This window comes from Achroia grisella, unplaced genomic scaffold (genome assembly GCF_030625045.1).
Source record: "Achroia grisella isolate CSIRO2021 unplaced genomic scaffold, CSIRO_AGI_Agris_v1 utg1244, whole genome shotgun sequence".
Taxonomy (NCBI): domain Eukaryota; kingdom Metazoa; phylum Arthropoda; class Insecta; order Lepidoptera; family Pyralidae; genus Achroia; species Achroia grisella.
Window position 1 is genome coordinate 1 of NW_026712605.1, and position 59,352 is coordinate 59,352.

Consider the following 59,352-nt stretch of genomic DNA (forward strand, 5'->3'; position numbering starts at 1 on the left):
AATATTACGTATTAATAACCTGGGTTAATATTAATAAAACAATAAAATTGTTTATATATATAAACTGGATACTAAGGAAGATTAAGTAGTATTTATATTATAGAAATTAAATATAACGAACTTATATAACTATTTACAAATCTGATCTGCATATTTATAAAAACTGAAATATACAACCAAATCGTTACTATTGCTATGTTACATTACATTCTATCAAAAATGCGTTCTTTTACCAACTAGTGGTAAAAGAACGCATTTTAAAATGTTTTAACAAATAAAGGATTAATATATATAATTTAACTATATACATAAGAAATATATTAAATTATGACTACTACACTACTCATGTAATTTGGAAGTATTATTATAATAATTACAATGCAAATGAAAAGCAAATGTAAAGAACTTCACAGACTAAAATTATGCTAGTAATAATATCTCGGGATATGTAATAAACATAGCGCCATCTAGTCCCAAGCTGAGCAGAGCTTGTGTTATGGGTACTAGACTACGGATATAAATACATACATACATTTTTTTGTAAATACATGCAAATTACATACATATTACATAGCTACAAGCAGTATCCAGACTGATAGACTGATACAATCATATTCATGAATACAAATGTTTGTACCGGACCATCGAAAGGCAGTGTGTCTAGTGGTTAAACTAGAGTACCGAGGCCGTCTATGCGTCGATTAATTAGTGTATGAACAAAACAATGTTCAAGTATAATTTTCTAAATAACATTGAATATTTACGTATTTATGACTAGCGATATTATTTATCGTTATATTACGTAAAGATTGTGTTTATATTCTACGCAATATACGTAAAAGTATTGATGGTATTATAGGCAAGAAAGAAAATTGCAAACATTTTTCTTTAGGAGGGGGGATGTTGTAACGTGCGCAGTGAGTTAAATTTCAACTATGTACACTTTGTACAAAGTCATCATTTTTTTCGGACTACTCTAATGCTGTTGGTCGTAGCTGGCCTTTACAGATTCACCGGGCGATAGGGGGCGAGTGCAGATGGCACTCCAAACCGGCGGAAGGACTTATAGAAAGGCTGAAAGCCCAACTACCGCCTGACGGATACGACTTTAATCTGAGGACACCGTTAGGGGTTCGAACCCCGGCTCAGGCCGTCGGAATTTCGATCCCCGTTTCATTGGACGGGGATCGATCGGAGAATAAGTCATTAGAGTGAATGTCTCACAGTACCGGTTTTACCATATAATGAGTTACCTTTAACTGAAATACAGTTCTAATTCTGTACGGACAACGCAGACAAACTTTTGTCTTCTCTCTGTGTACACCGTAATGAATCTAGCGTGGAGATATGAATAGATCTGTTTACTGAGATCTCTTATTATTTAATTATCTTTATCTAATGAGAAGATAAAATAGTTCAATTAAGTTCAATATCTCTTATCAGTAATATACTGTATATACAAGCGGCAAGCAGATAGATCTATAGGAATAATAGGAAGTAACAATTCAAACATTTCTCAATCTTTCGAATATTGGCTAAAATCTAATATATACAATTCTCGTGTCAGGCAGTATTACTTCTCTGAAAAATATTTATATGTATATGCAGTAGGTATGAGAAAAGGTTTATAACTATTTTTTATGTGACTTGGTGTGTAAACAACAACAATCGGTAACAAAACTAGTTTTCTTTAGCATTACATTACAGAGGCTTATTCTTTCTTAAAGGCAGGTAATGAACTTGCATACCCTGCAGGCGCTCATGGGCACTCGCCATTAGGTACACTTGCAATTGCCACAATTGTTGCCTCCTTGGGCACATACCATCAGGTAGGCCACCAAGCTCGTTTATCCCCTATGCTATAAAAATAAATAATTAAAAAACTACGGCCTTATGAATTAGTTTCTATCAGCAAAAAAAATCCAAAAAGGTCAAGTATTTATTATCCGACAAATCGTATGTTTACCTACTTCCTATTTGCATATTTACAATAGTATGTTATTGATTATTCATCTACAAATTCCGGAGACTCTTGTGTCCTCACAATTATACAATCTAATCATTGCCTTGCCTTTATCCTATTATTTATGGTCGGCGCAGTATGTCATTCTCTTCCACTGCTCTCTATCGGTCGTCATATCTGAACATACTCTTCTTTTATTCATATCATCTTTCACACAATCCATCCATATTTTCTTAGGCGTCGCCCTCCACATACACATCCATCCACATTCCTTATTCTGCCTTTCCATAAGACATGGTCCTCGATCCTCCGCATAACATGCCCATACCAGCTCAATCTGTTACCTCGCAACTTTTCTATAACCGGCGCAACTTTCATCTTCAATTTTATTTATATGTATACATATAAATAAAATTGGAGTGTCTGTTTGTAATATTGAAATAACAGTTTCTTACTACACTCATATGAATATAAATACGGTACATACTCCAAAATAACATTTTTTATAATTTTTGTGTCCGTTTGTTAGCCGGAACTGAAATGGCTAGACCGATTTTAACGAGACTTTTTGGCAGGTAGCTGGTGTAATAAGAAGTAACTTTGGCTACTTTTATTTAAAAAAAATAAAGTTAAATTCCACGCGGACGAAGTCGCGGGAACAGCTAGTTATATAATAAAATCAATGTTATGATATTAAACCTTATTACTATTAAGTTACAGACGCTTATTGTTGACTTATTTACATATGCATTTGTAATTTTAAACTTCTCTTACTTTTATTATTCTTTAATTTCAATAATTATACATTACTTAACACATTACGACCGAGTCTACAATTAGTGTAGACATAAACAAAGCTTTGACTGAAATAGGCATTTCCTTTCTTCCATTACAAATTAATATATATATGTACTAGCTGACTCGGCAAACATTGTGTTGCCATATAAATTAAAGTACTAATATCGCTATTCAAAAATAGGGGTTGATATGAAAATTTTAGGGTTGTATGTAATTTCAGTGCCGAATCATAATTTAATAATGTTATTTAATATTTTGTCCAAAATATAAAATAAACAATTTGGGTTGGACTTATCACTTAGAAGTATTAAAAATTTACGCATTATTCTCAGACCTATTGAATATACACATAAAATTATATAAGAATCGGTCAAGCCGCTTCCAAGGAGCTTTGTAACGAACACTGTGACACGAGAATTTCATATATATTTATATATACTTCCCGAAATCCACAGATACCATTATAATTTCTTTATTAAGTAAATACCTTAAATTTTTTACTACGTAGTATATTTTTAAGTATCTAAAAAAAGAAACGCATTAAAAAAATGATAAAAAAACATCAATCATGAAAATGCAGCCATTGTCTGTACAGTTATCAAAGTAACAATGATGTTGATAATAAAGGATTTACATGTACCTACTAACAATTTCGTCATCATAGATGACAAATTACAGAATTGATAATAATTTTGTATATATTAATTGCGTGGTTTGAATTAAAGATTTGAATAAGTATACTTATAATTATTATATACGACTTATCATATAATTGCAATTATTTCTGTAATTCTACTATAATTCGCGGCAATACAGTCCAAAATGAGAATTCAATGAGTATTTCATTTATATATACGTACTTATATAATAAGGAGAGAGCGTGCACCCAACAGATTATAATGTAACTTACTGTCCGTCGAAACGAATTTATTGTACTAGTAACGTTAAATTATATATTTTTTTCAAAGTTGATAGAGAGAATTAAATACCAACAGCCACTATTCTCATATTCTTTGATTTCAAACTGGTTATAAAGATAGTTTTACCATCATTAGGTTTCTTAAAGGTAACGCAAGTGATTTTCCTGGTCTTTCAGGCGTCCGTAGGTTATGATAACCGCTTACCAACACCGTTAACTTGTTTGCCATTATCGTAGTATAAAAAAAATCATCACTGAGTATTAATCCTGTGGTAACCTACAACTCATCTGAATATACCTTAATACAGTCAGTTCTTCAAAACTGTTAGCACGTAGTCGACGACTCTTTGATCTTGCAGGATCTTGAGATGTTCAGCGTTCGGCAGCGCCAGAGTTTTGATGGGTTTCCCAGCGTTGAGGTTGTGGTGTCCGTGGGCGTGCAAGCCTCTCGGCCTCCCGCGCCAGTAGCGGCAGGCGGACAGTGAGCGTATGTTGACGGTACCGTCGCCGTCGCCCATCGCCAACGATGGGTACCCGTCCAGCCACGTACCTGGCTTGTACACCAGCCTGTATATATACAAAAATCAAATATAAAAGGAGAAACTATACAAAGTTGTCTGCACAGGTATCTGCCTCCTCCGATCGATCCCCCGTCCAATTCAAACGGGGATCGAAATTACGACGGCCTGAGCCGAGGTTCGAAATCTTAGCGGTGCCCTCAGTATCCGTCAGGCGAGAGTTGGCCTATAGCCGCTCCATAAACCCTTCTGCGGGTTTGAAGTGCCATCTGCACTCGCCCCCTATCGTCCAGCTGCGGCCAACAGCATTAGAGTAGTCCGAAAAAAAGGGTATGTGTATCCACTAAATCTGCCCTCGACAGCTTGTATTGCAATTGAGGAGTGGTTGATATAAATCCATCAATATCTGAACGTACTTGCAATTTATTACTACCCTATATACTACTCTCATTATTATCAACCATATCTAGGGATAGTAAAGCTATTAAAAAATAGGGGTTGATAGTAGAAGGGTGAAATCTATAAAAATAGTTTAATAGTTGTCCAAAAAATTAATTGGGGTGGACCCTTGCCACCGAGGTGAATGAAAAACAGATTACGTTCTATTCTGAGGTCTTCTGTATACACACACAAAATTTCATATGAATCACAGATAACATAATATTACATTACGAATCGATCAAGCCGTTCTCATGAATTTTGTTACAAACACGAATACCTTGTATGTATACTAGATGTGCCCGCGGCTTCGTCCGCGTTTCATATATAGAAATAAAAGTTCATATAATGACCTTGATTAAATAAAAAAAATTACAAGAAATAAGTTTCATCGTTCTAATTTAAAAAGTGACAATGCTTCCATACACATTTTCATTTCCCTTTTTAATCCATTACAACCTTTTTTCGCATTAAAAAGGAGCATATGTAAAATACATCTCAGGGTTTATTATAGACTATCTGTGTACCAAATTTCATTTAAATCGGTTCAGTAGTTTTGGCGTGAAAGCGAGCAAAGAGTTATTTTCGCATTTATAATATTAGTAAGGAAGTAATAATTAGAAGATTAAATCAAACCTCTCCACAGTGGATATATTGTATCCATAAAGGCAGTGCACCTCCACACCTGGCGCTGTGAAGTCACCCTTATACTTCTGCGTGTCCTTGAACATCTCCCAGGCATCCAGCAGGTCCATATCCCTGAGCATATAAGCCGTATTATCTTCAACCGTACAACAACAAACAAATTATCAATATTAATAACACTTGAGATAATGGAGTTATTTTAATAAGGTCATATTATATTTAAATTCGGACTATCAATATAAAATTCAAGGTTTTATTAATTAGTTCCACAAAAATATCACGCCATAAACTTATCGGAGCAAACAGTACAAAATGGAATAATCGTGCAATCAAATGCAGTATGATTACAACCCGTAAATTAATGTGTCGAAGACTCGAACTCGGTCTTCAAGAAAAGAAGTCAAATAAATGTTGTTATCAAGAGCCATTTTGACGTTAAATGAGGTGGACCAAGTTACTTGTACCTTTTTGAAAGTCCCTTTCACATATACACGCCAATTTCGAAGACTCTTGTGTCCTCAGGCGAGAGTAGACAATCTATACATATAAATAAAATTGGAGTGTCTGTTTGTAATATTGAAATAACCGTTATTTACTACATGCATATGAATATAAATACGGTACATACACGAAAATATCATTTTTTTAAATTGTTGTCTGTCTGTCTGTTTGTTCCGGCTAATCTCTGAAATGGCTGGGCCAATTTTGACGGGTTTTTTTTTTGGTAGATAGCTAATGTAATAAGTATTAACTTAGGCTACTTTTATTTTAGAAACATTGTTATTTTAGAAAAATAAAGTACAATTCCATGCAGACGAAATCGCGGGTACAGCTAGTCTATCCTATAATTGTAGGTTAACTGCTTTCTTCCAATTCTATTTTTCTTCTTAAATTAATAATATATTATTCTTGGACAATTCACACAGCGCCATCTAGTCCCAAGCTAATCTTTTGTGTTGGGTACTAGACAACTGATAGATATACTTACATACCATTTTTTTTGTAAATACATACAAAACACGAAAAACCAATACAAACAATCATATTCTACAATACAAATGATGACGACCTCGGCTTAGCACACCGCCTAGCGGTTTAGCACACCGCTTTACGTCCGATGGTCGCGGGTTCGATTCCTCGCACGGCGCAAACATTTGTATTCATGAGTATGATTGTTTGTATCGGTCTGGGTGTTTTCTATGTATAATAAGTATGTATTTACGAAAAAAAAATATCTATGTACTTGTATCAGTTATCTAGTACCCATAACACAAGCTTTAGCTAGCTTAACTTGGGTCTAGATGGCGCTGTGTGAATTGTCCTGAGATTATTATTATTATTATTAAATTTTTGTACCGAGCGAGGAATCGAACCCGCGACCATTGTAAATAAAGCGGTGTCTTAACCGCCAGACCACATAGGCCATCAAATAAGAAATAAAAACATTTCTAAATGTTTATCAAAGAGACGCCTGTGTTTCAAGAAATTACACTTTATACATTTTATGTCCGACTCCCAGTACCGATCTAAAATGTTAAAATACTATAATAATATATATAATCTTATATATAAAATTCTCGTGTCACAGTTTTCGTTCCCATACTCCTCCGAAACGGCTTGACCGACTCTCATGAAATTTTGTGAGCGTATTGAGTAGGTCTAAGAATCGACCAACATCTATTTTTCATCCCCCTAAATGTAGTAGTCCACCCCTAATTTTTTTTTTTTATTTTAAGGCAAAACAACGTTTGCCGGGATAGCTAGTAATACATAAAGTAGAGCGCAACTTACATGAACCATTTCTGAAATCGTTGACAGTGTAGTTGTACTTGTCGGTCTGGATGAGCACCTCGTTTGGCTTCCAGAGTACGGGCGAGGGCATTAGCCATGCGAGAGAAGGGCAAGTAATCTCTTGAGTCCGCATTGTGCTTTCACGTAGCATCAGCGATCCGAGATCGTCACCTGCACAAGTTTATATATAGGTTTAGTCGGAAAATGTATACTAAGCTAGAACTGTAGCATATTACTAACTAGCTGACCCGCGCTACTTCGTCTGCGTATCGTTTCCCCACATTTTGAAATATTTTTATAGCTCCGCTCCTATTGGTAGTCCGATCATACACATAAAATATATAAATGAACTGAAATTCTATTGTATAATATGTCTCTCTCTCTCTCCAGACTCCAGACTCTCACAAGGAATAGCTTGTAAGATTAAATACATACTTTTGTTACTTTGTCAATATTGTAAGTTTCCTTGTGAGCAGTAAATAAAGATTATTATTATTAATAATATGTGGTCTATTGGGTAGGGATACATTGTTAATTTTAAATATTATTATCACAAACATACTATAATATAATTAATTAACTTATATTTAATACATACAGTCACTTTTTGACCATTTGGAAAAGGTTCGTCTACATTATAACAGTTCTTTTTTTATTTGTTTTAACTCCAAGACAGTTCGTAAATTATTTTTTATTGCCATTGGGTAACAATTTGAGTTTGTTAGTGCTGATTTTATTACGGGATATACTAATTTATTTGGACGCCTCTTTGTGTACTTAGTTTCAAAGACATTGGATCGATATATATTTATAATAATTAGTGGACGAAATTCGACCTTAATTATATAAAATTATAATTTTGAACTATATATATTACTAGACTATATTCAAATATAAGTCAAAGACAATACATGTATTTTATCCTTCTATATTTGAAGGCAATGGCAGTTTTTTGGCATTACAGGAAAAACAATAAGTGCAAGTTTTACATAACAATAAAACTTGTATTATTGAGCAGAGACGATGCACAGCATCTGTGAGAGTGCGCCCATAGTACTTCCCTTCTAATCTACCAATAGTAAGAACTTCCGGTTTTGTTTAGCGACTTCCGGTTCCGTTTAAGAACTTCCGTTTCCGTTTAGCGACTTCCGGTACTAATTATTTGCTGTCTTAGGAGGTGTGTCGACCAACGACCACCAAGCCTCATAGCAGTCTCTCACCAGGAGACCTAAATTGGATGCTGTGCATCGTCTCTGCTCAATAATACAAGTTTTATTGTTATGTAAAACTTGCACTATTATCGGCATGTGACGATGCACAGCATCTGTGAGAGACGTGTTTATAACTCCTGGTGACAGCAAATGACGCTATGTGATAACGTAATAACATATGCTATAGTATAATCAAGATAAATTATAAGTCTGACACATATAATCCGATATATTCCAATATTTATATAAATAACATCATAATAATAGAACAAAATTTAACTATTACATACTTATAAAATGCCAACTTAACACTATATATTCTATAATATTAATAATAATATACACCAGTAATCATCATAACAATCATACTTTAGACTGGTTGAAAATTACTTGAAAGATTTGCGCATGATTGAGGCCTACCAATAATTTCTTTACGGTAGTATTTTGCAAAAGTATTTTCACTACGCCAGTTACCACGGCTAAGTATATTTTCTACGGGGAAATTTTCATACCAATTTAGAGAGGCGACAGCTGAACGCACACTGCCCGGAGAGGCGCATATACCTGCATCTTTGAATATTGTTTTAACCCAGTTACCTATAACCGTTCGCGAAGCTGATCCCATAGAGCCTCTAATTTTGATAAATAGAGAATTATTGCATTCTATTGTACGTCTCTCTGAACCTAGTTCGATAACCTTCCTAAGCCAAAATATAGGACACACATTGGGGTTATTATGTTTTGATAAACGCCAACCAGACTGTTTGTATGAAGCAGTATCTGTTTTGGATCCAAATGATGGGTACAAGGTTATGTTATCGATATCGTCAGTAAAGTGGTCAGGGGATACTTTTAACAAGGTTAAGTCATGGACACGCCGTCCCGAGGCTAGCAGTAATATACAAGCTAATCTACGTGAGGCTTCAAATAGCGTTACATTTGTTGGCGGGTTATCCTGTAACCAGCAAACCAGATCGCTAGGATCCCAAATGGGGGGTTTTTCTGTTCTTGGGTTTTGAAGAGAGATAGCCTTTAGCATATGTTTAACTAAAAAATTAGAATTTAAATTTTCGTTGTTTAATGTTCTTCCAAATGTTAATACTACAGATTTATGCAACAAAATAGTTTGATATGCTAATCTCTCCTCAAGCCACAAATAAGCTAAAAACCTAGTTAGATTTACTGCATCGGGATGTTTAAAGTTTATATTATTATTCTCACAAAACCTAACCCATCTATTCCAAGCTGGTTTGTAAGTTTTTAATGTTGAATCTCTCCAACTAGATCTCAATAGGCTTAGTTCTTCGGCTGACCAGTTACTTGTTATGTCGCCCCACCCCCAATTCTCCAAACATACAATGTCATGTCTTGAACTCTCGGTGGAGGGAGGCCGGTGCTCTGATCTATAAGCACTTGAGATAAGTTGGTGATTTTCATGGGTCTGCTCAATGCTCGTCGACGAAGATCCGGCAACCAAAACGCTTTCGTCCACATTGGGGCTACGACAAGAAATACTCCTTGGGAGGTATTTAAATGATTTAGTACCCGTGGTATCAGGTTCGGTGGTGGGAAGACCCACGCCAACTGATAGTTCCATGGGCGGCTGAAAGCGTTGTGGAATAGTGCAGAGTGGTCCCGACAATCTTTTGTGACATATCTGTCTACAACTCGAGATTGTTTGGTGGCAAACAGGTCGATGTACGGCACTCCGAACTGACGAAAAACTTTTTCCAAAGCTGGCTGTTGAAGATGCCATTCGGCTGGTTGTTTCCCTCGCGACAGCCTGTCCGCAACATCGTTGAACTTGCCTGGAAGATACTCCGCTGTCAAGGTCATTTCCCATTTGTCTACAATACTCAGGAGTTGGTATGTCAAGTTGAGCAATGCTGTCGATCGTGTGCCGCCTTCTTTTCGTATGTATGAGACGACTGTACGGTTGTCGGATTGTAAAATCAGGTGACTTCCGTGTAGTTGGATTCTGAAATGTTTTACTGCTGCTATAATCGCGAACATTTCTTTGCAATTGCAGTGCCAAATCCTTTGATTGGAAGTCCACCTGCCTGACACCATTAGATCGTCCATTTGTGCTCCCCAACCGTAATCCGCAGCATCTGTGGTCAAGAAGTGTTGTACTGCCCTTGGATGTAGATCGCTGGATACCTTGCAGTCTGTTAACGTCTTTATCCACCATGTTAGCTCTTCTTGTACTAATGCTGGGATGATCAATTGGGTCGGAGCAGATATTTTCGACAAACTCCGTGCATATAGCTGAAGCTGTCTGGAGTGCAGTCTGCCCCTGGGTATGACAAAATTTGCAAAGTTTAGGGTACCCATTATCACTTGTGCTTCCTTCAGTGTCATTGCTCCTTTGCGCATTATTTTTGTCGCGATTGCGATTATCCTCGCAGCTTTTTTCTCCGGTAAGCATTTCAGGTTGTTGTTCGTATCCCACCGTAGTCCCAGATACTCTATCACTTGTGTAGGTATCATTACTGATTTTTCGTAGTTTATCGTCCACCCCAGCTGTTCTAGAATTTTTATAGCAGCTCTCACCTGATCTTTGAGTAACAGCCGTGACTGACTTACTATAAGAAAATCGTCTAAGTAGACAATTACACGCATGCCTTGGTTCCGAAGATACTGTGCGATCCAGTTGGTTAGCGCCGCAAAATTTTTCGGGGCGCATGAAAGGCCAAAGGGTAGACAGGTCATTTGGAGTATCTGTTGACCGTAAATTAATCTGAGAAATTTTCGGTGGGTCTTGGCAATGGGTAGATGAAAGTAGGCTGATGAAAGGTCCAGCTTTACCATCCAATCGTTTTTCTGCAGGAACTGTGGTATTAGAAATTGTGAAATCAATTTGAAAGGCTTTGGTAGTATGTACTGGTTCAAGCGCTTTAGGTTGAAAATAGGTCTGTGAGTCCCATCGTTCTTCCTTGTCAAGAACATTGTTGAGAAGAAACTGGGGCCCAGATCCTGTTGGTCTGGAATTTCCAGGACACCTTGTTGCAACAGGATCTTTATCTGATCCGACATATCTGGAGACTGGGTTGTTCTGAAGCGATTTAGGGTTTTCGCCAATGGATGGACAAGTAGTGGTTTGGAGGTAAATGGTAGACGCATTCCCGAGATCATTCCGAGAAGGGCCTCCGGAGCCCGAAGCGCCTGCCACTGCCTCCGATACGCTCGAAGACAGCCTCCGTAAAACCTGGGTTGTGTGAGTTGCGAGTCATTTATCGAATTTCTTTTTGCCGGGTAGGCTGTCCTTTCGATGATAGACTTTCTTCGATCTTTTCTGCTCTGGACGATAGGTAAAGTTTTTGTTCTTCCTTGAATTTGATGCGTGCTCTTGATTACGAAAGGACTGACTAGCCTCACGTGACGGACCAGGTTTACTATGCTTATAACAAGGTTTAGTATTTGGTTTATGGAGCTCTTTTCCCGAGTCAAACCATGGTCGAACCCATTTATCCATCCCACCTGTGTTTGCAATGTAAGCATGCAGGTGAGTTTCATTAAAAAGGTACGCAGAACTTGGAGGTATCTTACGGAGACCCTCACGTAAGTTCTTGTTTGGCAGCTCACCCAGGATACGCTCCCGGCGAGTTTCGATACATTCTGCCCGCTTACCGCAAACTATTTGCATAATTTCTTCGCTTACTTTATGAAATTTAGAATTAGGTTGAAATAATTCTGAAATTTTATCAAAAATATTTCCAGCAGACAGAGTTGTATCAGGGGCTGCCGCCCAGTCAACCAGTTGTTGCAGGCTTTGATTCAATAGATCACGCTGTGTCAACAATCCATTACAAATAGCAGCTACAATTTTTTCGGATTTAGCTGAATAGTCATTGCCTTTTTGGAATTGTCTCAGTTCATCATTTATATCCAACTCAACAAAACCAGGGGTGGCACAATGTATTTTCAAGGCGTCAGTATATCGAACCTCTTTCCAAGATGGATCACCGAATTTTTGCAGCAATTCTAACCGCTTTAAGTGCTCGGGGTCCGCCCGGGGTACTTTAGGGTCTTTAGAGGTTGTATTAACTTGGCCAAGATTTAACAACCGCGTTTCATTTGGTACAGCAGCCGTTGGGCGCCGTAAAGAAAAATCGGAGGACACCATTGTGGTGGGTCTCGATGGTGGGTCACGGATAGTGTCCGTGGACGCCGCGGCCGGTGCGTTAATCGCCACTGTATGTGCCGCTGTACAATTGCTAGGCATATTCTGAATTTCTTCCGTTTGAAAAGACGGTAGACATGAATTTTGCAATAAAATATTTGTCAATGCATTAACTCTGTACATAAGATTCTGTATATCAAAATCTGACTCACCTTGTCTTTTTCTTTTTACCTGGTGGTCTGAGGAATCCGATGAAGCGGAAGCAGAGTCGCTACTGCAGGTATGTCGGCGCCGGGTACCGCCACTGCCGGATGCCGGAGCTGAGGCCGGGCTCGATGCGCGGTGTAGCGGAGCTTCTTCGTTATTCACTTCACTATTACTCATGATCACACTTTAGATTTAAGTATTAAACTAATTATAAATTTTGCAACTATTTCGTTAGCAAACTAAGATAAAATTAGATGTTCACTGTTCGGGAAGTAACGACGCTATGAGGCTTGGTGGTCGTTGGTCGACACACCTCCTAAGACAGCAAATAATTAGTACCGGAAGTCGCTAAACGGAAACGGAAGTTCTTAAACGGAACCGGAAGTCGCTAAACAAAACCGGAAGTTCTTACTATTGGTAGATTAGAAGGGAAGTACTATGGGCGCACTCTCACAGATGCTGTGCATCGTCACATGCCGATAATACTTCTATCTTAAGAATTTAGTGTTAGTTTTCATGCATAAGTTAAATTTTGGTTTGGTATATATTAAGAATACATATAAAAATATAGTCAATTTAATTATAATTTAACTTTAATTACAGTAACTGATTTGAATGTGATATTCGATACATACAATACATCTGCATATTAATATATTTACAATAATACTATATGTAATTTATATGGAGAGGAGAAGTGTTAAGTCCAAAAAGTATAGCGTCAGCTGTTAGACTATATAAAAATTGTTATATGACCTTTGATACATGATGACTGGACTATAAAAGGTTTCTTCTTCTTTCTTGGTTCTTAATTTTAAACAATATAGAGTTAAAAAATATAACTTCTAAGAGAATATTTTTTGTTGTGCTAAAAAATCTGAATGAAAATTTATATGTACTGATTACGTTGTAAATGTTCGTGTTACGAATTTCTTAATTGCTGTTAGTTGACTTAATAGATTTGTATTATTTTGTTTAAATCCGCTACCATTAGTATGTGTGATGTCACAAATATTCAGTGCGGAACTCTGACCTTAGCTATTGGAAGAGTTTGACAGAGTGACATTCTGTGAGCCGAATTAAACTAAAGAATATAAATCCATTAAGTAATGAAGTAGATTTCCTCAAAATAACACGTAATTCGATGAAATACAATTGTATTAGGTACAAAATAGTATCAAATAGCTACTACATCTTAGTAGTAACTTGGGAGTTGCTGAAATATCCATAACCTTTTGTCCAGCCATCCTGACGGCTACTGAGACTTGCTGCATGAATAAAGCTGTTTATATATAAGCTATTACGAAGCTAGCTAATCTTGCTTCATTGACTTTAAGCAGTCTACACACGACACTAAAATAAGGGGAATATCAGAGCAGTATTTATTTATTTAATTCAGGTTACATGGCCCATATACATATGAACTAATAATAAAAAATAAATATAAATTGTCTGTATTGTCACGGCACTGACGACGGCAATTTGCCACGGTAAAGCCGATACACCATCTCCTTCGCGTGTTGGTGGGGACCCGGGCTATAAACGACTTGAAACTCGCGTTGTGACTCGACTCCAGCTGCGTCACCCTCAATGTTAGGTTACTCCTGGTCCGTATATAGTCTATGATGTCCCGCTTCTTGGTGGCACGATGTATTGAGGAGCGTCTTGAATGGCTTCCTAGATCACCTCGTGTGTAGCTAAATTGTGATCGATTTGTCATAGTGTGCAGAGAGAATTGTATCCCCACCACAACTGCTCTGATATTACCAATGATTTTAGTGTTAACGATCTGCTTTATGATTATTCTCTAAAGATATTATAAAAAAAATACTATTGGTTTGGGTTTAAATTATAAAATGTGAAATAAAAATTAGTAAATATTATATTCCAAATTATAAAATTATAATTAGTTGTAATTTTTTATGAATATATTTATAATTATATAACGGGAATTGAATGAAATGATAATTCGGGATCCTTGCTCACGAATAAAATGTAAAAAAACTTTTAGCATTTCATTCGTTCGCCTCAGTCACTGTGAGACGAAGCGCAGACAGAAAGACAGAGAGAAACGAACTTCCTAAACTTTTTAACATTCTATGGTTTTTTGGCCGGATCCAACTTGTGGCAGGGAAAGAAACTCCAAGCAGATGCCGAAATTTGTAACACAGGTTTTAGAGGCCCGTTTCCACATCAACACTCAGCTTCACTGTTCATGTCTCCCTGCCTAGGCTCATCTGGTATGAACCCGTTATTACAGGCTTGGTTACTCGTTCTACTATAGAACTTAGCCAAGCTAGGTCTTTCAAACGGTTATGAAGAGATTTTTCTTGTACACATCTCGCTCCTATTTCTACAGCATATGAATTAACTATATTTTTAAATATAAGTTCATTTATATTTCCCGTATATAGTTATAAGTTTTAGATATAACATATTCTTTATGAAGTTGCAAGTTTACATTTTTTTTTCGGTGATATTTAATATTAAGATGTTGTTTGTAAAATTATTTGTGCCTATGCTGTTATTCTGTCTACCATTGTGTTGAATAAATAAAAATTAATAAAATTTAATTTCTTTTTAATTGATTGTATAGGAAAATGTAATTGATCAGCTTTCTATTAACCCTTCCATCCCGTTCACACGATATGCCTATCTCTTTCATTTATCTGCATTTGTAAACATAATGGCTGAAATAGGCTAGACTGAGGTACCCCAGTCTCGCCTATTTCAGCCGCCAATAGCTTGCTTTGTAAGGAGAGATAAATCAGTGAAATTACAGAACTTTATTTCGTGGTACTGTTCATGTATATAGGCGATAGTTACCACTTACCATCAGGTCGTCAGTTTGTTAACCATTCTAATAACATTAAATAAAAATCACTTTATTATTTTGGTTTGTATATGTATAAAATATTATAATTATCGCTGATTTCTGTTTCTTTTACCCTTTCTGTTACACACTGTATACTTTACAATAATGTAAATGAAACATTGATTAACTCTCTATCTAAATTCTTATGGTAGTGATCGGACAAGTAAATGTTTGAAATTGTAGCTGTTAAGCTTTTGATCTATAACTAATTAAAGAAACAATTAAAACTTCTGTTTTACAATGTAATATAAGATGTAACAAGTGATTTTATATGAAACTACTTGAGACATCACAAAACAAGCGTTCTTTATAATTTTTTTTTATGCAAAAATTGTCTATGTATAATATTGATATTTATTAATACTGATTTTCATTTGGCTACATTTATTAAAAATATTGTACCACGTATGCATACGGTGTTAATGTTATGTTTGACAATAAATGTTTTGGATAATTTGAATTACAATATATGTATAATTTGGATGGCTGTATTATCTTTGTATTTTTCTCCTCTGCTCGCGTACCGCTGTATCTTTGCATTCTTGACATCTGTGAACATAAATATGAATTTATGAAATTTATTACTACTAGCTGTCCCGGCAAACGTTGTTTTGCCTTAAAATAAAAAAAAAAACTTTTGACTATAACATTTAGGGGATGAAAAATAGATGTTGATTCTCAGACCTACTCAATACGCTCACAAAATTTGATGAGAATCGGTCAAGCCGTTTCGGAGGAGTATGGGAACGAAAACTGTGACACGAGAATTTTATATATAAGAATATGTTTCTGTATAATTAGTATGACAAACAAGCTGCCGCATGCCGGCTTATCTATGTCACTTATGTACATGAACAGCACTAAGGACATCACGTTATCATGTCACACCCGTGATACCACTCATACAGTAACATTCAACTGATACAACTCAGAAGATGTCATTGTCATTACTTGTGACTAGTTTTACTGTAATTTTAAATAATACGAAACGATAAGAAGATGGAATTGGACCTTTTATTTTTGCAGTAACTTTACAGTAATATAGCTTATACGTCAGAATAACAAATAGACTATAATTCAAAGAGATATATAGTAAATTGGGCGAAATATAGATAGATAACAATTTTATTCACGTTAAAGGCACACACACACAAGGCACTGTAATAATAAGAACAAAAATAAAAACATATGCAATTACATAAGTCAAGTCAAACAAAATACAATACACAACAATTATATAGATAAAATTAGCTATCCCGGCAAATGTTGTTTTGCCATATAAATTAATAACGCTATAAAAAAATAGGGGTTGATGATAGAAGGGTGAAAATTTAGGATTGTAAGTATTTCTGTATGTTGTATCATAAAAAAATAGAAACTAAAAATTTTGTCTAAAAAATACAAAATAATTTAGGGGTGGACTACCCCTAACATTTAGGGGGATGAAAAATAGATGTTGGCCGATTCTCAGACCTACTCAATACGCTCACAAAATTTCATAAGAATCGGTCAAGCCGTTTCGGAGAAGTATGGGAACGAAAACTGTGACATGATAATTTTATATATAAGATTAAATGCAATACAGTTAACAAAAAAAAATATGAGTAAAGTAGTATGTGTGCATAGACCATACGCAAAACGGCAGCACCTCAGTGTATTGTTTACTGCATACAAACAGCAAATCACTGATATTCAGGCACTGCCCAGAGACATACGCGAGGACACATGTAACAAAACCACAGCTTGTAATCAGCCCCATTATATTATCATAAATCTATACATATAATTAAAATTGGAGTGTCTGTTTATAATATTGAAATAACCGTTTTTTACTGCATGCATATGAACATAAATACTGTACATACGGTCTGTCTGTTTGTTCCAGCTAATCTCTGAAATGGCTGGGCCGATTTTGACGGGACTTTTTTTGGCAGGTAGATAATTAATAAGTAGTAACTTAGGCTACATTTACTTTAGATAGATTATTTTATTTTAGAAAAATAAAGTATAATTCCACGCGGAGGAAGTCGCGGGTACAGCTAGTAGTAAATATAATGATGAAAGTCAAGTAAGTGTGATGCAGACACAGTTGCGCAGGTCAGCAGTTATAAATGAGTCACCTACTGTGGTGTTCTTGTTAACCAAAACTCCTTGTCGGGGTTGCAATACGTTCTTAACTGTCTTCTGTCCCACGTCACAGAATCCATCCGCCACTCGGGCGATACATACGGCGGTGACCATTTCTGTATTGTTATCTAGCGAAAGAATAGATAAAATTTCGTTTTTAGCTTACACTTTAAATACCCTATATAAATAAATAATAAGTATTGAAGCTTAGGAAATTATACACAGTAGGTACTTACACAAAAAAAATATTGTTTTTGTTTGCCGTGCTCGTCAAAAACAATCTAATATCTAAAAGGGCTATACCGATTTTGATGGAACTATCACTCGTAAATAGTTACTGTATAAGGGGTAACTTAGGCTACTTTTATTTTACATATTTGAATTATTTTAATAAAAACAAGTCAAATTTCACGCGGACGAATTCACCTATCTATACTAATATTATAAAAAGGAAAGCTTTGATTATTTTTATATGCTTGTCAAAAACTAGGAACTTGACCCTTTGCCAGCAGAAATTAACTACGATGCTTTTCAGGGGCCACCGCGTGGAGGTCGACCTGATAGGGTATGATAGCAATGAGGCTACCATTCCCCATTACTAACAATTCCCCTCTTTCACTGTTTGAAACATTATAGACTATTTTAACATTTACAAAACTGACAAAGTTATGGATGCCGAGCGAAGTCAGAGAAAGCCACTAGTATGTATTAAAACTAACAGGATTAGCGTTTGCAGGAGAAGTTGGCAATGGAGCTCGTACACAGTTGTACGAGGTATTTGAGACGACCTCGCGCTGGGCTTTCATCGTGCTGGTCAGATACACGTCGTCCAGGAGCCGCTTGCGGGTCCTGAACCAACATACCAAAATTTTTTTATGTATGTGAAACGTAAATCATCAAGGTATATAAGTTTTTTAATTAACTGGAATGGTAATCAAGTCGAATGACGGTGTACTTGGCGGTTAATGGTAACCGTTGCCTATATAAATCAACAGCGCCAGTGATATTACGTCATCATTCATCATATTCTATTTTACTATCAAATTGTTTTATTGGTAGTTTATTGAGAATATATAACATATCTCTACAAATAAAATAAAATGAAGCTTTTATTTGTAATTATAAATTAACAGCTTTTCACAAAACACATGTGAAAGTATATACCTACTTAAAAATAGTATTAAAAATCTTTGTCTGTCTATTTATTCTTGCTAATATCTGAAACGGCTGATCGGATTTTGACGGGACTTTCAATCGTAGATAACTAATGTCATAACGAGTAACTTAGGCTACTTTTATCTTAGAAAGTTTATTTATTTTAAATCCACGCGGACGTATTCGCGAGTTAGTCTATATAAGTATAACTCGCTACTGAAACAAATAGAAAATGCTTGTGAATTTACGTACTGAAAAATTAATAATATTTCAACATTTTCAAAGTGCGTTCGTATACTTTTTTACATTTTCATGGCTGACAGACCTTAATGAAATGTGACGTAAGGATAAATTATATCTCAAGGTCGGACAAAGGCTTTTTTATGTCAAAAGAAGCATATGAAGTTGCTGGTAACAATAGAAGAAATGAAGCAAAGGTACGACTAATAAGAACTAACACATCATCAGCGTCGTCGACACTGGCAGCGGGCGTCATAACAAGACGTGGTCTACTCCTCTTTACATCCTCGAATTCCAAATCTGGTAGTGTTTTCTAAATTGAAAACATATAGTAAGGAAGAGGCAAGTACATATACCTACCGAATTTGACCTATATTTTTATATCTATTCTATTCGAGTTTGGTCAAAATGACTAATATAGTCGAACTACAAACCTCGTTTATTTTAAAGTAGGTTGAATGTCAAAATGTAAATAAATATAACAGATTTTATAACGGAAGAAATATATTATATATACTATAATAGAGTTCACCTGTCTGTGAGTAACGGCGTACGTTGGCTGAACGCCAGTAGTGGATAACAAGATAAACATGAGATCAGGTCAGTTAGCCCATCGTGACAAGTTCACCAAGAATTTATTACGATGGTTTCCAGAGGGAACCGCTACATTTCTAGCAATGGGATCAGTTCACATTATTACCAATCCCCCTTTTACCTCACAGTAGAATTTATATTAACTAGAAATTGTTTAAATACATATAGTTTGTACATAATGTACAAATATCCACACCAATGCTATCAGATACAGATAGTTAAAAGGGTTCGAACCCGCCACCATCCGAAAATGTAGCAATATACTAAACCGCTCTACCACTGAGGACTCAAAGTACATATACATATCTACTTCAATTGGTTTCACTATATAAATTCAGTTTATAAAAATATATTGTACTTACGTACGGTACTTGCTTTTCTCGGGGATTTGTCCGTACTACCTCTTTTCGTCCTGTCATCAATTCAAAGGGAACATTTGGTACTTTCCAATCTACTAAAGTATGTATGTCTTTTAAAGGTTTAGGTCGAATCCTAACGCAAGATGGTTTTTCTTTGTATTTAGTTGTGGTTAAAGGCGTTATTTCACCATACCGGAAATCGGTTCTCATTGTAGTCTCATAGTTGAAGAGCATAGTTTGTAATTGCTTCATGTTGGACATAAGTATTAACTGACCAAGTTTAAGTTCTATTAATTAAAAATCGGATAAAAATAAAATCTCCAAAATAATATTGTATGAATATCACTTCGAAATATAATCAAATTGGTATTTCTGACATTTTATTGTACTGTCAAAAAAATCATAGCTGTAAGTACGTAGCTTTTTCTATACACTTATTAAAAACTAGCTGACTTGTTACTGCTACTGGGAATTCCATTCCCCCTTAAAATTAAATATGTCAAAAGTTTTTTGAAGTTTAGATACGCAATACCTGAACGCACCCTGTTCCTACGAACAGTTTGCATCAGAAATAAAATTGTTATTTTTACTATTTTCCATACAATTTCTTCATATTTTCTCACAATTTAAACCTTCTATGGATTTAAATGTTGAGAAAATATGAAGAACAAACAATTTAAAATCAAAATTACCCGAATCGGTCCAGCCATTCTCGAGTTCATGCGGGACTAACAAACGTCATTTCATTTTATATATTAAAATGGTGTCAATAAAAATTATTATTTTTATATATACATAAGACTAGAGGTTGTGTGTGTACGGGCACTTTCTGTACCTGCAAGATATTTATTTTATTTATTTACACTCTTTATTGCACCAGACAAAGAAAACACACAAAATGATATAATACATAAACTGATACAAAAGGCGGTCTTATCGCTAAGATATATGAGATTGAAGGAATTCATCGTTATAGATTTAACATAATTACATAAAACTCCAAAACAATTACTATTAGAATTATTGTCTGCTTGTAGTTGTTTATACATTTGTACGTACTACGTACCAATAGAAACTGTTTGGGCCGACCGTTTTGGGTGCAGTTTTCACTAAAACGTTAAGTAATAACTGTACTGTACTCTCCTACATATAGCAATTTACCTCAGATATTGTTTTATCAGTTAGGATTTCTGACCAAATTATTCTGATCAATAGGTATCAAATATTTTATAACGCAACTGCCAATAACAACTTTTCATAGTACGTAAGAACGAGGGGACCCTATTTAGTACACACTACGAGTTTATACATAAAATAATTACATGAAAAAGTAATTTTAATTAAATATTTAATATCCTTTTATAACTCTAAACATCGTATTCATAATTCTATCAAAAACTTATGTATGTTTATCTTAATAATTATTAATTTAAATTAAATATTAGAAAATATTATGCAGAGTTAAATAGCGTTTCCTAATATTTCATTTTTCTGTGAGCAGCGGCGGATTCGTCACAAGGTCTGCATCTAAAAAACAAGTATTAAAACATATAGTTATTATTATTACCCCAGAAAAATGATGAAATGTGGATTAATACCTCTATGGCTAGCAATACCACCAGTACCATGTCAGGTTGACTTCCACATGGTTTCCCCTGGAAACGTCGTGATAAGTTCATAGTGATATTTCCATGTTGGGTGAACTGACCTGTCTTCAACCTTATCATCCCCCACTGGTACCCCGCCAGCATAAATCGCTAGCGCAGGCACGATTCCATTATCAAAAAAACTCAAAAAGCAATAGAACAGATTACAGACCAGTGACTTTCCCTCTTCACATTTTCCCCATCTTTTCGACTAAGACTTACTTTGATGGGCCCTTTGCCAGCCAGAATTCCCTGGTGGGGTCACAGTAGCTCCTCAGTTGTTTCTTGTCCCACGTTACTGACTCCATTCTCCATTCCAGAGGGACATACGGGGGACGGTATGCTGGCAACTGTATCTATTATTTAAATATATATTTAAATAATTATTGTAATTTCAATATACATTTATGAAAACTAGTGATCGCCCAATGGTCGAAATTCAACAATACCTAATTAATTTAAATTATAAGTTTGAACATTATTAAAGAAATTGCTACATTCTTTGAACAGAATCCATGTATGTATTGTTATTTTATTATATGAAAATTTATTATATATATATAAATAGAGTTCTATTGTCAAAGACTATACTTGTGTGTATCAAATTCGTAGTGTAATATATTTTTATTGAATTAATGTATTTTTTTTTAAATTTTAGCATTCTATGTAAAATGTACATTTTTTCCTTCTATGTATTTTTTTAACTATAAGTGTGGCGGGGCAGTGGGGGATAATTTTTACTTCTCCATCTGAATTTATCACGAGTAATTCGTAATAGAGTCCACATTACTACAAAGTTTTTACAAAGTTTTTAATTCATGTATATAGATAGTACAAATTGTTGGAAGCCAAAATATCGATCAGAAAATTATACACAGATTATATTTTAACAAGCTTAATATTGTATCGGTTATTGCTGGAAAGTGATTCCACAATGTGGTTGTACGTGGCAAAACGTTTCTGGAAAAATGCACGGTACCGGACCGCCATTCATCCAAATGATCGGGATGTTATTTAAATTAACTTTTTTTTATACTACGATGGTGGCAGGCACACGATCATCTGAGGGTAAGTGGTTACCGTAGCATCCATAGGCTACGGTAAACGCCTGAAACTTCAGGGGTGTATTGTGTGTGTTTTCAACTCTTAAGAAACCTTAAGAAACCCCATGCTGTTGTTTCTCGAGAAAAGCTCACAGGTAATTCATTCCACAATCTAAGTATATACGGGAGGAAGATCCTCTGAAACAGCACTGTTCAAGACCACTTAGGTTCTAGCAAGTGGTAATAGAAAACCTGTTGATGGCGAGTGGTGAACTTTGTGATAAGGTTACTTACAGGATTAGCAGGTGCAGGGATGCGAGTTAAAGGTGCTCTGACACTAACATAGTCCGTCACCGTGTCCCTCCATGCTTTGCTAGTTGCAGTCGTATACATATCCGTGCACAGGATTTCTCTTGCACGAGCGTCGTCAACGTCGTCCATACTGACAGCGGGTGTCATGACGAGACGTGGCCTCGTCTTCTGGGCATGTTCTCGGCCCAAGTCTTTTGGTTTCTCCTTTATTTTTAAGTATATGAAGGAATTAATGCTAGCTAATAGTTTGTATTTATATATTTCAACTTAAACATGTAAACAAAAAACATTTTTTTAAAAGTGCAATATAAAAAGTTTCTTGCTCATTCTTCTTTTGATAAGCTTTCGAATGATCCGCAGATTAAAAAAAATAAATATGACTATTAAGAAGTGCTTTGAATTAAGAATTTTCTGTTCTATTCTATGTATATAGGTACAATTGATTTTTTACTTAACACAAAAAAACTGACTACGCAGTACCTACCCTCATGTTTAGTATATTATTATAATAATAATAACAGTCCTGGGCGATTCACACAGTATTATATAGTCATATGCTAAGCAGTACTTGTGTTATAGGTACCAAACAACTGATAGAATACTTGGATTTTTTTTGTAAATACATACCAAACACCCAGACCGATACAAACTGTCAATCATGAATACAAATATTTGCATCGTGTGAGGAAACGAGCCCGCGACCGTCGAAAGTAAGGCGATCTACTAAACTTATAGACCACGAAAGCCGTCGAGTAAAAACGTAATAGTACTTACAAAAACTTTCTCCACATTTCCCATATCAGTAGTTGACATATCCCGTGGTTTGTGGAGCAAGTGAAACGGTACTGGGGTTGCTTTCCAATCGCTCATCGTTTGAACGTCTTTGAGAGGCGGCCACCTCGGTAGCTCAGGAGTCACCTTCGCATGGTACGTGGTAGGAGCAGACTCCTTGATAACTGGTAGTTTGTAACATGTTCTGTATGTAGATCCATCATCGAATAGCATCGACTCTGCTTTGGATTTGACATCCGACATTTTGGACAATCCTTCGATTTTCCTTCCTACAGTAGGAATGGAATTGTTAGTAATGTGGACTAACCCACTACTAGCAATGTACCATGTCAGCTTGACCTCCACGCCTTTAGCTCTATCTACCATCATCTAGATAAATTCCTGGTGAACTCGAACTCGTGTTTTTTCATCGTACACTGGTGCCTCGCCAGCGTAAACCGTTAAATCAAGCGTGAGTGCCATTCCATTATCATCAATAAAAAAATACCTACAGTAATGGTTTTTGCTTGTTGTATATTTGACATTAAATCAAATCAAAAAGTCTTTATTCAGGTCTATTACAGACTCTTATGATATGTCAAAAACTACTATGAGTACGGAGAGCAGAAGAACTGACATGAAACTCTGCTCTTATTCTTTTGAAATGTGCTTGTATATGTTAATAAAAATACAGATTCATTTTTAAATTCAATATAAGGGAGAGTGAACACCAGCATATGCTATTGTAATATTAGATTAAGTACATAGACCACTGAATGAGATTTTCTTTCTTGTTAGAAATAGCAATGTGGTACTTACCTAAGAGAAAAAATCTATTAGATACTAAATTAGTAATTTGATTCACCATAGAAGTGTTATAGTACAAAATTATAGAAACAGGATCAATATAGTTCCTATGAACTCAGGCGATACCTATTTGTAGTATTGATATAAAGTTTTTTTTTTCTAAATTAAATATTCTGTCAGAAATAAAAACATTAAAGAGGTTATACGTGGAATGGATTTTATTTTTTATTTTTTAATTTATTTCTATCCCTTTCTATGAAATTTGAATGATGAACAAGCTGACGACCTACTTGTTGGTAAAAGGTAAACGTCACGTCTATATATGAATAGCATCGACGAGCATCGACGTTGTTGTAGAAGTAGAACTCAGATCTCGTTACTCCATATACGATAAATTTTACCTTATCTCACCTTTGACCGAAATAAACACATTCTCTATCATTCTTCGAATTAATATGTATATTTGTGCAACAGTTAGAGTTGAGTAACTTTTAAAGGATAGATTATAACGGTATCGAATATGCATAATTCGCTGAATTATCGACTATCTGTTTCATAATAATTTTCTACTGCAACTTTTTAGGTTATTTAGGATATTTTTTTCTAATGGAATAGTGCACCCTCCTGCGTTTTACGGTTTACGAACAGCGCCAGTGGAGAATGATATGATGAGCATGAGGTCAGGTGAATTACCCCATTGTGGCAAATTCACCAGGAATTTAACGTAATAATAAATAATAATGGTTTCCAGGGGGAACTAGCAATATATTATTACTCTACATTACTAACAATCGCCTTCCTATTTAAGGTTGTTAATGATCATCATTATCAATACCCTCAAGTCATTTAGCACATAGCTTTACTTACGATAGTCGCGTGTTCGATGCCTCGCACGTTACAAACAATTGTATTCATGTTAGTATGATTGTTTGTATCCAGCTGGGTGTTTTCTATGTATTTACAGAAAAAACATATTTATGTATTTATATTATTTGTCTAGTACTCATAATACAAGCTCTGCTTACCTTGGGATTAGATGGCGTTGTGTGAATTGTCCATGAGTATCATTATTATTATTAAATCATAAATCATTAGATAAAAATCAGATGACTATAGTCTAAAATTAAAAACGTTTAAATATTCATTTGATTTATTTAAAATTCACCAATAATAATTTACACTAAGAAATATAACAATTGAAAATATATTAATCAATTACAATCAGAACGGGCTGGCATGTCACAAGTTTTGACAGTGGCAATAATTAATATCTTTATTCATATATTATATTTTAGACCCAGTGTTGCCATTATTAATAAAATAAAATTAAAACCGTTGGCGCAGGCGGGTGCACCATTCCATTATCATCCATAAAAAAAATATATAGATTATATAGATCACTATACATTTTGCTGCAAATAACTTGAACAAAACTAGATAATGGAGTTTGCGCAGTGGACGACTAAATATTGGTAGATAATGCTCAAGTTATTTGCTAGTGTCTATATAACAAGATCAGCAAGATGTATATATTTTTTAAATAAAGATTTATCTTTGTTTCAGTACACAGTATCTCACAGCCTTTGCTTAAAAGCAATGCATCATGGGAAAGAGTTTCACTATAATGAAAATGGTTGACAAAATACCTGCCCATTCCGACCATAATATAGTATATAATACCAAAGTAATTACAAAACGAGAGACTAAATACAGTATGTTTAATCTGAAACACACAAAACAATAATTTCATATCACAAAATGAGTAAACCTCGAAGTAAATGTATGTACACGATAAATTACATGGTGCATATGTGTATATTGGAATCACAATAAAAAAACCATAAAAATATTATTTGGAATCACCTATATTAAGTTCCCTAATACCACTAATTTTTGGAAGGACGTAACAATTTCTTTTATATTTTTCTTTCACATTTGTGGCCAGAATTTAATATATATGTTTAACTAGCTGACCCGATGGATGTCCTGTCTTAAATATGAATATTGAATTCTCATTGGTAAAATCATAAAAAAAACACGGACATTATTCTTATTATTTTTTTCATAAGAACCTTCTCCTAACACAACAAAAAATAATTATCGATATTGTTTCAGCCGTTCACGCGTGATGTCGTGACCAACGGAGTAGTAATGTATCATATTATCATCCTTCACTGGTATTCCGCCAGCATATACCATTAACACAAGCTGGAGAACCATAATTAAAAAAAAATACATACGCATATAAAACTGCGTGCAACACTAGTTGTAAAAAATGTACTTTAGGGTCAGAATTAGTTAGAATTGGATTTCAATTTACGCTTTTAATATAAGCTTATTACATATGTTGCACATAAATATACTTCAAAAGTACATTATTTACAGAAAAAAGAAATAGGTACATGTAAACAAGATTTATCGCTAAGTAAAAAAGACAAATAAATATATAGTATAATTATATACCTTGAACAATATAATATTATATATGTATCGCCTTTTTACATTATAATATAAAAAAAAAATAATGCATCAGTTATAATACCAAAATAACACAAAATAATTGTATTACTAACCTAACAGAATGTTCTTTGAAATAATTACTATAAGGTTGTTGCTTACTCACATTCTGTCCTTTATTTTTTCATGTTGAACTTACGTAGTATAAAATGACCTCGCTTCCGCTGTCTATTCACTTGGAACTTTTAAACTACCCAACGGATTTTAATACAGTTTTTAGCAATAGTTATTTTAGAGGAAAGTTTATACGTATAATATAATACATATACCTGTACACCAATGCGGGTAGCTTTTTCTATAATAATAAAAAAAAAACTATTTGACTTAGCAAAATATTGAGCTATATTTGTTAAACCTCATTTTTAATATATGTAAATATTGTTATAGATATGATAACCATACGGATAACTGTAGCCGAACAAATGTGAAAGAAAATACAAGTTATGGTTAAATTATAAAAATTATCTTCTATTACAACTCGAGATCAACAGTGATACAAAAATATTAAGTAATTTCAATTATATTACAACATTTACTAACACATTGCTCTACGCATGACTCGTCGTACCTAAATTATTAAGCTGTGTACATTACATAGTAACATTCAATTTTATGCAACTGGAATGATGGTAAGTGGTAGCCAACGGTGGTCAATAACGGTCGGAGTTTGATCAGCAATAGAAAAGGTCGTAACGCTTCTAGTAGCGGTGGTCAGGTTTCAGCACTGAATATTTGTGGTCTCACATGCTAATGCGAGACCACAAATATTCAGTGGTTATAGATAATGACTATTTTACTAATAAAAATAATGACTATATTACTAGGGTCAGAAAAGGATATTTATGTGTATATTTAAAATATATATTATATTTATATAACATAAATTATATATGTACATAGATTTTCTTTAGTTATTTATATATTATAGTATTATTATCACAAAATTGTCGCCATTACTGCCCTACAACGCTTTCTAGTTCTACCCAAAGGTTAGCTGGTAGAGAATGCCATACGGCATTAAGCTCGCCTCTTGTACACTCTTTATAGTGCAAAAGAATTTTAAAAAAAGGAAACCGAGATAATATAGACTAAAGTGACAATTCGGTATTCGAAATATATACTAACCGGCCTGATTTAGTTTAAGAATAAACGAGAATAACGCAGTAATTGAAAAAAATATACTTAATGTACATCATTAAGTTTTTTTTTGCCATTACTGCGTTCTATTATTCTCTCGGTTTCCTTTTCTGGCCCTTGTAATATATATAAATATATACATATAGATAAAACTGGTAAAATAGTCATTAGCTACAACCTTTAGGCACCGAAACATCCAATTAATCTTGCAGGATTAATTGGATGTTTCAAATTATATGTTATGTCTCAAATATATATATATATATATATCCCATCAAAAACATAAATGTGAAATGATAGCCGAGTTTAATATTATGATATATGCCTTGATTGTTGACTTCTACGACAAAAGAGGTGAGATCTAAATGGGTGCCAAGTTCAATGGTATGTCCTGAAATGTATTTATAACAATATATAATATCATTTCTTCTTATAACTTAGGATAATATACTGTAGCCTAAGGTCTAACTTGGCCAGTTCTCATATACCAATTATTACTTTCGATTGCTAGTTACTACTAATAATAAAATAGGAACCGACAAGTAACTGTTGTAAATGTTTAGAACTTGCGAAGGCTACAGTATATTTCGTAATATAAACCCATTTTGAATTTGATAGCGTAGAATTCGTGATGAGTTATTGTATATTTAACACGCTATTATCATATTATATATATATATATATATATTTATTAAGAAACGATCAAAATAAACAAAATTTAGAAGGTCAGGGGACAATGGTGACTGATAATTATTTTAAATTAAACGACACGTGAAACCGCAAGGTCTCACAAGTTATGCAAATTAACCCCTATACATGTAACATAGAGTATAGTGATATTGATAGAAACACTGATTCCTTTTATCTACAGCATCAATATTTAGGTATTAGCATCTTTGTATGGTTATCACCTTTAAAATTCTCATTTAATCATTAAATATACTATGTAATTTATAAGTCTTGTCCTGACTAATCCACTAGCCTATCAATGCACAGCCTGAAGCCACTGGAATCAGAAACTTTAAGCTATTTTTATGACAGAATGAGAAGGAAAAGCACATAACGTAATTGCGGTCTCTTTCTAAAACATGCATAGTGTAAAAACTAGATTTTGGTGAAATAACTTCAAAACGCCAAACACTAAGCATTTAGCATTTTTTAAATAATCAATTATCATTCGAAAAATGGCATAACACAAACAGATTAAAAACATAAATTCGCCATAAACATTACCAGCAAATCTTTAATGACTATTTTTTATGTTTAGAATCATTTTAAATATCCAGAATGTTCTTCAAGTATATAGATATAATAAATTAAAATTTTCGTTTTGGTTAATGTACAGACAAGTCGTAAAGGTCATACCAGTAATATAACAACTACTATAATCTACCATTACGAAGAAACTTTAAAAAAAATAAACTACTATGCCCATGTAATAAAGTGAATATATATTTTTTTTAAATTCATGCTAATTATACATATATTGTACAGTTCGTATGAAGATTATAAATATAATTTTCTATCTCTCAAATTACTTCTTTCTTTCATGAATAGTATTATTGGCTTTTATCTTAGTATACACCTTTTGCGACTAACCGTAACTAATTATTATAAAAACTAAAACATCCTACAAACATATTTTTCACTACTACAATCTTTTGTCACTTCCTTTCAAATGAAGAATACAATTTGCTTGAAAGAGACAAAACATGTTTATAAAACGTGTGATGTTCTAAAAAAACAAGTAACTACTAGAAATACTACCGAACACCAGACTGGTAACATTAGACGTATAAATAATATTGTTTCTAGAATTAAAAAAAAAACAATTGTAACAAAATATATGTACAAGTAGATTAAAATTACATTACAATTTCCGATTATGGGACGCAAGTAAGGTCACAAGGACATGACGGCATCAAATTAAGTTCTACAAACAATGATCTATCTAGTATACTACATAAAAAAAGTGAAAACACGAAATATTTACCATCATATTTGTAGAGATCTAAACGATTTATCACAAAAATTGATAAACTCATAAAATAGACAATAATTTTACTAAATATAAAATAAAAACATTATAAATCTTTAATTATTTATGAAAACAAAACAAAATGCATGATATATCCTATATACATATATTTTTTTCAACGCTTTTCCCAATTTAAATTTGGAAGGTCAAATATAAAAAAAAAAATTGACATTGGATGTCGTAAACTGTCAATTTTTTTTTAATTTGTCATATGCATAGGCACAGGATTCTAAAACATACAGTCCGCTTTCATGTTTGAAATGTTAAAAAAAACAATACACACTCAGTTTTTTTTTTAAATAATGCATTTATGTACGCACAAATTAATATGTATTCACTGTTCAACAGACTCACTTTCCGTGACCCACCGTTGGGGTCACAATTGACTATTATTGGACTATCCGTGACCCCAAAATAGGTCATGGGCGCCAAGCAATTTGCCCTGTTTAGACTTGCAGCTTTACAGTGAGACCGTTGGTGAAGCTCGCTATTCATGTTTTATGCATATTAATACAGGATTTATATTATATTATGATTAACATATCCGGCGTCGTCTAACGGTCTCTTCCGTGTGCATCGTTGCAGTGGAAATGTTCTCTCTGATGATATATAAATAGATACGAAACAGTATGTTTTAATATAAATAGTGGGGCTGAAGTGAGTGAGGGGCTTGTTATGTAGCTACCTAATTAATGATACCTAGGTACACCGTAGCTAGACTTTAGTACTTATTAAAAATTTGGCTGCTTTAAAGTTATCAACGGGAAGATAAGTTTTTAATAAGTATATAATACGCGGTATTATTAAAAATAATAATCTAAACAGTACTAAGTTTCTCATAAATAATTGTTAATCTGTACATGATAATCCACGTAATCAAATCCATTCAAAATCTATTTAAACATATTTAGGTTTATTATCATTTAGGTAAGCACATATTTAATACTTATAAGTAAGTACTTAGCATATGCATAAATTATTTGTAGAACAATAGTACAATGTTAGGATTATTACGAGCGTGAAATACCTATACAATTGTCAACAATAAATTACAATATGTAATGAAGAATATTTTAGAGTAAATTATGTTAGTATCGACTGTAAACGTCCATACATTTCTATTACTTGATAAGAACGCTAATAAAAAAATATTAACCTACATTTCTCTTAGATCTTTTACTTATAACAATAAATAAATGTGTTACATTAATTAAATATCACAAACACTAAACGAAGGATATAATAATTAAGACACACGATGGAATCATTCATTGTGACGAAGTTTGAAAATGGCGGCAAATTTGAAATACAAAGATGGCCGCCTAACCTCAATTGAAATAGAATAATTGTAATAACACCAATACAAGGCATTGAATCAGCACAACTGATTGTATATAATAAGCTAAATTATTTTTACCGTAGTCCATTATCTTCGTTTGTCAATCCGGGACGTTCAGTTCTGCCCATATGGGATAGAATGGTGACGCCGGCCCACCCCAGGACCAGTCACGTGGTATGGCCAAATGGCAGAGTCCAGACTTGATGACGCCTGAGTACCCGTTGAAACTAGTCTTCTCCACAGGTCCTGGACACATTATCGAACTTCGGCTGATATTCTTGGTATTTATGCTCGTTGTAACATCTTCGTTAAGTAGCGACTCGTATGTAGTTATAGCTGAAAAAATAATATTTATTAAGTCAGCATATTTTTATTATTAATAATTTCTTATCGGAAATAAGTATTTTTAAATGATTGCGATTTCGTCCAGAATGCGGTCATGACAGTCACTCCCAATTTTGTGATAAACTAAAAAGACAATCTAGTAAAATTTAATGTATAAATGATTTTACAATAGAAATGCCAGAAAACAAGAAGTAGAAAAAAATCCAGCTATGTTCCAATTATTAGACAAACTTAATTGTATAAAAGGATTAAAATCTTCGCAATTGCATTCGAGCAATGAAAGAATACTTTTAAAATAGATATAAATATCTTAAATATACAAATAAAATTTAATAATAAATATTTTAAAGATATAAATATTTTAAAATAGATATAAATAGCTCTAAAGTTGATGAAATCCTATTTAGATAATAGAATGCAAATTGTTGAAATAAATGGTGTAAGGTCCGAAGGTTCTAGTGTTAAAATGGGTGTTCCTCGGGTTGGGGTTCCTCCTATTCTTGGTCCTTTTTTATTTTTAGTTTACATAAATGACCTTCATTCACTTCAGAATTGTAGTAACGCTTAGTGGAAGCTTCCTGGGCCCATAACCTTTTACAATGTATATCAGCATCAAAATTACGCTGATAAATATAAACCGAGTGATGTTTTATTAATATATTATGTATTATTATTATTTTTCATAGTACAATTGTCGGCCTACCAAAGAGTCTACATTATAATAATATACATAATAACAAACGGTTTATTATATGTATAATCTTTGTTTATCTATTCTTGCTAGACCCCACATGGGATATATGTGGAGCGTAATAAGATAGGAAATACCCATAAATATGGATTACATAAATGTTAATAAAATAAGTCGTTTTAATGTTAGTTACGTACTTACAACCGACATCGCAACAACTCATGACGAGAAAAGCGATAACATGCTTAATGAGGATTATACAGCTTAATAACTATGTAATAGGCGCTATCTAGGTACAATGTTTGTATGAGTACAATAATGAAACATGACAAGTGCATTTTTGTAATGATTCTGACGTTAAAACATCATAATTGTGGATAAAAAAAATCTGTATGATACTAGCAAACCGTCCCGCCTTTGTAGGGCCCAATAATGCATTTTGATTTAGCTATTTTTTTATAAGAATTTGTTAACTGCTCTGATATGTCAGGCAGTCAGTAAGGTTCTCTTTTTATTAAAATTAATCTATCTCCTAAAGTGTTTGTTGAAATTGAACGATGTAAAAGACAATTTTGTTAAAAATTCTTATAATAAATAACGTATTTATTTATATAAGGATTAATATTATGTTTCTAAAAACAATTAATTGGATAAAAATGGTTATAGTGAGTTAACTTGTCGAAAACACTGCCGAAATATTGGGAAAACAACAAAAAAAACGTGGTAAGATCCCATGATTTATTCATTTTGCGTATATCTACCGTTCAACGTCAAAAACAATCATATCTTACAATATTGCGGCGTACAAATCGAATGACCCACTTAAATGTATCGAAGACATTTCAAAGGATAGCATGCGTTAATTGCTTTGCAATTAATTATTTATACAATTTTCAATGACATACATTTCCACACTTTTCGTTACATTCCACAACAACCAACTTGACCGTCATCTTTATTTTACATAAATTGAAATAATCTTTATTCAAGTAAACTTAATATAAGCATTTTTGATTAGTCATATTTTTTATTCTACCACTTATTCGGAACGCAGATTCATCACAAGAAGAATGATAAAGAATCTTGGGTGTTGCTCTATGAAATAAATGTTGTTCAAAATAAGATTTTTAAGAATTTTGAGCGAATGGAATTTTGTGTTTATGTAAATGGAATGGTAAACGAGACGTAGACAACTAATTGTATAATCAATTAACAGTCTAGCGTTTCTCTAGAGACTAAATCAGCTGCTAAACAACTTGTTTTATAAGCTATGTTTCGGTTGTAGGTTACGATTAGGCTGTGAAGTTACAAGATATGATACATTTCGTCTTAGTCATCTGAAATGCCAATGCACGGGTGGTATCACGGCTTACATAAACTCTAAAAAATATAGAAAGATGTTACTTCAGTTATTCGGCGGAAGGATACCATATTATTTAAACAATTCATAAAATTTACTTCTGTTAATAAAATATTAGATATTTATATTAAACTATGTATAATACAGAACGTTAGCTTGTTCATGTTTCAAGATAAATAAAAACAATTACTTACATTGAACATTGTCCCATGAACAGAATTCACCAATGAGCGCCAGCTGCAAGTCTGAACTCTGCGCCAACTCTGCCGCTCGCTGAAGCGCCGCACGGTCGTCATCTCCGAGTCGTTCCGTACAGAGCATGTTAAAGAGGATGACTGGCCTCTCGCAGACTAAGAATGCTGGAAAAATTGTGTTCAATTAGCATTATTTCTTTTAATATATGATAATGGAATCCTCACACTTACACTAACGGTTTACTATGACGGGGCGCCAGAAGGATGATAAAATTGGTCAGACTAGAATTTATCACGATGGTTTCCAGGGGGAACTCCGTGGATGTGAACCTAAAACGGATGTGAACCTATGATAAAAGAATGATGCACCCGCATGCGCTAACGGTTGCGCTGGCGTGACACCAGTAGAGAGGTTCACGATGGTTTCCAGGAGAACCATGTTGAAGTCAATGTGACATGGCACATTGTTAGCAACGGAGTCATCAGTCCACATTATTAATAATTCCCTGTCTCCTCTCAAATTAGTATTCAGTTCCATACATTTATGTCGTTCATTCACAGTTTTCCTACTAAGGAAAGTGCGAACTGTCCACTGAGATTTCTATATTAGGTAACGTTGATGTTTAGAAACGTTTATTAGCTATGCTGAGCATTACAAATTTCAATGAATTTAATAAACTAGCTGCCGAAGCTTTCTCGAGAGACTACAAAGACGAGAGGTAACCATTTGCCATAAGATGGGTCATATGGCTTCTTTGCCACCATCGTATAAAAAAAGTTTTCTCTAGAGACTATAGCTAAGGTTTGTCAAGAAGAATATCTTAAGTCGATTCAGTAACGCACACATAACACGGCTGATGTATGAGCTATATTACTGTAAAGTTTCATTAAAATTCGGTTTGCGTGAAAAAGTAACAAATATCCATCCATACTCACAAGCTTTCGAGTTTATAATATTATTAAGATAATATATACACATTTTATATGTAAATATAGACCAAAAGTTCATTAAGTAATTTTATGTTATTGGAGTAAGGAGGGCAATGGACGTTATTAATCAAGACTACAGAATATTCGTTGTCGTAGTTGAAAAATAAGGTGTTATATTTTTTAATATGATACGAAACATTTGGTAGTCTAGCGGTTTAGCATACCGCTTTACTTCCGATGGTCGCGGTTCCATTCCTCGAAAGGTGCAATCATTTGTATTCATTATTAGTATGATTGTTGTATTGGTCTGTATGTTTTCGATGTATATTATGTATGTATTTATAAAAAAAATGTGAGTATTTAGGTATATTTACTTACGTAGTATTTATACTAGACAACCTAGTACCCATAACACAAGGTCTACTTAGTTTGGGATAGATGACACTGTATGGATAGTTCTAGCTATTATTATATGGAAATTGAAAAGATTTCTACGCTTTAGTTCTGTTAATATATTTACGGCAAATAATTTTCCGTAAAACATATACACCTATTATATAATGTAGAACATGATAATTCAGATAGTTATCAAATCATAACTGTAATCTAGATAGTGGGACAATGTATGGTCGCAGTGTCCTTGGCAGTGTACAAGTGATGCAGATTCATTATGGGTGTCATTTTTTATATCACAATTGATGTAACAAGGCATTTATGTCATTAAAGACTTATATCATTAAATCTAGCTGAGTTTAATGACGTAAGTGGCGGGGACTAGTACAAATTTGAACCGATTGAAAACTGTACCCTTCAGTTCCCAAGATTACTAACAGATTGGCGCACACAGTCAAACAGGCAAAATATTATTGTATGTGTACGGAGTCTATCAGAATGTTAGTGACAGTGCAACCTAACGATTAATCAACAGGTAGCTGCCGCTCGTAGACAAAACAACAATAAAATCAAAGAGAGCGCAGTGTCATAACAAAATTCACCAAGACTTAAATCTGAAAACTGTTACATACACAATACGCACAATAGTGCCCTGAACCCTTCTGTGTCTCGTTGCCTAAAACTGGGTCTTTTCTAAAATAACAACCAAACAGTAACCACTGCATCACTGCCAGAATATGTCGGGATTAGTTAATTAAAAAGCCCTAATAATGGGCCTCTCGAATGAATACTCCAATAGACTATTGCAATTGAGTAAAATCAATATATGCATCATGACTAGGGCCACTGGACATTGCAAATTGTAAAAACAATATATTGTTTTTACAATTTGGAGGGTCACTACTAGACACTGTGAATTGAAGAAACACCTGCCAAACTTAGGCATGAGCTCAACAACAATCTGCAGATTTTGCCAAGCTAAAGAGGAAACACTACTATATATTCTATGTGGTTGTATCCCACTCATTCATAAACGATCTCCTTTGGAAAGTATCCTGAGGAGATACAAACCATCGCTTCTAAGAATATCCTTCATTTCTAGTCCCTGACGGGTTAGGTAAGAAACTTTGAAAAAGAGCGAGGACAATAGATCTGTGCAGGTAGCAGCGATACAGGTCTTAGCACCTGACAATAGCCCAAAACCTTCAATAAAAAAATACAATATCTTGACACTCGTGTCGCATTAGGGCAACTTAACGATTAATCGACATTATTCTGACGGTCTTAGACACAAGAATACTAAAATCAAAAGGTATGGCATAGGAACAAAATGGGTAAACGGACTGATGGAGGGTGTACCGCTCTTATACACCACTTAAGGAAATTCGCGGGTTTATATACATAAATAACCCCAATAGTTGGTGGCTACTTATGAATAGGTTTATTTATACCCACTAGTTGTTACGAGAATATAAATAGCTCTAGTAATCTGTGGTTACGTATGTGTATATACATTGTAATTATGTTGAGAAGTAGTTTCCTGTTTCAGAGTTTTATGTAGTATAAAGACCAAATCCGTATTATTCAGCATCAGTTTTACCTACCATTGTAAGAATTTTAGGAGTCATCGTTATAAACAACTTCAAGTATTACTTCTTCAGTATATCAGTATTTATAGAACAGAATTGGCGACCATGAGTTCCTATTTTTGACCGTAATTTTAAAAGGGTTAAAACTTCTTATGAAGGGAGAAATTGAAATCATTACTCGGAAAAAATTGAAACACCATTTTTCACTTCACATACTGTTCCTATCTATTTTATCGAATTGGATGGGAATAGAGAAATTCGTAAAGATTCCAGTAGTAATGGTCAGGTTTCCGCACTAAATATTTGTTCCTAGCTGTGAATTTAAACATGGGATAGAATAGATTTACAAATTAAATACAATAGAGTAGAGCGGAGTTGAAAATTGGAATCGAAAAGGAAAAAATAAAGAAAGGTTTTAAAATTTAAAATTAGCAGGATTGATTGCCTATGAAAGCAATTACATGCCATTTCATAGTGTCTATTAAAATGTAGTCCTGTTACTAGCAATAGAAAAATTGGCAGAATTAAGTGCCTTTGATAGTAAGAAAATAATTACATAGCATTGTTACAGTGTTCATTGAAATGTAACCCTATTATTACCACGTATGCTATTAGACCCACCTCCACGCGACCCTTGAAACTATCACGGTTAATTCCAGATGTATTCTCTACTACTTACTCTACTAACAGATCTACCATCAGTCTACAGTTAGGAACACCATAAAACAGACTTAAACTGTGACGTCTGTATAACATGTGCTACCATTCCTCACATCTACGAGTATGACGTCATACTCTATGTATCTTACTAATATTATAAATGCGAAAGTAAGTATGTCTGTCTGTCTGTCGCGCTTTCACGCCTAAACTACTGAACCGATTTAAACGAAATTTGGTACACAGATAGTCTAGATCCTGAAAGAGGATATATGCTATTTTAGGGTTGTAAGAGGTTGATAGGGGTGACGAAAGATTGTATGGAAGTATCGTCACTTTTAAAGCGAGAAGCTTGAAAATTATTTTTTAGGCTTTTGATTAAATATAAATAAATATGATATATAAACTTGGTAAAAAAATTAATAGAGGTAAAACAAAGTAGAAGATGAAAGTATGTGTGGTATTTCGTGATTTCTGAAGCTAGAGCGATGAAACTTTCTTGTTTAGCTGTTTTGAATTAGATTATGAAATATTTTTTCTTTATATCATCAAGGTCAATCCATGCGCAGTCGCGGGCACAGCTAGTTTAATATAGTTTAAAATAAGTAGCATTCTTATCTATATCGACGTTATCAAGGCGATAGATACATAGATAGAGCACAGTACAAGTAAATACACACGTTCCACGTGCGTGCATGTGACGCTTCAGTTAACAATTGGTTACCTGTTTGTTGGATGAAGGATCGCGAATTCAAGTCGTTGACCTACATAGAGCGAGTTTCGGTGTTGTACTAATTAATAAATATTAAATAATTTAAAATTTTGCATGACTATTGAGGCAAAGCATAATGACATGGATATTATATTCTACAACTAACTATAACCGCGACTTCGTCTGCGTGGAATGTAACTTTATTTTTTTAAATAAAAGTAGCCTAAGTTACTCCTTATTACATAATCTACCTGCCAATAAAAGTCCCGTCAAAATCGGTCCAACCATTTCAGAGATTAACCGGAACAAATAGACAGACAAAAATAGTAAAAAATATTATTTTGGTGTACCGTATTTATATTCATATGCATGTAGTAAAAAAACAGCTATTTCAACATTACAAACAGACCATCCAATTTTATTTATTACCATTATAACCATTATACTTATGTTAATCGCAAATAAATTTGATTTGAATAATTATTATTCTGTTTTATATTGTGCTAGCGACCCGCTTCGACTCTACGCGGGTGTATGATATACACATACACATGTATTATACATCTATTGATTCCAGGATCAATCTATGAAATCATAGTGAAAACTACATTAAAATCCATTTCGAGGTTTCTAAGAAGTAAGTAGAGAAATATGCAGACTAAAAAAACGAATTTGCTTTATAGCATTTTTACGTTACGACGGGCTCGATAGTCTAGCGATTTAAAACATCACCTTACATCCGATGGTGGCGGGTTCGATTCTTCACACGGTGCAAAGATTTGTATTCATGAGTGTGATTGTTTGTATAGATTTGGGTGTTTTCTAAGTACATTATGTAGGTATTAATACGTGAAGCCAAAACTTTGTACCTCCTTGTTATGAAAATTGCGCGGACGCAGGAATATGACATTTCGAACACTTATAGTTTATATAGCGAGTGCAGAATGCATTTTTTAAATGATGCAATATACAAAAAAAAAACAAAAAATATACATTAAATCAATAAAAACATTACACACACGCATATATCTTTATTTTAATTAATTACTAGCTTGTCGCCCCGGCTTCGCACGGTTGTACATGTATTATATATACAAATTTTCCTCTTGAATTTATCTGTCTACTAGCTGTCCCGGCAAACGTTGTTTTGCCATATAGTTTAATAACGCTATAAAAAAATAGGGTTGATGATAGAAGGGTGAAAATTTAGGATTGTATGTATTTTTGTATGTTGTATCATAAAAAAAATAGACACTAAAAATTTTGTCTAAAAAATAAAAAATAAATTTAGGGGTGGACTACCCCTAACATTTAGGGGGATTAAAAATAGATGTTGGCCGATTCTCAGACCTACTCAATACGCTCACAAAATTTCATGAAAATCGGTCAAGCCGTTTCGGAGGACTATGGGAACGAAAACTGTGACACGAGAATTTTATATATAAAATATTACAAAAAACCGATTCAAAATCCGTTGCGTAGTTTTAAAGATTTAAGTATAAATAACATAGGGACAGACAGTGACAGCGACTTTGTTTTATATTATGTAATGATGGTCATATTTCGACCACTAGTGTATCTGAAACTTCGTTAACAAAGTTAATTAATTGTGAATCTATATGGAATTCTGCTTAATCTTTTAGACAACAAACTCGCAGCATTGGTAATAATTAAATTAGAGTACATCGCTGAAATCAACGCAAACATCATTGTCTTGAATCATTGATGAACTGTGAGCAAATTGTGCCAATTACATGAGCTATTTGTTACTTTATTACCGATCATTTGAACATAAAATCGAATGACCTTCGTGGATTGTTACGTCTGTTTCAATATCAGTATCTAAAATTCAAGGTTCCGTGTACAGACTTGGATATAAGAACGTTCTTCTTGCATTGTTGTTATTTCTTTTATGTAATTAAAAAGCAAACAAACTGACAGGCCGCTAAGAATCTGTGACTACCCCATTTAGTGATTATAATCATGAAGGTATATTTATTATAATTAAACTATTTCTAATTGCCTCAGATTATATATAAATAAATAAAATTAGTGTTTGTAATTTTAAAATAAACATGTTTTCACTAAGTGCATATGAAAGTATATATGATACTGAAGTTTAAAAAAGAATTTAATTGTTTTTGACTGTCTGTTTGTTATTGCTAGTTCCTGAAACGGCTGGATCTGTTTTGACGGGATGTTCACTCGCAGATAGCTAATGTCATAAGGAGTAACTTAGGCAACATTTATGTTAGAAAATTTAATAAATAAAAAAGTTTAATTCCACGGCAACGAATTTCGGATAACAGCTGGTTATTAATAGAAAACATCATTCAATTAATATTCTCATTAAACGCAAACTGTAAAATTGGATGTTTCTTGGTAATTTTTAATGTCCAACAATAATTGACTAAAACGTATACTTTCATATAATTCACATGCCGGTTATAGTAAATATTGCTGATCAATAATATTTCATGTAACAACTTATCTTCTGTACCAATATATCGCAAACAAATTATTTTCTTTCATTTCATTTCACTAAACTATATCAGTATTTCCAATCGTAATGGTCAAAAAGTATATGGTAACTTCTCATGAAGTTACCATATACTAAAAAAAGCAATCCGTGAAAAATTCTTACTGATACGATTATGTGCAAGTCATGCTATGACTGATGTTTTACTTGTTGACTTAACTAACTAATGGGTTAAGTGTAATAGTTACGAGATTTGGCACATTACTACCTATTATGTAATCCGTACCAATATTATAACTGCGAAAGGGTGTCTCTAGATTTCTCTGTATATCTATTATCTTTTTTCATCACCATAATCATCCCACTGCAGTCCACTGCTGGACATAGGCGTCTCACAAGGCACGCCACGGGCACGATATACAGTTCTTGTGCAATCTTCCAATATTTTCCTTATATATATATATTATTATTTTCTTTCTTGCCTACTATATAAAGTCATTCGCATGAGTCAATCATGGTGACATGGACGGGGTCGCAGTTCGAAGTCAGTTTTATCATAAACCACATGACTACTTAGTGGATTCATATTTTAATTCCGATACAATGATCATGTGTGCGACCACAATTCTCTAATGGTGAGCAAATTCCGACCATTATTGAGGCTACACCCTTATTGCGACACGTGTTTCATGTCTGAACGAGGCATTATCAGTTATTGAATGGAGTTCGGATATAGCTTGGAACCCAAATGTTAAACCGCGATGATGGTTGGACCGCCGAACAGTCTACACTAGGCTCAGAACTCAATAACGGTCGGAATTTGATCACCATTAGAGAAGGTCGTAACGGTAGTCAAGTTTTCGCACTAAACATTCGTGGTCTCATACACGCTAATTGTAGCGGAATTAAACAAAATAATATAAATCAATTAAGTAGTGAAATGGACTTCCGTAAAATAACACCTACGATAAAATATAGACCAATTGAGACAAATTGACAGCGAATATTATCATCGGCGTGTCGTATGACCTCTGTTGCTCCTTATATAGTTAGTAACATGTCGAGACCTCCAGACTGAACTGGATTGGCTAAATTTGCAATTAATAGCCTCAATCAATCAATCAACTTCACTTTATAAATACCTACCGACCTGTCCCGTCGTATCTCGTACAAGTGCTATTATTGAAGACTTTTTTTGTAAAGTAAATCGAGGTAAATTTTTTAATTTTTTTTGTTAATAATGCAATTACATAACTTTACGGGAAAAGGATTGTTAGTAATATGGAATAGTGATCCCATTGCTAGCAATATACCAAGTCAGGTCGACCTCCACGCGGTTCCCCTGGAAACCATCATGGAAAATTTGCCACGATGGGCTAACTGGCCTGACCTCATGAAGGTAAGATGAGCATCTTACCTTCCACTGGTCCCCCGCCAGCGTAAACCACCGGGAGCACCATTTCATTATCATGCAATAAAAAAATATATAGCTTTTATTATGCAATTGGAATGGCAAAGATCACAGCCACAGCGCCATCTAGTCCCAAGATAAGTAGATCTTGTATTATGGGTACTAAACGACTGATATAAATATATTTTTGGAAAGTTATATGTACATAGGAAAGATCTAGGCCAATACAAACAAACATATTTATGAATACAAGACATAAAGGTCTTAAAAAGGTGGCTTTTAGATATATTACAAAACAACTGTTTTTACATGCCATAACAAAAATTACTGAGAATTCATATAAATAATTGCCAACCATTAGGTAGTTGCTTGAAACTCAATTACACACTAATTATTAGCTATTCAATTTAAACTGTAGTTATATAACGTTTAACTACTTTGTCAAGTTAACAAGAACGGATCCATTACAATGTAAATAGACAATTAAAAATGGACAAGGTATTATCGAAATTGATATATAAACATACATATTGATCTCATATATTTTCTTTGACGGCCTCGGTGGTCTACCGGTTTAGCACATCGCTTTACTTCCGATGGTCGCGGGTTCGATTCCTCGCACGGTACAAACATATATGAGTTTGATTGTTTGTATCAATCTAGGTGTTTTCTATTTCTAATGTATTTATGAAAAAAATGTATATATCTATGTATTTGTATCAGTTATCTATATCTATATACACATAACACAAGCTTTAGCTAGCTTAACTTGGGTCTAGAGAGCGCTGTTGAGATTATCATTATTATTGTATACTAGCTAATCGCCCCGGCTTCGCCTGGTGTACATGTATTATACATATAAACCTTCCTCTTGAATCATTCTATCTATTAAAAAACCGCTTCAAAATCCATTGTGTAGTTTTAAAGATTTAAGCTGTCCCTATGTATATAGGGACGGACAGACAGCGACAGCGACTTTGTTTTATACTATGTTTACATACTCTGCAATAACGCTAAACCTATACGTCAAAAACAGTACAACGTATTTAGATTATAGCATTTGTGAACTTATCTCTACTAAATATACGTACACCAAGATTATGGACTAAAGTTAGCCCATAATCTTAAGATGGTATTAGATACGACGAAAATCCCAGGCTTTAAATCTAGACACTTGGACAGCGATGAAATTAAAATATTATACATATATTCATTTACAGCTTAGATTTATTGCCAAAAACAAGCAAAAAGGGAATGATCTATGCAATGTATGCATGAAATGAGTAATGAAAATGGACGATGATAAATTCGTGTTTAGATTAGGATAGAACCAATAAATACCATTTGGTTCTTTCTGCTAACCCTATAAAAAATCTGTCTTGAATATATCAGCATTGCTAAACATAACAATGATTGACACATACAATGTCGAGTATAAATAGCCCAGATAATAGACAACGAGAATATGGAAAATATATAAAAGTCACAAAAGAAGTTGAAAAATAGAAATAATTGTTTTAAATTTATCATACTTATTTTCTCCTAAAAATATATATGTGACAGACCTGAGAAAAAAGAATGGAAAATAAGAAAAAGAGTAGAAAAACTCCTTTGCTTCAGAAAATGTGACCAAGTAGCGATAAAAATAGAATGAAAAACAAGAAAAAAGTTGAAAAACATGTTTGCTCGTATTTGCTATCAATACTATTACTAAACTATTATACATACGTATATGTTGACTACGGATTATGGATACCAGTGATGATTAAATATTTAAGATCAGCAGATAGTAAGAAAAATGTTTACGAATATCAGAAGATACATTCCGTTTCTACACGACGTGTTTACATTTATTTTCAAACAATCGATCGCTGCGAACTGCTTTCAACAGAGGCCGACGTTCTTGTTACATACATATTTGGTCGTGATATTTACATGTTTACATACATTACACAAGTAATATAAACTAACAATGATGTCCTAATCATTAATGAAAACGTCCACACCCGAGCACTTGTATATTTTTTATCTTTCTTATCACATTTTGGTGTTCCACACAAATCTTTATGTAGTGTTTATGTCTGTACAAGGAGGTTTATTCGTCAAGCGTATATTCCGGACTGATCACACTTTTAAGGATATGTGTATCCTAATAATAACTTCTTGCTAATCTTTTGAAATGGCTGATTCCATTTTGATAGGACTTTCGCTCACAGATAGGTAATATATTATATAGAGTAAATAAGATTACTTCTATTTTATACATTTTATAAAAAAAATCAATTAATTTCATAATAGCTAGCTTATACAATAAAAGCAGAGCCATGACTCTACATTTATAATTTATCATATATACTCTATATTACTAGATATATATATTTTTTTTGTGTATGTGTTTTGCTCGATAAATTAGTCGTTTTTTTATATTATGGCATACAATTATACGGCCCATCTGATGGTAAATGGTTACCGTAGTCTATGGACGCCCCAATTTCATATACATTATGACATACAAGAATATGGCCCATCTTATTGTAAACGGTTACCGTAGCCTATAGACACCTGAATTTCAATCCATTTCCTCCATACATTATATCATATTCATAGTTATTTTCATTGACCTATAATATATCAACACATATGCTAAACATCTTGCTATATTTCGTTTGTAAGATGCGACAACGACGATGACGACAGTGCTGTGCGACACATTGTAAGCTGTGTTTTGGTTGTAGGGTGAGATTAGGCAGTGGAATTAGAGGATAAGAGGCATGACATATTAATTCATGGAATAGCAACGCATGAGACTATCACAGGTGTTACATGATAACGTGACGTTCGAAATGCTGTTCATGTGCGAGTATACAGGCGACGATTCCCGCTTATCATCAGGTGGGACATCAGCTTGTTTGCCATTCCAATTACATTAAAAAACAATAGTTTAGAAATTACCTCTAAATGATGAAATATTTATTCAAGTAATTCTAATGGATCTAGTAGATGAAAAGAAATAGTATTAATCTGATTAGTAAGGCATAAGGTCGAGGTCATTAGTAAATTCTATTTGAAATTGAAATACCAAAAACTTTTCAGAGAGAAGGAACAATAGACAATAGATATCTTTACATAGACATATACAACGAAGTTGTCTGTTCGCTTATATCTTTTAAATGCAGTTTTCTGCAACAGATAGAGTGCTTCAAGAAGCAGTAAAGTAGAAGCCGAGAAATTAAAAAAATATATCCACTTGTGCGTAGCTGGGTGGATCGCTAGTCTGACATAAGACTACTAACAAAGAGTGCTAGGAACAAAGAACACGACGATGATTGGTGTCATAAGATCATATGTCAAAGCGCGACTGATTCACACATTGATCAATCATAGCCTGTTGTTTTCATTCGAATGAGTAATGATTGTAGGCATTTATTGATGTCTTATCTTGATTCTATTTTCTAACTTTAAGTCATTTAAACTCATCTTCACTTGTAAAGGGTACCTATATAAAATGTATTTTATCAAACTTTTGACGAAAAATTTTCTGAACACATTTCGTCAATTAAACAGGGATCGTAATTAAGACAATTGCCTAACTTAACCCGAGATTCGAATCCCTACTGGTGCTCTCAGATTGAAGTCGTATCTGTCAGGCAGGAGTTGGCCTTCAGCCGCTCCATAAGTCCTTCCGCGGGTTTGAAGTGCCATATGCACTCACTACCTAACGTTTGGGGAAGCTAGTTGCAGCCAACAGCATTAGAATAGTTAAAAGAAATATCTATTGTAATAATAAAGAAAGTGCTAACATAACTATCATTGGTCATCAAGCGATCTTATCAAACTCTTTAGGATCTTATCTAATACATATTGACATATTAGATCCTGTATTTACAGTGATAATAAAATATTATTGATCAAACGACTTGAACTTTGAACCGTAAATATGTTATTCCGTTTCCTAATCTTAATTTATGCACTTTTTTTTTATTTTCAATTAGAATTGGCAAACTATATAACAGCTAATCAAAACAATCTATCAACCGCAAAATAAACTCTATGTCCTCATGTTACACCAGTGCATTAATTCCTTTCCATTGCGGAAGAACACATTGTCATAGCTCAGTGTTATTTCTAAGTAGTTTTGTTCTTAAATACACTTTTAATTTGAAAAAATAATCAATCAACATTAATAATAATAATAAAGTAGTAAACTTATTATTATTAAGTAGGAATTTTTTTTGGAAATATTCATAATAACGAAAATACCTAGATGAAAACAAATAATCATACACCTGAACACAAATGTTTGTATCGTGCGAGGAATCGAAGCCGCGACTGTCAGAAGTAAGGCGGTGTGCTAAACCCCTAAAAAGTAACATTGTTAACTAAATATGCCAATTAAAAGTTAAACGGCATAGACTAACCTTGCGGCGTGCTGGCAAATCTCCCGGTACTCAGCGCTGACAGTTCCGCAACTATGCTCCGCACGTGGCTCGCCTCGGGCCGAGAATACCACGGGTGGTCGCCGGTTAACTGCTCAATCTTTATACCCCTATCTCCGGCGTCGTAGATAAACCCTAAATTATCGCTGTAACAAAATAATACATCTATAGTGGTTCCTAATTAAAAAAAAGTAATGTTATCAGATATTGTGCATTTACTATAATACAAGTATATAGATACTGCTCGCGCTCTGTCTGCTAACTAAGCTGTATGTCATGATTAAAACTAAATCAGTTATGTTTAAAATTTCCTAGCAGTATTAAAATGTACAGCTACATATATTTTGTATCTGTAGAATTTTTTTTAAACCTTTTTTTTGGCATGCGACATCAAGGAATGTTATCGATGGCATTGACCAACATTGATTACAAACAATAACCACAGATCTCACAGAACAATGCAAACGTAGAAAATGTTTATGTTTTTTCATGTAAAACTGGAGCCGTGTAACGTATCGAGGAATATATTTAACAGTTTCAACAAATGTACTACTTATAATCGAAACAAAACTAAAATGTCTAGTTTAAAGGCTTCACAAAATTAGAAATAGTATAAATAAAAAAATACTGTAATTTTGTGAATTTATGGATATGTATGGTGATAATTTATGATGATGTACAATATCTAAGTAACCGAACTGAAACTCCAATTTTTATCATAAACCCTACTCTGGGTTAAATAAAATTTGAAGTGCTTAACTAATAAAGAATCTATATGAATAAAAATGAACCTTTATTTTTGGAATCAGGTACTCAAAGCTTCATTTGAAAAGAATAAGATCTGAGTTTCTTTACATTATTAGTAAATTTGTTTCTTGGTATACTTGACATGTCACAAGAGTCTGTAATGGACCTACAATATTTTGTAGTTCATAAATTTTTTCTTAAAACAGAAACATGTATACAAAATTACTGAGGAAACGATGATATTCACATAAGCATAAAACTGCGTTGCGGCGCCCTACTCCGAGTTTATATAATCTTTATTCAAATAAACATAATATAAGCATTTTAGAATAGTCATATTTTATTGGTTCTACCACTCATTCGAAACGCAGACTCATCACAAGAAGAACAAGGACGAAACTAGCATGTTGCTCTTTTAAATAAATGTTGTTTAAAAATACATCTACCTAACACCTATATGAAAGGGGGAAATTGGATTGTTAGTAATGTGGATTGATAACCCCATTGCTAGCAATGTACAATGTCAAAATTTTAGCAATTCGTCAATGTTATATCCACGCGGATTTATTGTCATATTTAAAACTTGAAAAACAGGAATAACGAATGGCCTCGATGGTCTAGCGGTATCGGTAGATGAACCATCGTGTTAAATTCCTGATGAATTTGCACGATGGGCTAATCTTATTAGTGACCTGACCTCATGCTCATCTTGTCATCTGAACGGGTTTTGATATAACTTTACAGTATCCTCCACTGGTGCCCCGCCAGCGTAAACCGTTAGCGCAGGCGGGTGCACCATTCCATTATCAATCCTCAAAAAAACACCTATATGAATTATATTTCTAGTAAATCATTTCACTTCGACTACTTATCTGCAGTAAGTATATTTTAGTCGATTGTTTGACTGATTGTAATCAGTTATTTCGTTCTGATTAAAAAGAGTTTATATCGGAACGGCCTCTGTGGGTATTTAGGAAACCTGTTGAGTAGGTAACACAATTCTATTTTAGTACAATATGTTAAAAACTTATTGTAATAATATCTGTGCTTTGTAATATGTATTAACCGATTTGTGAAGCCAAAAAAATTATTACGGTTTTTATTAAAAGCTGAACTCAATTATCAGTTCATTTTACCAGTATTACACTCGCTATTACGCTAAATTTTAGCAATTCGCTCAATGTTATATCTGGTAATGCTTGAGTCATTTGTCATATTTAAAACTTGAAAAACAGGAATACCGAATGGCCTCGATGGTCTAGCGGTATCGGTAGATGAACCAGCGAAGTAAGGCGGTGCTGCGTTACTTCCGATGGTCGCTGGTTCAGTTCCTCGCACGGTACAAACACTTGTATTTATGAATACGATTGTTCGTGTTAGTCTAGATGTTATCTTATTAGTAAGATACAACAATAACATCTGGACTAACATATAAACGCGAACGTTTGTGAGTATGGATGGATATATGTATGGATGCATGTTTGTCAAAAATTACTGAACGGGTTTTGGTATAACTTTACAGTATAATCATTACATAGTATAAAACAAAGTCACTGTCGCTGTCTGTCCCTATGTATGCTTAAATCTTTAAAATTACGCAACGGATTTTGAAGTAGTTTTTTTTATAATAGATAAAGTGATTCAAGAGAAAATTCCGTGCGAAGCCGGGGCGAGTAGCTAGTAGCTTATATATCAGAATAACACATAGGTTACAGTTTAAAAAGGTGTCATGGAAACTGGGCGTAGTATGATACATGTTAAGTAAGTGTCATGCAGACGAAGTTGCGCGGGTCAGCCAGTATATGAATGAATGGAAACTGTAATAATTTCTATGATTTAAAATTCAATGCGCTAAATTATCGTATAACTTCAGTATAATTAAATAGTTAAGATGTCCAATAAAATAGTTGGTTATCCCATTTGCATATTATTATAAGAACAATAAGATAATGCTGAATACAATATTATCCTTCGTATTTCCTCAACCACTCGCATATAAATTCTAAACAACACGCAACTGATATAAAAAGAAACAAACAAGCTAATAATAGCCCACGCTCTTTGTTGCCTTTATTATGCTTCGATTATAATTTAGAAGAGACTAGTTGCCTCCCACGACTTTGAATCCGTTTTTCCCGATCCTGTGGGTATTTAGGAAACCTGTTGTGTAGGTAACACAATTCTATTTTAGTACAATATGTTAAAAACTTATTGTAATAATATAGACTGTCTAAAATATTTTCACTGAGCTTTGCAATATAATGTTTATGTTTTTTTCTGGATACCTCAGATAACCTATTTTAGAAATATAAATAATAATTATACAAATAAACTTAATATAGTTTCTGTATGTCGATATTATACTGGGTAAATAGAAATAAAAATAATCTTTATTCAAATAAACTTAATATAATCACTTTTGAACACTCATTTTTATTCGACCACTGAAGACTCTAGAAGATTGAGGAAGAAACTTGCGTGTTGCTCTTTTGAATAAATATTGTTCGAAGAAAATATACATTAACAAGGATCAGGCAGGCGACAATCAACATAGAAACGTACTTTGTTCGATCAGTTAACATTATAAGCGCCATGAATTTAAAGTTAGATTTTTTACACAAACTATATTTTTTTATTATTGTTTACTATTTTTTTAATAAGAAAACGAATAATTTTAAAATTGTTTATTTTCATTAATATTGCAAATATTGATACAAACTATGTTACTTTCATAAGCGGAAGGATCTTATAATACAGTTTAATTTTTAATATTAGGTATATTATTTAAGCAATCCGTTTTTTCATCCATCTTAATTTTGTCACGATTCATGTTGTTTTATGTTGTGCAATAATTTATTCATAACATGACGTACGAGTACAAACGTTAGCTTATAAACCTGGTCTTAATTTTTGAGTCGGATTTAAATTTGAGTCAAGACGACTTAAAGGATTAGTATACTGGTGGACTGTTATCTGAGGTATAAATAAATCAATGTGAATATAAAACCTTCGTGGTTTTCTAACATAATTTGATTTTTTGTTCATAAGACAATTCGAAATTTGAAATTCAAAATTAATTAGTTGATTTAAGTTTGACTCAAAACTAAAAAAACTAGAAAATAGCTAAGCCAGAATAAAAAAAAGTTTTAATGACATCATATGTCGTTTTAAGGGTATTTTTTTATTTTGTAAAATTATATAATATTGAACAGTAATGAACAAGAAAGTGTTATTTTTTGGATCCGTTGTTTAATTATGATCATTAGTACGATACTACGTTAGTCAAGCTGATAGTCACTCTCGTTTTACGAACATATTAACGTATGTTTCTCTCTTGAAAAAGCGAAAATGAAGGAAATTAAAAAGAAGACCGCAAACCAAAACGTGGGGCGAAATAATCGCCTGTTAAACAAAGCATTAAATTATTATTTTATAAACTGAATTAATAATCATAATAGTTTAAATTCGTGAGTCATAATTACAATTTTATCATAATGTAATTATGACTCACGAATTATATCATAATGCTTTATTCTATTTATAAATGTGTTTATTATAAATTTAACTATGGTTGTCTCTACCACACTGAGATAGTCCTAGTGGGTACAAAATTTCATATTTATCCATATATAAAAAAATGGACAGAGATTTACAAACAATACATACAATAGATATAAATGCATGCATGGTTCGGAAATTACCCGCGATTACCAGAAATAAACGGCGTACTAAATAGATAGATCACCAAGGTCGTCCTACTATGCGATAAATGATAGTGGGGTGGGGGAATTCAAATTCAATAATCATTTATTCATTTTGGACATATTAGCCGCTTATGAACATCTATGAAGTTTTTTATATTATATTTTTTCCTTACCGTCCAGCTCACTATATAGATCCAATTGAGAAGAACTGGCAAGAAACTCAATTAATTTTTTTTTAAAGTCAGTTTAGTTACAATGTATATTTATATAGGTCTAACATTAAATGAATATCCCGTGCATGAACAACTATTATCATGCACACTCGTCATTCAAGTAATCGTTAAGTGAGTCATAGGCTTTGCTGTGCATATGATAATGTAGACCTTACCTTTCCGTTTGTTCAGGTATGCAGTATTCCCAATTTCGACTATTGCACTGAAACTCTCGTACTCGTCGTATCACCGGCGAGTTTAGTTCATCACAGATTTCTTTCAAGGCCCCCTTGTCTATCACATCTTGTATGGCTATTAGTGATAATCTGTTGAGCAAAATTATAAAATTAATATTTGTAATAAATTCCGTATCAAAAATAAAATACAATTGGATGGAAAGGGAGAGGACACCCTGAAAAAGATGGATGCTTGTGTGAAAGATGATATGAATAAAAGGAGGGTATGCTCAGATATGACGGCCGATAGAGATCAGTAGAAGAGAATGATGCAAGCAATACATGCAAGGCAATGATGATGATAAAATATAAAATCCAATAAATTGTATAACACCATGTAAATCAACTTAGCTTTAAAAAAAGACACCGCATCATAATTATTACAGACAATAACATATATAAACTTCAATTTTATAACACCTTTTTGTATGGCTTAATATAATAATTACATTACATTTTTAATCAGCATTGCAATTTTTTAACGAAATATGTTTCGTTTCTAATTGAAAGTCGCATGACGTTTCAAAATACATACCTTTAAAAAATTAAGAAAATCAAAGCTAAGTACAATGAAAAGTCCATTAAAATATCAGACCAAATAGGAATGTACAGTAGATCAAAATCGTGACTACGCGAACCAGACGTTGCGAGATATCCATATATATTCTATCAACGGACAAGTATAATTAAATTGATTGTTTGTAATCTATATAAACAATTAAGTGATTCGACTTTGCTCATATGTGTTTTAATTACGTCATACACTATTTATAGGGTGCCTTATCAGACAGAGATGCGCCCGATACTATGGTGCGGTTTAAATTCTTCACAAGATGTCAAGGCCAGGTAAACTATAATATATAAACTATAATTTTATTATTTAGATCAATATTAACAGTGGTATAATATGATTATTTAATTGTTTTCATAATGTAAAAATATATATGCATCAACAGGAGTAATTTTATTGAAAAAATATATTTATAAATGGCCGTTTGATACTATAATTGCATTATTACATATTATTATTATTAAGGAAAGATGTTCTATGAATATTATTGAATATGTCTAATTATGTGGGTGGATCGAAAATAAAGCAGTTTTTATAAAACTATCTCGTAGTTTACTCATAATCTATATAAACAATTAAGTGATTCGACTTTGCTCATATGTGTTTTAATTACGTCATACACTATTTATAGGGTGCCTTATCAGACAGAGATGCGCCCGATGGCCAGGTGTTTATTTACGACATTTCAGAATAATAATAATAATCATCTCGGGACAATTCACACAGCGCCATCTAGACCCAAGTTAAGCTAGCTAAAGCTTGTGTTATGAGTACTAGATAACTGATACAAATAATACAACATAGATATTTTTTTTTTCGTAATTACATAGCAATAAATATTATACAAAGAAGACACTCAGACCGATACAAACAATCGTACTACAGAATACAAATGTTTATGTCGTCCGAGGAATCGAACCCGCGACCATCGGAAGTAAGGCGGTGTGCTAAACCGCTAGACGTCAATCACGTTGATTAAAGACGAATAATAAGATTTTATTGTTAACGCTTGGACTTGAATACTTCGTAGCAATGTGCATTGTTGGGAAGAAGTTCGCGGTTCCCCCTGGAAACCATCGTGATAAATTCCCGGTGAATTTATTACAATGGGCTAACTGACCTGACCTCATGCTGATAAGCATACCAGTGGAGGATGATAGCATGCTATCATTCTCCATTAGTGCCCCACCAGCGTAAACCGATAGGGCAGGCAGATACACCATTCCAATATCATCCATAAGAATATATGTCCATAGATAAATATGAGTAGGCCTCAGCCACAATCTACTCGTAAGTTTGTTCGCGGATTTAGAGTGCACTCTGCACTCGTCCCTATATTCGTCCGATGATGCTCCAAAGGCCAGCTATGGCCAACAGGACTAGAATAACAACACTGATTATTCTTTTTTCAAACTATTCCTTCTTTTATTTTACCCCTATAATTACCAGAAATCATATCTACTATATTTCTTAACACAGCTTAAAAGCAAACTGCTTGACGGCTGACTTAGGTGCGATTGAGACGACTTTTTACACTCTACTTCTATTGCGACATTTTAAACATTTTAACTACGTCATTGTACTTATTGTACTGAAATTACTAATTCTAGCAACCGGAATATTATGCGGATCAAGTTTCTTTACATAATTCAGATAAAACACTGATAAATAATAGAGCAGATAACTTAATAGATAATACTGAATTACCAATAATTTAATACTAACAGATAACTGTTTCTCTGTAATCGGAGTTCGTAGCTAGGAAAGCATTCCTGAATAGTAATTGTTAGGTGTCGCGTGTTTGACAGCGTACAAAAACATTGCCTGCATCTAGCTCAATTTAAAATTTAAAACAATCACGGCATCGTGTTAGGAAATTTATATATATATATATATAATACACTTTTGTATCATATAAGTACAATAAACCCTACAATAACTAAATAATTTACTGATAAAAACATTAAAGAATATACTCACTTGTTTTCTAAAATAGTCAAACAGACTACCTCTCTCACTCCTGGATTGAATATTTTGTCTAAACTGAGCTGATGAAGGTTCCACGACGCCAACCGGCAACACCTGACCCCGTATCTGTCGTAATTGAACGCCTCACTTTGCATCGGTCTATGCGAATACGCTGAGAGTAACTCCAGGATATCATTGACTGGCGCTGTAGCGAATCCATTCGGTAGTCTTGTGGTCGTTAACCTACTCTTTGGTGTGGTGATTCCACCATTTGGTGTTATGTCACTTAAAGACGCTGGCTCCGTCCAGCCATTCACATTTCTATATAACAATGTCTGCATACTCTCATACTTTCGAAGTTCTAAACTCAAATGTTGTTTAGCTATCAACAATTTATTTGTGTCCACACCTCTTACTTTTATTAAATCGTCCAGCGACTTAAAGGGTCCTTTTTTATTTCTATAATCGACTATATTTGCAGCTAATTCTTGATTAAGACCAGGTACACATTGTAATTGGAATACAGTGGAAGAGTTGACAGAACACAATCTGCTTTCACCAGGCAACCTTATGCTATCTAATGAGTGTGTGCATGAACTCGCTCGAGACAACTGTTTCTTCACACATATTTCGGGTCTTAATAATTCTAGTCTTTCAGCACCTAAACCTAAAAATAAACATATGATTAACCACATGTAATGTCATATAAGTCCATTGTAATCTCTGATACATAAGAACACAAAGGCAGTGCAGCAATATGATTCAAGTCGTGGATAGTATAATTTATTCTTATTTCCATGACTGTACACTATGGACACCACTTCCCATTAGTTGGGCTATCTCATGTGTATCTTGTTTATGTATGTTGTCTAGGCATCAATATTTATTTATTTATTTATTAAAGGAAAACCAAGGCGAACTATATACAGTATACACATATTGAATCAATATAAAAACACACTAAGCTACTTACAGGCTTTCACACATAGCTGAGAAAATGAGTGAAATTTGTTTATTTTTCCTCACACAGAAAAAAATCAATTACTTAAATTAATATGTATACTAAAATAAAAATATATAATTACAATAAGTCACAGAGGTAACAAAATCACATTTAAATTATTCTATTCTAAATCTTGCTAATAACAAGCAGATAAAAATTAAAATAATATTTATTTTATAAAACTGAGGTCATATGTCATGAATTAAGAAGTTAATTACTATGTACTGTTAAAATTATTAATAAAAATATTTGTTTAATTTGTTCAGACTTGATTAATAAGGTCAAATGTTAACTAAAACAAATATTGAAGTAAAGTTCAAAATTCAAATGCAAGAGCAATTATATTTTCACACTTGACTTCTTATAACTGGATTGGACTTTGAAATTTTCATTACAATAATAAATGTCTTGTCATTGATCCAAAGTTAAAGTCTTAGATAATATTTATAACTTATTGCATAATAATAATAATAGTAAATATACATAAATAAATATAATTTAAAATTATCAACATTTGCTTTTTCCTTATCCCATTCATTTGTGGTTGGTGTAATATGTTTTCCATTCATCCCTGTTCCCAGTAACCTCGTTATTTACTCCCTTTCTTGCCATATCATCTTCCACACTTCCATTTTAGCAAAACATAATATTATTTAATATGTAATAAACATATTAATTGCTCAGTTACTTTTAACTACAATCAATACAAAATTGAATGAATGTTACTGCTCCACATTGACAATTAATTAAAGTTAATTAGTCATAAACTGCAATTCAATGTTTACAAACTTCAGTATTTATGAGAAAAAAATTTAAACATCTTTGATGAATTTTATTTTTTTTTCCATACAAAAAAATAAATTACTTAATAACTATATGCAATGAAATAACAAACACAGACTATAATGATACTTGTTGTTAACATAGCTTTATAGAAATAATTTTTAAAGCCAAGTAATTTTATTTCTCTTCATTTATATATAAAGAAAAAATCATAAATGCAGACTATGTTACTGACTTATAATATTTGGAAAGAATTTATAAAGAGAGCAAGTAGTTTTTGTCTGTTCATTCATTATAAAAAAAAACAAATCTTTCCTGTTTATGGCCTTAGCAGACAAGAATTATATTTACCTGAGACAAGTGCAAGGTCATCAACTTTCTTGAAACCTCCAATCATCTTCCTGTGTCGTACTATCTCTTGTGCCAACTGCCTGTTCACATCAGGCAAAGTCATTAATTGTTCCTCAGTCGCTGTGTTCACATTCATCTGTTCCGGGTACTCTGTGGAGCCCCCGGAGCCGTTCGATGATGGCAAGTTGAACGTGTGACTGAGCCTGCTTTTCTTTTTCGTACTCCGCCTCAAAAAATTACGAATAGAATTATGTCTTTCCATTCTATTTAAAGTGCTCGAGAAACGTCTGCCAGTTGTCACTGAACTGGAACTCTGTCCCATATTGTCACTAACTCATCACCACAAGGGATTAATCACTAATTTCACTGGAGAATATCAAGAAAAACAAATTAGATTACGTACACACACCACTGCCGTCTGTACACGGCAACCGCGAATCCAAACTGATGACTATTACGTTTATGATATCACATGATAATTCTTAATATAATCCAACGAGAATTATCTTCAAAGTATTTATTTGTTTTCTTTAACTCGACAGACTAGCAGATGTAATCATTTACAATTCTACAATAAATTGAACTTTAATATTGTACAGTGACAGCTGAAACTCATGACATATGTCTGTCAAATAACGACGTATACTTCATCACTACTCTGTGATATTGATAAACAAATGTAATGGCTATATAACATTATCAAATACGTGATTGTTTTGTAATTATAAATTAAAACGAATAAACATAAATTTCTATTGTTGGTTGCTTCTGCTACAGGCGTTGCATTTAATGTATTGTTGAATTTTACAGTTGTTCAAAGGTAAAATGCCAATTGTTCCTAATGACATTGACCAACTTTACTTTGGATCAGAAATAAAAATGAACAAACTTACCTACAGCCATCCATAAAATAGTCACTCAAATATCAGGATTTTCGACCATGCTTTATTTGTAAAATTTGTTAAATGTATATATTTCTTTTTTTTCTATTGTATTTATAACTATATACAGAATAACTATTTTGCTTTCCTTCTCGTCTAGTGTCGTTACATCTTTTACACTAATAAACCGAGTGTAAACTGATGAATAACACAATTTAAATTTAAGTTTACATATAATGATGTTGAAAATATTCGTTACTATATAGTTAAAATTTCGTTTTAATATGATTTAGAAATTAATATTTGATATGGACTTCACGAAATTTAGGACCCCTCTGATCCCTTGTCAAACAATGACATACTTTGTTGATCGGTGACGACCTTGGTTCCCAGCCCCGAACATGTATATAATTTATGGTTGGTCCTTTTTACAATTACCTAAATTAAAAGGTACTTTACAGTTTTTAGAAGAAAATACAAAATTGTTCAGAACAGTTCTGTTGTTATTTATTTCAAATATTTTTTACAATGTAGCCAATAAATTAAGAATGAAAACTATTAAATTGTAGGATATAATATCAAACTTAGTTAAGACACCTCTATTCCTTTGTAAAGACAATTTACAAAGACGAGTGTGGGAAAAAGCATAAAAAAATGAATAGCTATTTTTTCATCCAAACAACTTGTGAAAAAACATACCAAAACGTAGCCATTACAAAATGGATGCTCACTGTCTGTTAACTTTTCTAATTTTATTTCAATTCTCAATTAAATATTTAATTACACTCAATAAAAATAGTTCCATCGCTTTAGTCATATTATGACAAACGCTTACTAATGATAATAATTAGTATAATTTAAATAACATTATGAATAAATCAATCTTTTGACTGTCAGTGTCTTCTTCATATTATTATTAGTATGTAATACCGTAACGTTTAACGTTTTGATAGATTATATATTTATTTCTACAGTACAACACTCCTTCAATCACATTTCATGAGACCTAGAGAAATATTGTATTATCATAATTATGTTTCATTGGTAAGTAAAAGCAATATAAAACTCCGTATAATGTACGGGCTACATAAAAAATAACACTGTCAGTCAAAAAATTGACAAGTTCATGAAATTTAACAACTAAAATATTCGCTATTAAATATGAAATCTAATCGATTGCGAAGCGTAACAAAACTATTGAGAATCTAATAATAAATCACTAAGCCTTAAGAGCTCGCTGTATCTGCGCTATCTTTACAAAAAAAATTGAAATTAAGTAATGAAAAAAAATACATTGCAAAATGTAATTGCTCTATGGCTGTCTAAATTAACATACGTATTAATCGGTATAATTTACATATACAGTTTAGTTTCAAAATAGAAAAATCGATAATATAAATAAACATGTTATTACATAGTCTTTTGAATTTTTTAAAATAAAATCTTTTCAGTATGAAACGGATTTCATATTTTTAATCACGTTAATTTTTAGAATAAACTTATATGAGGATGTTATGTGGCTAATACATAAAACACACGTTATTTTGTTCTTTATAAAAAAAAAGTAAGTATATCACAGAAAGAGATGCATTAAAAATTAAAATCAAACTGCTACTTTGACTAGTATAAAATGTAAGGTGTCTGTACACAGATGAACTTCAAAACCGCGGGAAGGATTGGGGGCCATCTTGGCTCTTTGCTGCGGTTTCTTATACACAAATCCTGAATGATATATTCTCATGTGCACAGATCCTTAAATGACAATAATTTAACTGAGCAACACATTTTATCTGTGATTCTTAAACTTCGGTGTGAAAATAGAAAAAACCATACGACGATAGTCTTAGGGAATACATTTTAGGCAATATTATAAGTTATATATCTAATACATACATATATAATAATCAATATATGCTATTTTTTTATTAATACTATATGTAAGTATAGACAGTATGCCTGTGTTGATTCAACGTCTGTACACTACTTAATGAAGTCTATAGTGGAACATGTAGAACCATTGACACATTCCTAGTCGGGAGGTAGTAATTTTTTTTTTATTACAACTGAAACTGACTGTTGTCCGAGAAGTCATAGTCTCATCAATACAGACATCTATATACATTTAA

At 33.2% G+C, this 59,352-nt stretch overlaps 3 protein-coding genes across 5 annotated transcripts; all 3 read right to left on the minus strand.

Moving 5' to 3' along the window:
* Nucleotides 1-15,297: 15,297 nt before the first annotated feature.
* LOC131854697 (uncharacterized) lies at nt 15,298-20,356 on the minus strand. 2 transcript variants are annotated; one of them, XM_059205831.1, is made up of 5 exons: nt 19,967-20,356; nt 19,229-19,323; nt 18,335-18,464; nt 17,613-17,743; nt 15,298-16,037 (listed from the first exon to the last, which is right to left on the minus strand). In XM_059205831.1, the coding sequence occupies exons 1-5, from the start codon at nt 20,222-20,224 to the stop codon at nt 15,980-15,982; spliced, it is 672 nt and encodes a 223-aa protein (XP_059061814.1). In that variant the 5' UTR covers nt 20,225-20,356; the 3' UTR covers nt 15,298-15,979. The 2 variants fall into 2 exon arrangements, with proteins under 2 accessions (XP_059061814.1, XP_059061815.1); XM_059205832.1 differs by lacking the exon at nt 19,229-19,323 and having other exon boundaries at nt 19,971-20,356.
* Nucleotides 20,357-21,341: 985 nt separating this feature from the next.
* Nucleotides 21,342-24,679, minus strand: LOC131854713 (uncharacterized). 2 transcript variants are annotated; one of them, XM_059205854.1, is made up of 5 exons: nt 24,555-24,679; nt 23,739-24,025; nt 22,995-23,168; nt 21,832-21,965; nt 21,342-21,490 (listed from the first exon to the last, which is right to left on the minus strand). In XM_059205854.1, the coding sequence occupies exons 1-5, from the start codon at nt 24,601-24,603 to the stop codon at nt 21,439-21,441; spliced, it is 696 nt and encodes a 231-aa protein (XP_059061837.1). In that variant the 5' UTR covers nt 24,604-24,679; the 3' UTR covers nt 21,342-21,438. The 2 variants fall into 2 exon arrangements, with proteins under 2 accessions (XP_059061837.1, XP_059061836.1); XM_059205853.1 differs by having other exon boundaries at nt 22,947-23,168.
* A 4,224-nt stretch (nt 24,680-28,903) lies between these two features.
* Nucleotides 28,904-56,891, minus strand: LOC131854701 (endonuclease/exonuclease/phosphatase family domain-containing protein 1-like). The gene is made up of 6 exons (XM_059205836.1): nt 56,346-56,891; nt 54,221-54,875; nt 51,610-51,759; nt 46,753-46,916; nt 34,164-34,328; nt 28,904-31,909 (listed from the first exon to the last, which is right to left on the minus strand). Exons 1-6 carry the CDS (start codon nt 56,665-56,667, stop codon nt 31,674-31,676), a joined length of 1,692 nt encoding a protein of 563 aa, XP_059061819.1. The 5' UTR covers nt 56,668-56,891; the 3' UTR covers nt 28,904-31,673.
* Between the last annotated feature and the right edge of the window lie 2,461 nt (nt 56,892-59,352).

Coding starts and splice junctions, on each gene's coding strand:
- LOC131854697 (XM_059205831.1), bottom strand. CDS start 20,224: ATGTCCAACATGAAGCAATTACAAACTATGCTCTTCAACTATGAGACT. Junction 19,324..19,966: donor GAGAAAAGCAAGTACCGTAC/GTAAGTACAATA, acceptor TTTTCAATTTAG/AAAACACTACCAGATTTGGA. Junction 17,744..18,334: donor CTCCTGCAAACGCTAATCCT/GTTAGTTTTAAT, acceptor TTCTTTCGCTAG/ATAACAATACAGAAATGGTC.
- LOC131854713 (XM_059205853.1), bottom strand. CDS start 24,603: ATGGTGAATCAAATTACTAATTTAGTATCTAATAGATTTTTTCTCTTA. Junction 23,169..23,738: donor GAAATGTGGAGAAAGTTTTT/GTAAGTACTATT, acceptor TTAAAAATAAAG/GAGAAACCAAAAGACTTGGG. Junction 21,966..22,946: donor TCCCTGCACCTGCTAATCCT/GTAAGTAACCTT, acceptor TTTAAATAATAG/ATACAGTTGCCAGCATACCG.
- LOC131854701 (XM_059205836.1), bottom strand. CDS start 56,667: ATGGGACAGAGTTCCAGTTCAGTGACAACTGGCAGACGTTTCTCGAGC. Junction 54,876..56,345: donor TGACCTTGCACTTGTCTCAG/GTAAATATAATT, acceptor GTTTATTTTTAG/GTTTAGGTGCTGAAAGACTA. Junction 34,329..46,752: donor ATTTGCCAGCACGCCGCAAG/GTTAGTCTATGC, acceptor CAATTTTTCCAG/CATTCTTAGTCTGCGAGAGG.